Source organism: Lactuca sativa, chromosome 5 (genome assembly GCF_002870075.4).
Source record: "Lactuca sativa cultivar Salinas chromosome 5, Lsat_Salinas_v11, whole genome shotgun sequence".
Lineage (NCBI taxonomy): Eukaryota > Viridiplantae > Streptophyta > Magnoliopsida > Asterales > Asteraceae > Lactuca > Lactuca sativa.
The window spans coordinates 198,936,517-199,001,254 of record NC_056627.2 but is presented as its reverse complement, the minus strand read 5'-3'; the positions used below and the strand labels follow the sequence as shown (position 1 = coordinate 199,001,254).

Genomic DNA, 64,738 nt, shown 5'->3' with positions numbered 1-64,738 from the left:
AGGAACGGGTTCAAAAACCATAATCAATTTTCGAAACTAAGGTTTAGAAACCCTAATTTCAAAAAATCCAAGCCCTAGGGTTTAATTGCCATAAACCCAAATTTGTTAAGTTCAATCTATTGTATCAAATCTAATTGAAAACAAAACCAAAAGCTCTGATATCACTGATGGGTTTTATAGAAACAATCCTATATGTGCATGCAACCCTATATTGGATCTATGTTTTCTTTATTAGACATACAAGCACTAAACATAAAAAGGAAAACCCTAATATGCATCTACTGATTTGAAATCTACAAGTATTTGATCACATTCCTTTGTTGCTATATAGTAATAACGACCAATTCTTGAAGATCCTTTGCTCTTGAGAACAAGTACCACAAGTGTAGTATCTCTAATGGCTCATAAACACACTAGGGCAAAAAAAGTAATATGAGAGAGAGGAGAGAGGAGTGACTTGCTTAAAAATTCGGCTCTTCTAGGTTTCCATAGGGGTGGGAGAATTTAAGAGCCAAGGGGCTCTATTTATACTTGAGGCTAGCTAGGGTTTTAAGGTGGAAACCCTAATTCCTTAGATTAGGGCCTAAGCAAAGTCCATGAACCCCTTCCTTAGGGCTTGGACGAAAATATCTTGAACCTTCTTGGGAATTTCGGCCCTCCCTAATCAGGGTGATCCAATGGCCCAAAACCTCAACTATCAAATATTTACAAAATAGCCCCTACACTTTCAATCCGTTCCTTTAATCCCAAAATTAATTTCTTATTAAATACTTATTAAAAATATGATTTCTAAATAATATATTATTCTTATAATATATTAATAAATCATATTTATGCACTAATATATTATTCCAAATAATAAAATCAGTCACTCTCTCTTTATTTCTCTCTCTCTCTCTCTCTCCAATAGTCATCCTATCTAGTTGCCAGTGTGAAGGCAACCCAAAAGGACAATGCTACTATCAAATCAAGTACATACCAATTATGGTTATGGGCTTAGACACCTAATCCAATAGTTCGGACGATATTTCCCAACCCGATTGGGCGGTATCATCATCTTTTTTCCGTTTGACTCTGTTCTCACAAAGACCTGTTGTGAATATCCACACAACAAAACTGAAGTCTATAGTTACATGAAACACACGATTAAATCTCACATCCACTAAATCATATCAATTATTACTAAGGAAGACAATCCATATCATCTTTGAGGTTAGAATGTGCTTGGAGATTCACAAATCAAACGTGCCACAACAAACCCACCAATTTAGCAACTACAATCAACATTTTCAATCAAAATAACATCACAAGTCTAAATAAGCACAGGGACGTCTACTTGGTCCTTCGATTTTATTTGGTATCCCTAAATCCATGATTGCATATTCCATCTCCCTTTCTCCTTGAATTAAATGGTTGTGGAAGGAACAAATTTGCATTTGTTTAGTTAAAATAATCTAATAAAAATGTCTTCAGAGGGGGTAGACGAGCTATGCACTCCATGTGCTCGATCGAATGCTTCAAAGAGAAGTAGCTCCTGATGTTGCAATATCTTGTAACAAACGAACCAGATTAATCCTAAAGAACAAAACGGAGAACCGAGTGATAGGATCTATGGTAGTTAGCAGGATCCAAATGAAGAAAAAGATGCATTGCTGAAGCATCGATTTGGGGTTCTTGAAGATGAAGTGATATTTTGGTTCGTTTAGAAAGAGAGAGAGAGAAGGGCCATGAGGTGGGGGTGGGCCGAATTCTTTTGTTTTTATTTTTATTTAATAAAGTATTAAAATATATATGAAAAATATATTAAAAAAATTAAAATGGGCAAAACCGTCATTTCAAGTCTATCATGGACCAAATTTACGAGAAATTCCTGATTTTTGGACCAATTTCACGGAAAACTCTTGATTTTGGACCAATTTCACGAAAAACTCTTGATTTTGGACCTTCCATGCAAATTGGACACTTTTTGTACTTCATCCTTAGTTTTTTTGCAAACTACAGGGACCAATTTTGCAGATTTGTCTTTGAGGGAATGGACGAGAGAGAACAACCGATTGTTGTTGTCGGGTTTGATAGAATAATGGATTAAGGAGGAGTTAGGAATATTAGTCAATAGAGATGATCAGGTATGCCCTTCTTTCGTCAACAAATTCAATAATACAGAACCCTAACTTGCATATTGATCAATTCCTAAAATTTGTGATTGTTGTTTGTAAATATCTAAGCAGGCCAACCTTAACTTGAAATTGATTCATCCATCTTGTGTGTGTGAAAGACTGATCCGTGTAGCAAACTTTTTTTTATGTGTGTGTGAGAAAGAGATAAAGAGAGAAACAAAGTCTCATGGGTGTGGTTGGGAGGCGGTGGTGGTCAACACCAAATTGAGTTGGGTTATGTTCTCCGGTGACGGCAAATGGAATCGTGGCAGTGATGTTTGAAAAAATTTAGCTTTCCGACTAGAAAATACAGAGCGGTCGTGATCATAAGTCTTTGATGGAGGAAAATGAGTAGAATCCTTCCTTCTCTTCATTATTCTTCTTGATTTTATTCCTTGGCCCTCTTGAAAAACTTGACCCATTAAAAGTTTCTTATTATAGTGTAGTCTTTGGTGGAAAAGAAAAAGATCGGAAATGTAAGATCTTTGACTTGAGAGAGAGAGAGAGAGAGAGAGAGAGAGAGAGAGAGAGAGAGAGAGAGAGAGAGAGAGAGAGAGAGAGAGAGAGAGAGAGAGAGAGAGAGAGAGAGAGAGAGAGAGAGAGAGAGAGAGAGACTTATTTTTTTTAATTGTTTTAATAAATAAATGAATATTAGATTTAAAAACACAAAAATAGAAAATAAATACCCCAAAGTGTTACAATCATCATTTCATTTTATCGAATGATCAAATCCACAACAAACCTAGTTTAAAAAGACCACAAAACCAAAAAGTCAAGGATTAGACTAAACCTTAAAAAATATACAAATACCATTTTTTTTTGTAGTTTTGTCTATAATTAATAATTAATAGTTTGATAGGTTTTTAGTTATACGAAAAAATAGATATTTGATAACTTCTTTTCTGTGTTACGGTTGAAGATTAAATTCATTTTCAATTCTTACTCGACAAACCTTTTTGTTTTAATTTTCTACTTGTTTATGCCTCTGGCTTTTATTTGAATTCGTATTTATGGTTTTTCTTTTCTGTGTTTCAATATTTATTTTTCAAGATCCATCGAAGATGAAGATCATGGTAAAAGTCATAAAGATGATGACAATCGTTGGGTCTTGGGTGGTTGACAGCGGGGTTGACGGTGATAGATCAATAGAGCTAGAAAGAAGATGAACAGATAATAATAAAGGTTACAACTTACAAGAGCGAAAAATAAAAATTAACAAAACTACTAATTTATATTTAACCCCGACCAAATTATCATGTTCACACATGAGAACATTAATGATTGTTTTCCCTCAAACAAATGTATAATTCGCTCCAAATGTGTGTAAAACTGTTAAAATGTATGTTTTCTTTGTAACACGTCAAATGGTCTAAATTCTTTTTCTTGGTTTTTGTGGTTTATTGATTTTTACAGATTCGACCTTGTAAAGTATTTCTGAATTATAACCTTTCATACTATAAAAGTATAAAGTATTATTATCACTTTTTTAGTCCTAGTTTATTATCCTTTATTAATTATCAATTTCTTTTTGTAATTATTTGTTATATTTTATCCTTTCTAATAAATAAAGAACTTTTTGCCACATGTTATATTTTTATTGATTTTGTCACATGTCATTTTATAGTTATTTTAAATTAATTTTTCTTTTCCACAAGACATTTGTGGTTTTTTTATTTTATTAATTTTCACATAATATTTAAATATAATAATTGCAATAATTCTCTCTAATAAATAAAATACTTTTTGTCATATATCACATTCTTATTGATTTGACCACATGTCATTTTGTGGTTATTTTAAATTAATTTTTTTCTACATGACATTTTGTGATTTTTTTCATTTTATTAATTTCCACATAATATTTAAATGTAATAATTACAATAATTGTAATAATAAATGAATATCAATTTCATTAATTGACTTCCTTCTAATTTCAAAATTTCTAAATTAAAGTTTCATTAGTTTCCTTTGTTTATTTTTCTAAATTATTTGTTTAATTTAAAAAAAAAACAAAAAATTTAATTTTAATAATTCAATATTTTTTTATTTTTTTCTTATAAATTCAAACTTTTCAAATGTTTAGAATTCTTATTTTTTTTTCTTTAAAATGAACTCATATAATACATGGGTCTTACACCTAGTCCTCCCTAATAAATGAATTTTTTTTTGTCACATGTCTTATTTTTCTTCATTTGGACACGTGATATTTTCTAAAAATTTTGAATTTTATATTTTTCACTTATCATTTTATTATATTTTTTTATTAAATTAAAATTCAATATTAAATATGTAAGCTAATGTATATGTAAGATATTTATTAGGAATGATTTATATATAATATATATTCAATGTATTAAAACCTCAATAATTTTAATAATTTAAATTTTTTCTCATTTTTTTTTATAAAATCAAACTTCTCAAATTATTAAAATTTCAAATTTTTTTAATAAACTCATATAATACATGATCTCACACTTAGTTTTATTATTAAAAACCTCCATCCGATCCCCTCCCTACCTAATTAACCCTCTTTAACGGCTTCTTCTTGCACCATACCACCCCTCCCTAGTCCCTACCCTCCAACGACATGTTGATTTTGCTAAATTAAAGGTGGTGTCTATGTCTTGGACTTACGAAACTGAATCATTTTAGTGGGTGGTGGGCCAGGGTTATAGTTCTCACTTTAGTGTGTGATAATGGTGGAGGTGGGGCCTGAAACTGGTGGTTAATACTGCATGGGGAGAGAGAGAGAATGGCCTGTGAGGGTCCAGCCTCTAGAGAGTTGTATGCATGCATGGGAAAGGAAGTGGAAGTGGGGATCCAAACCAGAAGCATCGTCGATTGAAACCGATTTCCACGGAGGTGCAGGGGGATTGTCGGTTAAGGTAATTGAAGGCCACCGACGGTGAAGGCCAGGCCATTGCAGACTTGCAGTGAGTGGTTGTCCGGCAGTCCGGGTGAAAACCATTATGAAACAACACCATCGGTTCCTTCTCCGGCAAGTTCCATGCGAGTTACCAACAAATCTGCAAACTTAAAGACTGGTGAGATTTATCATTTATGAATGATATTAGGAACAATCATGTAAAGAAATTGCATGGAAGATCAAGGAACTTGACCGATTTTATGGGCGATAGTAAATAATGGAAACTTTCTCGGTAACATAGGTATGTGCTAATAGTAAGTTTTGATTTATGGGTTTTTGGTTTGACTTTTTTTTTACTGTCCTTGAGGTATATATGATAATAATTTTAGGATCAATTTTGTTTTATTTAATTTGTAGAATTAGTTATTGAGAGCATTTTTAGTGGGAGGGTTTTTTTTTATAGTTTATTTATGTAGATTTTTTTTATTGGCCATTTTGGCTATTAGGTAAAACTAAAAAATTAGTTGTTAGCCGAAAAGTTAACTACTAGTTAATAAAAATTAGTTGTTAAGCTAACTAAAATATATAAAATGATATTTAAAAAATATGGTTTTAATAGTTACTCAAGGATACATTTGAGAAATCAAAATAATAAAAAAAAAAAATAAAAATAAAATAAAAATACTAGTTAGCTTTTAAAAAAGTTAGCTTACAAGTTACTTTTTACCTTTTTTTTAATATAACAATTTAAAAAATCTCAAAAAATAAGTTAGTTATGTGGTATGACACACCAAACACAAACTAAACATAAAATCAACATATAGTGAAATGAGATCCCTTATTTTATATCAAAGTGAAGTGCATAAAAACCCTAAGCGGACGAGTATTTATTCCAAAAGGGCTTATTCGATCTAATCGTACCACGTAATCCTTTAAAAAACGTTCTGAGTGAGTTATTTCAACTACACGTTTTCTTTCCTTTGAATCAAAATTAGAACATTAAGTTCAACGGCTTTGGCTACTATAACCTTTCCAACCACGATTTTTTCCTTTTTATAGGCGGTTCGCCTCGAAATACGAAATTATACTATACTAGGTATTGAAAATAAATAAAAATATAGCAATGGTAAAGAAATAGTAGATTCCATCGATTCTATGATTACTTTTTAAACGGTGATGTCTTCTCTATAAACTAGAGCCTTTACTTCATTTAATCAATGTTATTGTTAAACAAATAGCAAGTTTAGTGGGTCAGTCTGGCACCTCCATAGGATCGGGCCTCCCAATCAGGTGAAACCCATTGGTCTGTCGAAAACCTACGATCTCAAGTTGTCATTTTTTTTTATTTTTTAATTTTAATTTTAGAAGGTATGTTCTTGGCTTTGATGTTTTATTATTCTTCTTATATGTTTAAGGGCCTTATGGTTAACTGTCATTATAATTATCATGTTTTGAGGAATAATTTCGAGAGTTGGCTAAATTTTTAAAAACAAAGATTTTATGTTTTCATCATACCCAATTAAGGATAAGCATAAATGTGTATAGCCCGGTCATTTTGAAAGGAGCTAGAATCGACGATTACTAAAAAGATGAAGCTGGTCTCAGCGTTTTCTAAGATTTTGGAAGCGGATTCGGAACCAATTGGAACCAAATCAGGCTACAAGTACCTGCCTCTCTTAGTTTTCCTTTTAACATTACAAAACTATAACTCATAAAAACTAACAGCTTTTGCATCAATAATTACAATGTTGCTTTAGGAATTTCAACCGTTGCAATCAATCATAAAGCAAAGGGCAGAAAGATACATCCATTTAATCATACACTCAATAGTAAGTAAAGTTAACGACAAAATTGAAAGAATGGTCATGTGGTATGTCAAATCTCGTATGTTTTGGCCAAAATAAATTTAACTAGCAACACTGGTCCAAAAGTATCATTTTCTTGTTAGTTTGGTCCAATTTGGTTTAACTTTTTTTGTAAAGACGATTTTATTCCTTATTATTTAATTTTTCAATTTTGTTTTATTACCCTCAATTAAAACAATTAAAAATAAAAAAAATAAAATACTCTCTCTCTCTCTCTCTCATGAATGTCGAGATCACAACATCCTCAACATCTCCTCTTTTTTCCAATTCCTGATCACAACCCTAGCTGGAAAGCCACCACCACGTCTGTAACATTCTGTTTATTTAATAATTAAATAGATAAAAAATTGATGAACGAATAGTCGCCCTGAATCGATATAATTTAGTGGATTGGGGAGCCGAATGTTATAAATTGGATTATTTGGGGGCTAAAGTGTATTTCTGGGATTTATTTTGTGAAGATTTTCAGAAGTTAGGGGTTGTTTGGTAAGATTGGGACTTAAATTGAAAATATATTGAAGTGTTGAAGGCTGCTTGGTAATTCTTAGGATTGTTTATAAAAGGAACTATGGAAGGGAGGGCTAAAGGGTAACTTTTGGAGTTAAATTGAAAACAAATGTTGTGGGGAGGGACTAAACTTGGTAAAATGTACAAATTTCAATGAACACGAGACTTTAAACCCATCACCTCCCATTCTCACACTAACCCTAACCCTACGTCCTAATACCACCAGCCGCTATCACCATGTGTGGCATCTTCAGCCGCCATCTTGAGAAGCTCCAAGACAGCCGCATGCCACCTCGCTGTGGAGCACCACCACCCTAGCTCTACTGCCGGAGACGCCGTGGCAGCCGGATAAACCATCGAGAACCATCAGAGTCGTCGTAAACGGCTGGAGAGGCCACTGAGACGAAGGAGAAGGTTGTGAACGATGGAGTTGAGGCCGTAAACGACTGGAAAGCTTCGGTAAGGCTAAACCATGACCCGTTTCTTTCGTCTTTCGTCCCTTTTGGTTGTGCAAAGTCGTCATCGTCGTTTCTGTTTGCTCCAACGACAATAGCAGCCGAGTCGGTGGTTGGGAACCTCGATCTCGTGTCATTTATGTGTCTATGTTGTTTCTGTGAGTCTAATATGTGGGTGTGAGTGCATTTCTGGCCGGAAAATGTGGGTAACCACCATGGCAGCCAACCATGGAGGCTGCCACCCTATCATCTTCTTCCGCCGCCACTAGCCACCGTGAGGAGGTGGCTATGTGCGTGATTGTGTGTGTGTAGGTATAGTTCGTGAACTTAATGTTGTACGGATATTTGGAAAGGAAAAATGAAGAAAACTCAACACCTCCACCAGCTTCTGCTCTCTATCGCGACTGTCGCCACAAGGTGGTTGTGTGTGTGTGTGTGTTAGATTAGTGTGTGTGTGTGTGTTAGATTAGTGTGTGTGTGTGTGTTAGATTAGTATGTTTGTGTGTGTTAATTAAGAACAACATTGTAATTGTAATTAGCAAAAGATTAATGAAAAGGAACTCAAAACCACCACCGTGAGCCGCCATTGATCACCACTACCCGAGGTGGTAGTGGGTGGTGCCCGATTAATGAAACCCTAGTGACCTAATGGAGCAGTAAGCCCAATGAAGCCCTAATGGGCCTAAGGACTTAGCTTTTGGGCATAGTCGGATTGTAATGGGTTGGAAACCCTAATTAGGGTTTGGAAAACCCTAATTTTGGGATTATTGGTTTGGACATATCGGGACCTGCATTTTGGACCATTGGAGTGAAGTGACGAATCAAGCCCGATTTCATTATACGTTTGGACTTAATGGATCAAGTCCTTAATGGGTTAAGTAGGAACACTTAACCCTAATCATCATTTTATGTGAAAAACCCTAATTGGGTTTGGATGCTTGTTAGGCCACATATTGGACTAAGCTGCTGTGGGCCTTTGTGGGCCAATTGGGAACATATTTATGGACTAAGGTAAATTATTGAGCTTCAGGATAATACCCATTAGAGAGGCTTGGGCCCAATTTAGAAAATTGGGCCATAAGTGGGCCATGATTAGGCCTTGAGGATTATTAGCCATTGGGCCATCAGAATGCCAATTCTTTGGACGGTTATACCTTAAAATAAGTCCATGTAGAGGTTTGGGCCCAATTTTGAAAAATTGGGCCATATGTTGGGCCTTGGGTGACTATTGGAAGTTTAGGCCTTCAAGGTGTGAGTTTGGGCCTTGGTTTGTACCAAGCTAGGTTAGGGGTAAAATGGTTAATTTACCCTAAGTGTAGATTATGGTTGTATATTGGAACCCGATTATTAGTTGGGTGTCGTTTTGATGATTGACAATTCGGGAACCGGTCAACCGACAACTAGGGTTTATCCGCGGGACTTCAGCAGTGCGAGGCGAGTCTTCTCACCATACCAATGTGTCTAAGGCATCAAGGCCGGCCCATTTTATGTTATGTGGGTATGTATGTTATTACATGGAAGACCCCGGGGGGAGCCCGTGGCAATTGGATATAAGACCATGTGGAGTAGCCCATGGCATTCCCAGGTAAAGACCATGTAGGGTAGCCGATGACACTTAGATGTAAGACCATGTGGAGGAGCCCATGGCATCCTGGAGTAAGACCCTGGGGGGAGCCCACGGCATCCTTATATGTTTATATGCATTGTTTATGTGATATGAAGTATACTAGTTGTTTATGCGGTATGTGTTATACTAGTTGTTTATGTGATGTGTGATATGCTAGTTGTCTTTGTGATAGTTGCATGGAAGACCCCAGGGGAGCCCATGGCAATTGCATATAAGACCGTGTAGGGTAGCCCATGGAATTCCCAGGTAAAGACCATGTGGGGTAGCCCATGACATTATGGTGTAAGACCCTAGGGGAGCCCACAACATTCTTACAGGTTTATGTATGTGTTATGTGTATATGCTTTTGTGATATATGATATGTTATCTGATTATGTATGTTGTTGCATGAAAGACCCCAGGGGGAGCCCGTGGCAATTGGATATAAGACCATGTGGGTTAGCCCATGGAGTTCCCAAGTAAAGACCATGTGGGGTAGCCCATGGCATTATGGTGTAAGGCCCTGGGGGAGCCCACAACATTCTTACAGGTTTATGTATGTGTTATGTGTATATGCTTCTGTGATATATGATATGTTATCTGATTATGTATGTTATTGCATGAAAGACCCCGAGGGTAGCCCATGGCAATTAGATATAAGACCATGTGGGGTAGCCCATGGCATTCCCAGGTAAAGACCATGTGGGGTAGCCTATGTCACTATGTTGTAAGATCCAGGGGGGAGCCCACGACATCCTTACAGGTTTATGTATGCATGGCTTATGTGATATAGGTAGCTTTTATAGCTAACAAGATATGTGATACGTGGATTGTGTGTGTGGTACGTTCTGGGGAACTCACTAAGATTCGTGCTTACAGGTTTGTTTATGGTTTCAGGTATCATCGTCTTGGAAAGGAAGGGCTCGGATTGATCACAGTGCACACACCTATGAATTACGCAACGAATGATTTTGGGACGAACTCTGATAATTTTTTACATAATGATGATTTGAAATGTTTGGGATAAATGATATCAATGTTTTAGTTATACAAAAAATGAAATTTTTACCCTTGATTTTTGGGTCATTACAAGTTGGTATCAGAGCCTTGGTTTGAGGGATTCAGACGTACTTTCGGGTGTGCTTGAACTCAAACTGAGGATCTGTAAAGTTTTCAAAAGAGAAATGTTTTAAGTAAAGAATTTATAAGACAAGAAAGGGTGTGGTGCATATAATTAGTCGAGCTTAAGTAAATTTCCCAAAATACCCACATATGTTGTCTGTTATGACTTGATTTATGAATTTGTGAATCGAATGCTAGATAGGGCTAGGGGAGATGCCTGTATATGTTGTATGAGCTGGTAGACTTGCATGCTAATGCTGAGTAGTCAACAATTGGTTGGCCTGATACGTGGTGCTTGTAGCCTTGGGAATATTGGATGCCATGCTGGAATGAGAATGATAATTGGTATTTGTAACTGCTATGTGTATGCTTTTAAAATTGTATACAGTTAGGATCATATAGCCTTAAAATAATTGATTTGGCCTTATTTCATGTTCCTTGTCTGGTTGTGGTCCTAGGGTAGAGTCTATTATTTGACAGCCTGTTAGATCATGTTCTGTGTATAATTTGCATGCATAAGGCAGTCGACAGTGAGGGTGGATGTGGACAACATGGGTTGTAATATATGGGCCGAATGTCTATGATAGTTTGTGGGTCGGAGATTCCCCTAGGTTAAGCCCAGGATGAGATTAGTGACATGAGTCACCTGATTGTGAATTGGACGTGTATATAGAATTGTTTGACTGGAATATGTTGGTTAGTTTTCCATTGTCCGAATGTGCTTGCTTTGTGCTTTGTGGGACTTCTAGCAATATGAGCTAGCTACTAAGTGAATATGCTAGGTCACATGTGGCACATGTCGGATAATCTCAGAGTGATGGATTTGGCCCTATTGCACGGCTCTCGTTTAAGTCTAACCGTTATAAGATTAAGCCGGTTACTCGAAGGATTATTTGATCTCTGTTGCATGTGGCTATATTCATAAGGTAGCTAGTTGACATTACTAGGAATCTTTCAGCAGCCGAGGACTGGGTGGGTTAGGAACCTATGGGAGCCTAGGATATGCTCCAGTGAGTTAGTGGGGCGATTCAGTGAGGTTGGGAACCTAGGGGGAGCCTAGGAAGTGCTTCGGTGGATATTGTGTTGCTGTTTAGCATACATTTAGTACATCAAGGGAGTAGGTGACTTAGAGGATTCAGGATGATTCTGGAGGAAAGTATGGATAGGTGTAAAAGGTAGTATTGGGCCCGTACTACTGAAAGCATAGGATCCATACTCAAATCAGGGAAAGTCTTAGAGAATCTAAGAAGCCTGGGAATGAGAATCCTTGGTTATGATTGGACCATAGGGATAGCTGTTATGTAGAATGCAAATGAGCATGCAAGGGGAAGGACTAGGATTTGGTCCTGGCTTCGGCGGTGAGCTAGTTAGCGGAAGGACTGCCGGGATTTTGAATTCGCCTTGGATCTCTTGTATGAGGCGGAAAGGATTGATTGTACGATCTATTGCACTTTTGAGATTAGAGACCATGTCTTGGGGGTAGTTTGTAGCCCGGTTTAGGGCATAGAATGCTTCGGCTACTACGGTTCATTCGTGGACTATTGAGCTGGTGAGTGTGCCAGGGTGCAAGATCTTGAGTGATATGATTTCTAGAGCTCGAGAGTAGGGATTATTTGGGGCACATTAGGAAGAGGGGACCAGTTCAGGTACATACATTGGAGGGTCCCGGTAAGGGACCCAAGAGTTCGAGGGTTTTAGTAGGTGTATCTCTGGGTTTGTTGCCCTGCTTGTGTTTGGACTATAATTCAACATTTGTCATATGCCATTTGCATACCGTGAGTTATGGGGTGGCAAGTGAAAAGTTGTTTCCCTCTTTGCTGGTTTGGAGCGTTCAATGTTATCTGGGTCTAGGGTTGAGATTGGTTCAGGGGCATGATGTGGAAGGTCTACCGTCAGGATTGGTGACTCAGCCATTATGCTTGGGTCGGCTTTTGGAAGCGCCAGGGGAAGTGGTTTACCGTTGAGGCTTTGGTCTGGGAATCGGTTATTTGGACTTCAAGATATAGGTGGGGCATCATTTCAAGGAGTTTGAGATTATTAGTCTCGTTGGGATTCAGAAAGTGTTTGTCTGATCTTTAGGAGTTACGTGGTCCTTGGGGATTTGGGCTCGTAATAGAACACTCGCACAGACAAGAAACGGGTTGTCAACAGTTGTTTATTAAAGAGTAAGAAGGATTGGGAATCCTTCAAATCTCATGTATTGCAAAGACTTAGTCGAATATAAGTGGGGTAGAATCGCGCAAGTGTTCAGGACAGGGACAAGTATGAGACCGGGATGGGCTTCTCGTCTTCATCAAGGGTAAATGGCGGCTCAAGTGGCTATTTGGTTTGAGGGTTGTGCGAGTTTGGAGTTCGGTAAAACTCCCAAGCATGTGAACTGCGTCTTATTGGGGGCTTGATAGCTGAATTTGGGGAGGTAGGTTGGGACTCCAGTTAGGAATCGAGTTCAGTTCGGGTGATCGGTCAAGTGTTTGATTGACTCCGTATGCGTTTTGAATCGATAGATTAGTGGTAAGGTATTGGGCTACGGTTGTGTTAGGATGAAAGTGTTGTAAGACTACGGGGGAGCTGTAGCATTCATTAATAGTCAGTTGGTATGGAAGTGTTGTAAGACTACGGGGGAGCCATAGCATTCACTAATGGTTAGTCAAGGTGAAAGTTTTGTAAGACTACGAGGGAGCCGTAGCATTCACTAATAGTTAGTCATGAGTGTTGTAAGACTATGGGGGATCCGTAGCATTTACTAATGGTCAGTTGGTATGGAAGTGTTGTAAGACTACGAGGGAGTCGTAGCATTCACCAGTAGTCAGATAATGCGGGAAGTGTGGAAAGACTGCAGGGTAGCTGCGACATTCACGGATTCGTTCGGATGACTTAGGCCAGGGTGGGAAAGTTTGCAAGGTTGTGAGTAGGTCACAACATAATTGGAATCAGGAAATAGTAGGTCGAAGGAGACCGGGTATGACGCAAGACTACAGTTATTCTGGTAGCATTCACCTTTTTGTGTGTCGGATTTAGTGGCGATAGATTGTCAACCTATCACGATCGGATGATCATAAGGATTAGATGAGCCATGAGTGGCAGTATAGTTAAGGCAGTTATTGTCAGACGATGTATACTTCAGAGGTCGTGTGGGACTGCTGCGTGTGTTTTGGCTCAACAATCGGTTAGATGTCCATTGTTTTGAGGGATTATCTGAGCTTTGGACAGACATAAGTGTACTGCAGGGAAATTTGGTCTGTGTCTCGATTTTCTAGGGGGAACCTCAGGTTATCAGAAGTTGCATAGCCAGTTGGGAGATAAGTGTAATAAATTCGAATATGATTGGGTGCGGGCGGTCTATCAGGGAGACAGACCCTCTCGAGACTTCGGAAGTCGAACGGAGTAGATGTGATCATGTTGCATGAAATTCGTTCATCTTCGCATTCTAGAACCTTGCAAAGTATGGTCACTGTTACCTTGGGAAGGCTAGGATGTGCCCAAGATTGTGACCATATCGCCCAAGTTCTCGGGCGAGTAAGGGATGCTAAAGTATGATTTCGAGGACGAAATCAAATTTTAGTGGGGGAGAGTTGTAACATTTTGTTTATTTAATAAATAAATAGATAAAAAATTAATGAACGAATAGTCACCCTAAATCGATATTATTTAGTGGATTGTTGGTTTTGGGGAGCCGAATGTTATAAATTGGATTATTCGGGGGCTAAAGTGTATTTCTGGGATTTATTTTGTGAAGATTTTTAGAAGTCAGGGGCTGTTTGGTAAGATTAGGACTTAAATTGAAAGATATTTATGTGCTAAGGGCTGCTTGGTAATTATTAGGATTGTTTATGAAAGGAACTACGGAAGGGAGTGCTAAAGGGTAACTTTTGGAGTTAAATTGAAAACAAATGTTGCGGGGAGGGACTGAACTTGGTAAAATGTACAAATTTGAATGAACACGGGACTTTAAACCTGTTACCTCCCATTCTCACACTAACCCTAACCCTACGTCCTAATACCACGAACCGCCATCACCATGTGTGGCATCTTCCGCCGCCATCTTGAGAAGCTCTAAGACAGCCGCATGCCACTTCATTGTGGAGCACCACCACCCTAGCTCTGTTGCCGGAGACGTCGTGGTAGCCGGATAAACCATCGAGAACCGTCGCAAACGGCTGGAGAGGCCACCGAGACGAAGGAGAAGATTGTGAATGATGGAGCTGAGGCCGTGAACGACTGTATGGCTTCGGTAAGGCTAAACCATGACCCGTTTCTCCCGTCTTTCGTCCCTTTTGGTTGTGCAAAGGCGTCATCGCCGTTTCTGTTTGCTCCAACGACAACAACCCCCGAGTCAATGGTTGGGAACCTCGATCTCGTGTCGTTTATGCGTCTGTGTTGATTCTATGAGTCTAATATACGGGTATGAGTGCATTTTCAGGCCGGAAAACGTGGGTAACCACCATGGTAACCAACAATGGTGGCTGCCACCCAATCATCTTCTTTCGCCGCCACCAGCCACCATGAGGAGGTGGCCGTGTGCGTGATTTGGTGTGTGTATGTGGGTATAGTTCCTGATGTGGTGGCCGCCGCAGTGAGCCGCCATTGACCAACACTTCCCGAGGTGGTAGTGGGTGGTGCCCGATTAGTGAAACCTTAGTGGGCCTAATGGAGCAGTGGGCTCAATGAAGCCCTAATGGGCCTAAGGACATAGCTTTTGGGCCTAGTCGGATTGTAGTGGGTTGGAAACCCTAATTTGGGTTTGGAAAACCGTAATTTTAGGATTATTGGTTTAGACATATCGGGACCCGCTTTTTGAACCATTGGAGTGAAGTTATGACTTAAGCATGATTTCAATGTATGTTTGGACTTAATGGATTAAGTCCTTAATGAATTAAGTCCTTAATGCATTAAGTCCTTAATGATTTAAGTAGGAACACTTAATCCTAATTGTCATTTTACGTGAAAAACCCTAATTGGGTTTGGATGCTAGTTGGGCAACTTATTGGACTAAGCTGCTGTGGGCCTTTTTGGGCCAATTGGGAACACATTTATGGACTAAGGTAAATTATTAGGCTTCAAGTTAATACCCGTTAGAGAGCTTTGGGCCCAATTTGGAAAATTAGGCCATAAGTGGGCCTTGAGGATTATTAGCCATTGGGCCATCAGAATGCCAATTCTTTGGACGGTTATACCTTAAAATAAGTCCATGTAGAGGTTTGGGCCCAATTTGAAAAATTAGGCCATATGTTGGGCCTTGGGTGACTATTGGGCTTTTAGGCCTTCAAGGTGTGAGTTTGGGCCTTGGTTTGTACCAAGCTAGGTTAGGGGTAAAATGGCTAATTTATCCCAAGTGTAGATTATGGTTGTATATTGGAACCCGATTATTAATTGGGTGTCGTTTTGATGATTGACAATTCGGGAACCGGTCAACCGGCAACTAGGGTTTATCCGCGGGACTTCAGCAGTGCGAGGCGAGTCTTCTCACCATACCACTGGGTCTAAGGAATCAAGGCCGGCCCATTTTATGTTATGTGGGTATGTATGTTATTACATGGAAGACCCCGGGGGGAGCCCGTGACAATTGGATATAAGACCATGTGGGGTAGCCCATGACACTTAGGTGTAAGACCATGCGGAGGAGCCCATGGCACTTAGGTGTAAGACCATGTGGAGGAGCCCATGGCATCTTGGAGTAAGACCCTGGGGGAGCCCATAACATCCTTATATGTTTATATGCATTGTTTATGTGATATGCAATATACTAGTTGTTTATGCGGAATGTGTTATGCTAGTTGTTTATGTGATGTGTGATATGGTAGTATTCTTTGTGATACTTGCATGGAATACCCCGGGGGGAGCCTGTGGCAGTTGGATATAAGACCATGTGGGGTAGCCCTTGGCATTCCCAGGTAAAGACCATGTGGGGTAGCCTATGGCATTATGGCGTAAGATCCTGGGGGAGCCCACGACATTCTTACAGGTTTGTATATGTGTTATGTGTATATGCTTCTGTGATATATGATATGTTATCCGATTATGTATGTTGTTGCATGAAAGACCCCGGGGGTAGCCCATGGCAATTGGATATAAGACCATGTGGGGTAGACCATGGCATTCCAAGGTAGAAACCATGTATGGTAGCCCTTGGCACTATGGTGTAAGACCCTGGGGGCCCACGACATCCTTACAGGTTTATGTATGTCTGGCTTACGTGATATAGGTAGCTTTTATAGCTAACAGGATATGTGAAACGTGGATTGTGTGTGTGGTATGCTATAGGGAACTCACTAAGCTTCGTGCTTACAGGTTCATTTATGATTTCAGGTATCATCGTCTTGGAAAGGAAGGGCTCATATTGATTGCAGTGCACACACCTATGAATTCCGTAACGAATGATTTTGGGACTTAAGGTCCTTTAAATAGGGTCTAAACCCTAAAAATTAGGGTTTGAACATTGCGGATCTACGTGTTGGATACTCCATTTACACCCAACATAGATCACTAAATACCCATGTCCCAATTCTCATGCTACGTCGTGCATACGAATAAGTTACGCCTGGCGTACTCTTTATTTTGGGAACAACCACCATGTGTTCCCCTCGGAACACCGATCACAATGAGTAACCTCATTCGCATCTGAACCCTCGTTTGCATTTGGATACTCCCATTGAATCCGACCACTCCCGTTCACATTCGAATACCCTCTTTCGCATCTAACCACTCACATCGCATCTGGACACCGTGTTTCGCATCCAAACACTCCCAATCGCATCCGAATACTCTATTTCGTATGCAATCACTCCCATTCTCATTTAATCACTCTCATTCGCATCTAGTCGCTCCCATTCGCATACAATCGCTCTCATTCGCATTCATTCACTGCCGTTCGCATCCAATTTCTCCCATTCACATCCAATCGCTCCTATCTGCATCCACTCGCTCTCATTTGCATCTAATCACTCCCATTGGCATCCAATCACTCTCATTCGAATCTAGGGCCAATTTTCATTGCAAAATTCACCCAGTTGCAACTTGATGCGATCAATCCTACTGAATCATGACCGAACAACAATCTTCACGTGGTGACACTCGATCTTCTCCAAAATTCAAACTTTCGACTCCTTAACACCCTAGATCAATCAATCTTGGAAAACGGGTGTTACAAATCTCCCCCACTTAAATTAGATTTCGTCCTTGAAATCATTCCTTACTACTTCTTCTTCCACACTAGTCGTTCAATATAGAAATTTTTGAAATCCAATTGAGATTAATCATCACTACTCTGCCCGAAATACGAGAACCTAATACCATGTCTAACTTCCAAATATACAGAATCATTCCGAATCATAACCATATTGACTGCACTCCATAAACCGTACCAATAACACCTCCAACCCTGACTCATCCTGCTGACCACTTGAAAATTAGAACCCATGGCCATTCTCTGATGTTGATAACCTTGCACCCGAAAATAGGGGTGACTCCCACCATGAGCCTCATGCATTGGTACCTTACCAACAACTCAGTCTCATCCCACTGACCAATAGTCTCATTTTTTATATAACCAAGATCTCCTTGGTCTCATATTTACCTACCAATTAACTGAAGTATCATATATCCAACCGGTTGCTGAAGTTGACAACCTCTCACACGACCTTAGCATGAGACTTCGGCCAATATTCTAGTTGGCAAAAGCTATCCTATCCCATTTTCCAACATGGCTCCAAAAACCTTCTTGTTCCAACCAAGGACAACATAACCAACAATCACACAAATGCTAAATAGTACACTTTGCTCTAAGTGAATGCTACCCGCCCAACTGAAGTCTTACATCATGACCGATCCCAAACAACGTACAACCATCCTCAAACCACATATATTGTGGTCCTTCCACATTCTCACAACCCATCCTGCCATGGGCTAATCTTATCTAGAGAAACACTACGAGCCTAATTGTAAGTTCACGACATCCTCACAGCTGCTCATTAACGAAGTGAATGCTACGGGCTACCTTACAATCTAACAACACTACTACCATTACCCACCAACCTAGTGAATGCTACAGTCACCCTATAGTCTTGCAACACTACTACCATACAATTCCATAATCAATCGTGAGTCGAAACCTCACCTGACTATACCTCAATCAGGTGTTCGATTTGTGCTTCGAACTCCAAAGCCTTTCTCAGACAAGAACAGACAGGGAGGCTCTAACATGACCCTCAACCTGATGCTAATCATATAACCACCATGTGCCCCTGCTGATGCGGCACGAAATTGACAAGGCAACCTGAATCCTCGTTCCTTGCCTAGAATCATTCCCTTGATCCAAATGGTTCTCCTCCACTTACATTCAATTGCGCTTTTCCATCCACGAAATCGATGGATTTCTAAACTATCTCGCAACCTCAATACTCAAAGTTGTCGACAACCTGAACTTACAAGAACTAGCATTCCATAACCAGCTAATCCTAGCGAACACACACACACACACACACACACACACTCCAAAATCAGATACACGCCCCAAAATCTCAACGAACTCAATATCCACAAGCACCTTCTACTGATTCCACTTCAAGTTCCTCAGGTGTCCTTAACAGGATGATGGTGAAAAAATATCTCAACCAGTGTTCTAAAAGGCGCACCATGGCGTGCGCCAAGGCGCGCCATGGTGTGAGGCGTGGCTTTGCCATTACGAAAAGCTTCATAACGTTGCTATTAGGCGTGGCGCGTGGCAAGGCATGATATGGCGCGCCATGGCGCGTTATGGCGTGTTATGGCACGTGGTTTTTCGTTTAAGACACAGTTTTTTGCTATTTGTTATGTCTTTTCAAATCGGAGATACAAGTATTGTGGTTTTTGTTAACTTTTTGTTATTAGTTATTGATCTAACACTTCTAAAAAGTAGTTATATTTAATATAAATTTATATTTATTTAGTAATATAATTTTAGATTAATACAAAATTGCCACCTTACATCACGCCTTGAAAAACGCCATGGCTTGCCATGGCTCGTTAAGCTTGAGGCTTGGCCTTGCCTCCACGCCACGCCTCACGCCATTTAGAACCTTAATCTCAACCATCGAAACGGGTGAATAGCTAATCCTATGGCTTATTTACAATAGAGAAAATACCATGCAAAAATGAAATCAATCATTCTGAAGGTATGAAATTGACTACCACCAATTCTACACCCATGATCATACCAATCCCACATTGCCTCACAACCACGAAAGATGCATATGAGTCCTACATTCAAATCTGGCATGCCCACCTTGCGGAATCCTTGGATTCCTTGCTGAAACTGCCAAAATTAAACTGGTTGTTGGTGTTCCTCCATTTAAGGCTTTCCTTGTAGTTTGACGATGTATCCCAGATAGAAGTCCTAAAAATGACTCACCCAAATATCCTTCAAGCATGACTCTTGGTATGCAAAATGGTATATGAAGATTCTCAAAATATAATGCCTAGATCAGCATGAGGGAAAATTCTTATTTCTAGGTGGAGACTTCGATAAACCACACATAGTGTATTACACACAATCATAAAATCATAAGTATATAATAAAATAACTTGACAGAATAAAAATGAGAGCATACATGTAACAACTCCAGGGGTCATCCTGGCTTCCTCCATTGTGAGCTGAAAAGCACAAAAATTGGCCTTCAAGACCTCATCTTTCCCCTGTTGTCCATCTGTAACCCTTAAGGTAGCCAGGAGTAGAGCATGCACTTGTCTCGTAGCGAGCAAGGGACAGTTGGCCTTCATATGGCCAACCTGATCACAGTGGTAGAAAATCATGGTGCTCGGTACTTAGGCCTACTGACGACATTCCCTAGCCGCATGGCCCTCCCTGCCACATTTGTGGCACCCAAAATTTAATGAAAAAAACGCCCTCATGCACCTTCCCACACTTGCCATAAGTGCTTACCCTTTGACATCTGGATCGTGAAACAGTGGGCTTGAATTGCTTTGTCACAGGTTGTAGCTAAACCGGAGCCTGCCTCTCCTCCCTCGTCTGAATCTCAATCTCAATCACCTGTCTCCGTGCAGCATCTTGAAGCTCGAAAAAGGGTACCGTATTGTTGGGTAGACAAAAAGTGACGAATCTCAGTCTTGAGCATGCTCAAGTATCGCGACATTTGTTCTAGCTCTGAAGCAGAATACTCAGGACAGAATAGAGCTCTCCCAGTAAACATCTTGGTGATCTCCATCACTGACTCTATCGTCTGCCTCAACGCTAGATACTCTTGAGCCAACCTCTCTCTCTCTCTCTCTCTCTCTCTCTCTCTCTCTTTCTCTCTCTTACACACACATTCTCTCTCTCTCTCTCTCTCTCTCTCTCTCTATCTCTCTCTCTCTCTCTTTCTACACCAGGGGAACATACTTCATGCAAAACATCTCCAAGAAATACCCCTAAGTAACAAAAACCCTCTGCTTAGGAGTATAAGAACGAGTCATCAGGTTCCACCAGTCCTTTGCGCCCCGATGAAGAAGGTTCAGGGTGTACCTGACCTTCCGGTCCTTAGGACAGAAACAAGTGAAGAAGCAACCCTCCACATCAGAAATTCATCTTATAGCCATGATCAGGCCATTGACCACATCGAACTCTGGGGGTTTCGTGTTGTTGAAGTCCCGGTACTAGAATGACCCTCTCCCTTGAACCCCCAAAGTAGCAGCCTCTGTCATATTGGCATACTATTCATCAAATAGCTCAACCATCATGGTCTTAATAGACCTAAAAACCTCCAGGATAGCAACCTGAATAGCCGCAATCACCTTAGTGGAGATCAACTCCTGAATCTCATCATTAGTCAATCCTGGCCTCGCCAGGCCGCCTGCTCTTGATCTAGAACCCCTTGTGTACACCATACTGAAAATGAACCAAAATGCATCAGAAAAGCCACAATTCATACTATTACAATCATTGCGGGATGACTAGACCCTCGGGTTTTGCGATTTCCTTGCCATACGTATGGGCCCTGTGCTTCCATTAGTATAGGCCCATACCACCTTCCACACCTACCCATATTCGTATCAAGGGGTTGTCACAAACCACCCAATCGCAAGACCCAATATCTATGATACGCATACATCCTATACATCTCCCAAGAGTGGTTAATCCTTCCTCACGTTGGCCTACTATAACTGCACTTACTCATGGAACTTCCAACAACCCTGTAGTTACTTGTGCTTGCTAATCATACATAACATTGGATTCCATAGACAGTCGAATACTTGATTCTACCTTAAGTCCACAAACAAATGAGGAACAGGAAATCAGGCTAAACCAAACATTCTCAGGCTATAAAATCTTAGTTACGTACCATTATGGTGCATACACTAAGCTACTACATTAATGATGTCAATTCCATCTAACATACAAGAAAATCTCCTAGGCTATCGGGCATCATAATTCAGGCAATTCTATCATGCAATTCCTGAAGATACCTAGCCTACAACTAGCATGCAATTATATTATAATCATCATAAGCAAATAACACTGTGGCTATCTTGGGGAATACTTTCTTGCTCCGACTGATCGTACTTATCTCATCCCTCCTTGGTTACTCTTGAAACAACTTGAAAATAATTTGATTACTTTTTAGGTCCTTATTTTGAGTCTAGAATCACATGAATGTTCATCCAATAATCTCAAACCAGAGCTCTGATACCAACTTGTAACATCCCAAAAATCAAAGCAAGATGTTCATTTTAAAAACCAACCCAAAATTCATAAGTTTTTCAAAACAAGTTCCCAAAAGTCATTATCATGAATCAGAGTATCCCAAAATCATAAAATCTTGGATGATGTGTGATTGGTTTTATGCAAAACAAAAAATTCTTAAGTTCACATGCAACCTAAGGATCTATGTTTTAACTATTGAACCTATAACTATGAACATCAAAATAAGAACCCTAGATGGTATAAGCTATTTCAAAAATACTAAAAGGTTTAGAATTACATACCTTAACTTGTAGATCTCTTGAAATCTAGCACCATAAATGTCGTGCCTCTAATGGAATCACACCCAAGCTAGCAAGAAGATGACTTGAAGTAGGAGCAGGGAGGTATGAATTTCGGTTACTCCCTTGGAATGATGAGTAGCAAAATTCTAAGGGCTAGGGTCATTTATATAGTTGAGGAATCTTGGGGCCAAAGCTAGGGTTTAAGGGATAAGCCCTAGATTGAATTATTTGGTGATCAAAGCACTGCTCCACTCGAACTATCTGAAATTGACATTTAAAGTATGAGCAGTATGGGAATTCCACCGAAAAACATGAGTTGAACATTATTTAATTAAAAGGCATGAAAATGTACAAAGTATGATGCTAAATGATAATAAAAACTTGCTAAATGATAATAAAAACTATCTTATAAGATGCATAAAATGGCATCTAACAAATCTCCCCAAGCTTGAACCTTATTTTCCCTCAAGTAAGAAAAAGATAAAACATTATAAACAAATGAACATATGTAGATGCCAAAAATAATTTAGAATAAAAAGAAAATAAAACATAAACTAAAATACTTTACTCTTTTTTTGTCACATGATCAGATTTCACGAGGAAGCTCCAATGAAATCACTACCTAGACAACAGTCTCAATACTTTATATTAACGATTCATAATTATATTTAATTAGGTCAAACCAAGCTTGAGCAAATAATTTTTACTCCAAATTAAATTTGTGAAAATATTTTATTTTTTAAAATAATTTCACGAAAATTCATTTATAAAAACTTAGCTTGACCAACCCCTCATTTTTTTTCCGAACTCGTCCGGTAAACACGGTAAGCTCCATTACGGATAGAAAATCCAAGTTTACCCCTATGATTCTACTATCGAGGGATCAATTAATCTCGTTATACCACACGTCTTCTTTACCTTGATCTACTCTTCAAATTTAACTTGTTTTCTTCTTGATTTCGACTTGAACTTGACTTTGATTTAACTTTGAATTGCAGATTTCTTCAAGTTTATTGATACCATTTCCAACATATATATATATATATATATATATATATATATATATATATATATATTGATTGGGCGTGAATTTTACTTTGAGGCCCACCATATCTTCAATACTTCAAAAATAATAATTAATTGTGGGTATAACAAGAGTTGTCTCCCAACCTCAAAAGGCGCATAAACTATAGGGTTCAATACTTCAAGAAATGATTAAGGTTATCCAATCTAGGTTCTTTATAAGGCATTCAAGGAAATTATTTTCAAAATAATGTTCGTTTTTCCATCCCACACTTCCATTGTTAAAATTATCTGACTCATATGTTGGTTCATATTGAAAACATTCTTGAAAGGATAATTCTTAAACTTGAATGTAATAAGACTGTTATTTTCGGTAACTATCATAATTCATCTCAACAGAGCTATCGAATGTAAAAAGATATCATCATCTCATGTAATTTTTTTTTTGAATTTTTCATTTTTTGGATTTTGATATGGAGAAAATAAAAAGTAACTAGAAATAAAAATCTTTTTGGGGTTTTTTATGAATGTAGAAAAAATAAAATATTTTTGGATTTTTTGAATTTTATATGCAAATGCAATGTAGAAAATAAAATTTGAAAATTTTAACCAAAAAACTAAAAATTTTGAAAATTTAAAACGAAAAACTGAAAAATTTAAAATTTTTAACAAAAAATGCAAATTTTCACACTACCCTCCTCTCCAAGCTTAAAATGATTCGTTGTCCTCAATGCTTTGAGAGGAATGAACAACTCAATAAAGAATATAAAAGCAAAAAGATGCATCTAGGAAAGAATGCACCTGATAAGTTTCTAGAAATCTGATTTTGACGAAGATATGGCGAAAAATCTGAATTTCAGCAACTCTGTCGATGCTCTGATTTCCCCAAGCTTGCTTGGAACTGTGACCATCTCTTTATTGAAAGAATAGAAAAAACTAAAAACTAATCATCGGGTTGCCTCCTAGAAAGCTTCCCATTTTCAAAGTCGTTGGCTCGACTTTGCCCAACCAGATTATTAACTGGTGTGGTTGGGACTTCGTATTAGAAACTTCCTCAACAAAAATCATATCGTTTTCATCTTCCTCTTCCAAAGGTTTCTTTCTTTTTAGTTCTTTTCTGATTCGTCCTCAACAGGGATCAGATACTCCTCTTTCACATCCCCAAGCCTATCTTCTGTCAACTCCTCCAATGTGTATGATGAATTCCTGCCTACAAATTTACTTGCACATAAACATTAGAAAACCCATAGTAGCCATCTAATAAAGGGCTGTCGATACCCATATAATTTACAAAAATATTTTAGAAGGAAATCATCATTATCAATTTTAGATTTAACAACCTCCTTATCAAACTCCATTAAAATCATTCAATTAAAAACATAAATTTTCGTTTTTGCAGTTTTAATAAAAGGCATTCTAAAAATAATTGTCTTTGTTAGATGCACCAACATTCCCCATGTCTAATATATAGAAATCAGCAGGAAAAATCAGACTACGCACTTGGACAAGAACATCCTCCAGTACACCTTTTAGGTGTACTGTCGATCAACCAACTATATAATTGTCCCAGTCTTTTGTAAAGTTCCCATTTTTTATTTTTCAAAAACAAAATATGGGAGGACATTGACTGAATATCCAAGGTCAAGCATGGCATTTGAAAAATTAAGGTTTCCCAATTTAGAAGGAACTGAGAAAATCCCTGGATCCTTGCACTTTAGAGGCAAACTTTTTTGCAAAATTAAAGAAATGTTTTCGCCGGCTTTAAAAATCTCATTAAATTTTAGTTTTTTCCTTTGAGACACATAAAATTTTAAGAAATTTAACATAGCCATGGATGTGTTGGATAATATCTAGAAGTTGAAGATTTACCTCAGCCTTGCGAAAAACTTCAATAATATCTTATTCCTCTCTTTCGCGCTTCGAACTCTTCAGTCTTAATGGGAATGGAGGCAAGGGCTTATATTCTTTCAGATTCAGCTTTAATGGTGTTGGAGTTTCTTTTTCTTTATCTTCTCCAGCTTCTTCCACCAAGACCTCTTCTGTAACACCCTAGATTAGGTATGTCTTTAAAACCCTCAAGAATTCAGATTTTACATAATTGGCCCTTTAAGTACGCTGAGTGTACTTAAATGTACGCTTAGCGTACTAGCTATGGTTGGTCGTGGAGGATTTTGACGTACCAGAAGTACGCTGGGCGTACGTGCCGAGGGTGAAAACCCTTAATTTCGGACTTGTAGCCTATTTAAACACCTTTAACCCTCTTGAGCCTCACCCTCATCAGCTTTTTTCACATTCAAACATTTGTAGAAGCCCTAATAGCCCTTGTGAGTGCTGGTGAGCCTTAAGAGTGAATTGTGGTCCTTTTTAGTGTTCATTCCAAGAAGAAGAAGTGGTCAAGCAAGCTTGGGACGAGTTGGTGCTTCAAGGATCTGCATCTTGGTCATCTTAAAAAGCTTCTAGAGGTAAAGAGCTTGCATCTTTCCACTTAAATCTCTAGATCTGGCTAGGGTTTTCTATCTTGTCCCTTTTGGTTGATTCTGGACCTCCATTGGTGAGTTAAGCAACTCTAGAGGATGGTAATGACATATCTGAGGTCACTTGGTCCTTTAGTAGCATAAAAATGGAGTCTTGGTGGAATTATTGGCCTCATGCATGGGTTAAAGACCTTGAAAAGGTATTAATGGAGGAGTTGGGTGTATATGAGCCACGTAAAGGCATAAAGTTGCCAATTTTATGCCTTAGGACGTCTTAACAAACTTAGATCTGCTTTTGGATGTAAATGAATCGGGTATTAAGCACTTAATGGAGAAAGTGCTGAATCTAGTAGTACATTGGGCGTACCCAATGTATGTTGCGTATAGTCACCCTAGTACGTTGCGCGTACCAGGATGGCACGCCGAGCATAAGCATCTCAATTGGGCCAAAATGTGTTTTGGGCCTTTGAGCAATTGGGCCTCATCTGGTTATTGGACTTGGTTGCATCCTGTAAATTATGGGCCATTTCATCTGTTATGGGCCATGTATATATTGGTTGGGCCTTAATGGGCCAAGAGGCCCATTAATGATATTGGACTTGGTCTATGGTCCCATTAGCAAGGGAAGGATAATTGGGCTTCATGGAAGGGTTGGAGTTTTGGGTTCTTTTGATTAAGTAAGGTCCTAACATTCATTTATATTATTATTCAGCACGGGAGGTTACAGACCATTAGGAGAGCAACTTTTATATTCAGAGGACAGAGGTGAGTCTCCTCACCATACTCATGGGTTTAAGGCACCAAGATCGGTCTATTATGTGATTATGATGTGTGTGTTAGTCATTATGTGATTTGATATGCTATGTGATTGTGTTTTGCATCAAAGACCCCGAGGGAGCCCGTGGCATTGGATGTAAGACTATGTGGGGTAGTACATGGTAGTCCTAGGTAAAGACCATGTGGGGTAGCTCATGGCATTGAATGTAAGACCATGTGGGGTAGCCCATGGCAGTCCTAGGTAAAGACCATGTGGGGGTAGCCCATGGCATTCTTACAGGTTTCATGTATGCATGGCTTATGTGATACGTGTATAGCTTTAATTAGCTAACAGGATACATGTATGTGGATTGTATGTGGTATGCTTTGGGGAACTCACTAATCATTTCGCTTACAGGTTGTTGATTTGTTTCAGGTACATTTGAGCCCAAGGGCAAAGGCAGGGCGTGATGGTGCGACGTGCACTCTATCTCTCTTCTACTAATATTTTTTCGGGACACTCTGATGTTTTCTTTTAAATAAATTTTAATGAATGTGGATTTGAAAACAACTATGATTGGGATTTCATGAATTATGAAAAAGTATTTGATTAATTAAAAATGAAAAATCTATTCGAAAATTTGGGTCGTTACAAGTTGGGATCAGAGCCTTGGTTGGAGAGATTCGGGCACACTCTCGGACGCGTGAGGACTCAAACTAAGGACATGGTAAAATTGTTTTCAAAAGTAACATAAAAGGGTTTTCAATGGAAATGCAAAGATAAGAGTGCAACGCGCGTGATCAGCCGAGCCAAGTAAGTAGTTCCCCAATATGTTAGCCATGCTATACTGATATTTGAGCCTTGTTGATTATGTGGAAACTTACTATGTGTATGCTTTTTAAAACTGTATACGGTCAGGAGCATATCGCCTCAGAATGATTGATTGGCCTAATTTCTGTTCCTTGTTTGGTTGTGGTCCTAGGCTAGAATCTCTTATTCGAAAGTCTAGTTGATCCTTTTATGTGTACAATTTGCATGCATAAAGCCAACCTGTTATGATTGGTCTGATTGATATGAGTAGAGTAAATCTTAGGACAACCTGAGATTGATATATATGGTAGTTGTGGGATATGGTTTGATTATGGGACGAATTGGAATTATCAGGTAGGGCAGCGGGGAAGCTACGAGTAGGTGTGGAAGGTTGTATTGGGCCCGTACTACTGGAAGCATAGGACCCGTACTCGAACCAATGTTAGATCTGACAACTTCAAGAAGGACCAGTATTGGAAGATCCCTTATATGGAATCCTGATTATTTTCATTTATGATATTTCAGTTCAGAATGGAGATGACACGTTTCGGAGCGGGAGGATCAGGATCGGGATCTGGATCCAGGGCAGGATCAAGCGACACTACGAAGGTCATTGATGAGAGGTTGCACGACCTTATTGCAGCTGAGGTTACTAGGGGCATCCTTGATGCTACCCCAATCATTTTTGGGACAGTCAAGGAGGGCATTATGGAGATCATAGAGGAGAGGCTCGGATCATTCAAGGTTGAGATTGTTGTGGTCCAGATCGGGGCCCAAACTCCCTCCTTTCGGGAGTTCAAGACGTGTGGGGCGTCGGAGTTTTTCGGGGTCAGGGACCCCATTGTCAGCCGATGCTGGGTGGCGGATATCGAAAGGGCCCATCGCACGAGTTCTTTCCCGGATGTGGCAAAGGCTGGGTTTGCTTCTTGCATGCTGAGAGACAGAGCTCGTGATTGGTGGGGCGAGGTTACTAGACAGGTGGGACCAGTTGGGGTGGCTGAGATGACATGGGCCAAGTTTGTTTGGCAATTTGATTTGGAGTTTACACCACCCATTTAGTTGCAACGGCTAGTATGAGAGTTTCACGATTTGTAGCAAACCACCGAGACTATGGCGGAGATCACCGCCAAGTTTCAGGAATGAGCTTTGTTGATCCCACAGTATGCTACTGATGAGGATATGAGATAGACCCGATATCATTCCATGCTGAGGGATGATATCCGGGAGTTTGTGAGATTTATGGGGTGCAAAACCTTGAACGAGATGGTGGAGAAGGCTCGTGAGAGGGAGATGGAGTTGGATTCCCGCACGAAGCGGAAGACTGAGTAGGTACAGGCTGCAGGGGGTCAGGCTAAGAAGCCTAAGACCTCTGATTCTTCGAGTAGAGGCCAGCAGGGACGGGGCTGGTGTGCCAAGTGCGGGAGGTTTCATAGTGGGGCTTGTCGGAAATGCGGGATATCAGGATGTTACTCTTGTGGTCATCAGGGCCACGTGAGCAGGGATTGCCCCAGAAAGGACTTGATATGTTTCCACTGCAACCAGAATGGCCATAAAATGGCTGACTGTCTGAGGATGCAGGGAGGGGGAGGAGCAGTAGCGGTGCTCGCACTCGCCACACTAAGGATCACCGACAGCCACCCTACTAAGGTGGATGCCCCGGCGGTGAGGAGCCGCGCGTTTCAGCTGACTACCGAGGAGGCTAGGGCGACGCCAGACGTTATGGATGGTACGTGTTTGTTATCCTCTACTCTTATTACTTTGTATGACTTATGTGTATTTTATGTTGGTATAGGGACCTTTTTGGTCAATGGTATGTCTGCTCACGTCTTGTTGGATTCGGGTGCTAACCGATCATTTGTGTCACTTGCGCTTAGCAAGAAGTTTGGGGACGCACCGGGGACTTTGGATTCCCCACTTGAGGTAGAGATTGCTGACGACCGCACCATTAGTGTTACGAGGGTATATCAGGACCGTGTCCTAAATGTGTTGGGCGATAGGTTCCGTGTTGACCTAGTTTCGATACAGTTGTGAGGGCTGAAAGTGATTTTCGGGATGGACTAGTTGGGGGTCAACGGGGCCATGATTGATTGCGAGCACCAGCTGGTCAGGGTTCGAACCCCAAGTGGTGGAGAACTGGTTATTCATGGTGAGAGGGCCTCGTAGGGACCGACCCTCTGTTCGGCTGCGAGGGCTTGGAGGTTTTCATAGCAGGGTTGCATGGGATTTCTGGCTTATGTATCAGATATGAGAGTAGAGACCGTGACGGATGTGGGCAGTGTGCCAGTGGTACAGGATTTTCAGGACGTTTTCCTCGAAGAGTTACCAGGAGTTCCTCCGGAGAGGCAGGTGGAGTTTCGCATTGACTTGGTGCTGCGTGCCACTTCGATAGCAAAGGCACCATAACGGTTGGCACCACCAGAGATGCAAGAGATATCTATGCAACTTCAGGAGCTGCTAGACCGAGGGTTCATTCGTTCGAGCAGTTCCCCATGGGGAGCACCGATCCTTTTCGTGAAAAAGAAGGACGGATCCCATAGGATGTGCAACGATTACAGGGAACTGAACAAATTAACGGTGAAGAATCGTTATCCTTTGTCGAGGATTGATGATTTTTTTGATCAGCTTCAGGGTGTGTCTTGGTATTCCAAGATTGATCTTCGGTCTGGGTATCATCGGATGAGGATTCGGGATGAGGATATACCGAAGACGACTTTCAAGACTCGGTACGGGCACTATGAGTTTGTGGTGATGCCGTTTGGGCTCACCAATGCCCCGACAGTGTTCATGGATCTCATGAACCGAGTGTGTAGGCCGATGCTGGATCGGTCGGTGATTATTTTTATTGATGATATTCTAGTCTATTCTAAGACCAAGGAGCAGCATGAGCAATATTTGAGGGAGGTACTAGAGACCCTGGTGGTGGAGAAACTTTATGCAAAATTCTCTAAATGTGATTTCTGGTTGCAGGAAGTACAATTCTTGGGGCATGTCGTCAATCAGGAGGGTATTTCGGTGGATCCAGCCAAGGTTGAGGTTGTGATGTGGTGGGAAGTACCGAGGAATGCATCATAGATCCATAGCTTCTTGGGTTTAGCGGGCTATTACCGTAGACTTATCGAGAATTTCTCCAAGATTGCCACGCCATTGACCCGTTTGACCAAGAAGATTGTGACTTTTCAGTGGGGTGCAGATCAGCAAATGGCTTTTGAGACCCTGAGATGGAGATTATGCGAGGCTGCGATTCTAGTACTACCTGAAGGGTTGGATGATTTAGTGGTGGACTGTGACGCATCGATTTCAGGGTTGGGTGCAGTTTTGATGTAAAGGGGGCATGTGATTTCTTACGCCTCGAGGCAATTAAAGCCTCATGAGGCGAATTAACCCACACATGACCTGGAGCTGGGGGCAGTGGTGTTTGCCCTCAAGATTTGGAGGCACAATTTGTATGGAGTTCGATTATCCATTTATACTGATCATAAGAGTCTAAAGTATTTGATGGATCAGCAGAACCTCAACATGCGCCAGAGGAGATGCTTGGATGTGCTGAAGGATTGTTATTGTGAGATCCTGTACCATCCGAGAAAGGCCAACGTGGTGGCCGATGCTTTGAGCCACAATGCGGCTGGGTCACTGATTAGGGACATTTGTTTGAGGGTGACTATGATTCCGCCTTTGCTGGATATGATCAGGGAGGCCCAGTTCGAGGGGAAAAAGACAGAGAACTATAAGGTAGAGAAAATACGGGGAAAATATCCTTTGTTTGTTAAGGATACTCACGGTCTTTTGACACAGTGTGGCCGGGTATGGGTATCAGTGACAGGGGGAGTGAGGCAGAGGCTACTAGAGGAGACACACAAGTCCAAGTTATCTATACACCTGGGGATACGAAAATGTATAGGTACTTAAGGCATAGTTATTGGTGGCCCTACATGAAGCGGGAGATCGCCTAGTTCGTGGAGCGGTGCTTGACCTGCAGGAAGGTCAAGGCCGAGCATCAGCGGCCTCATGGCAAGGTACATCCACTCTGCATTCCCATGTGTTAGTGGGAAGAGATTACTATGGACTTAATCACGAATTTACCTAGGACAACGAGGGGTGTGGACGCCATATGGGTGATCGTAGACAGACTGATGAAGAGTGCTCACTTCATTCCGATTTCTGAAAGTATATCCGTGGAAAAGTTGGCAGACATATATGTACGAGAGGTGGTGGCTAGGAACTGGGTGCCGGTGTCGGTAGTCTCCGACAGATATATCCGGTTCACTTCCAGACTTTGGAAGAAATTCCACGAGGAGCTGGGCACTCAGCTACATTTCAGCATGACATACCACCCTCAAATAGATGGTCAGAGTGAGAGGACGATCCAGATGCTGGAGGACATGCTTAAAGCATATGTGCTAGATTTTGGAGGGAGTTGGGATACATACCTCCCACTGGCAGAGTTCTCGTACAATAATACTTATCATGCCAGTATTGACCGAGCTCCATTTGAGATGTTATATGCTCGGAGGTGCAGGACTCTAGTATGTTGGGACGAGGTCGGGCATCGAGTCATGGGGAGAACTGAGGTAGTGCTCAAGATTACCGAACTGATTCAGCAGGTGCGCGACCGGCTGCGAGTTGCGCAGAGCCGTCAGAAGAGATATGTTGATCGACAACGATCAGATCTTGAGTTTCACATAGGATATTTTGTGTTGTTGAAGGTATAGCCTTGGAAAGGGATTATCAGGTTTCAGAAGAGGGGCAAGTTGGGGCCTCGGTTCATAGGCCCGTTCAGAGTCACGAACTGGGTAGGAAAGGTGGCATATCTTTTAGAGCTACCAGAGGAGTTTAGTCAGATTAACAACACCTTCCCCGTGTCTCAGCTTTGGAAGTGTGTCGCTGACAAGTCCGCGGTTATCTCTTTAGATGACATTCAGGTGGATGGGAGCCTGAATTATGTTGCAAAGTCAGTCTCCATATTAGACAGGAAGACAAAGGTTCTTCGATCGGAACAAGGAATTGAAGTTGGTAAAGGTGCAATGGCAGCACCGAAAGGGCTCTAAATGGACATAGGAGCCGGAGGAGGAGATGTGGGAGCATTACCCTGACCTGTTTTCAGCTACGGACTTCGAGGACGAAGTCTAGTGCAAGTGGGGGAAAGTTGTAACTCCCTAGATCAGGTATGCCTTTAATACCCTCAAGAATTCACATTTTACATAATTAGCCAGTTAAGTACGTTGTTCGTACATTAGTATACGCTTAGCGTACAAGCTATGGTTGGTCGTGGTGGAGTTGGACGTACCAGAAGTATGCCGGGCATACGTGCTGAGGGTGAAAACCCTTTATTTCAGACTTGTGGCCTATTTAAATGCCTATAACCCTCTTGAGCCTCACCCTCATCAGCTCTCTTCACATTCAAACATTTGTAGAAGCCCTAATAGCCCTTGTGAGTGCTGGTGAGCCTTAAAAGTGAATTGTGGTCCTTTTTAGCGTTCATTCCAAGAAGAAGAAGTGGTCAAGCAAGCTTGGGATGAGTTGGTGCTTCAAGGATCTGCATCTTGGTCATCTTAAAAAGCTTTTAGAGGTAAAAAGCTTGCATCTTTCCACTTAAGTCTCTAGATCTAGCTAGGGTTTTCTACCTTGTCCCTTTTGGTTGATTCTGGACCTCCATTGGTGAGTTAAGCAACTCTAGAGGATGGTAATGACATATCTGAGGTCACTTGGTCCTTTAGTAGCATAAAAATGGAGTCTTGGTGGAATTATTGGCCTCATGCATGGGTTAAAGACCTTGAAAAGGTCTTAATGGAGGTGTTGGGTGTATATGAGCCATGCAAAGGCATAAAGTTGCCAATTTTATGCCTTAGGACGTCTTAACAAACTTAGATCTGCTTTTGGACGTAAATGAATCGGGTATTAAGCACTTAATGGAGAAAGTGTTGAATCTAGTAGTACGTTGGGCGTACCCAATGTATGCTGCGCGTAGTCACCCTAGTACACTGTGTGTACCAGGATGGCACGCCGAGCGTAAGCATCACAATTGGGCCAAAATGTGTTTTGGGCCTTTGAGCAATTGGGCCTCATCTGGTTATTGGACTTGGTTGCATCCTGTGAATTATGGGCCATTTCATCTGTTATGGGCCATGGATATATTGGTTGGGCCTTAATGGGCTAAGAGGCCCATTAATGATTTTGGACTTGGTCTATGGGCCCATTAGCAAGGGAAGGATAAGTGGGCTTCATGGAAGGGTTGGAGTTTTGGGTTCTTTTGATTAACTAAGGTCCTAACATTTATTTATATTATTATTCTGCACGGGAGGTTACAGACTGTTAGGAGAGCAACTTTTTTATTCGGAGGACAGAGGTGAGTCTCCTCACCATACTCATGGGTCTAAGGCACCAAGGCTGTTCCATTATATGACTATGATTTGTGTGTTAGTCATTCTGTAATTTGATATGCTATCTGATTGTGTTTTGCATGAAAGACCCCGAGGCGAGCCCATGGCATTGGTTTTAAGACCATGTAGGGTAGCCCATGGCAGTCCTAGGTAAATACCATGTGGGGTAGCCCATGGCATTGGATGTATGTAAGATCCCGAAATATCAAGAGTAGAGTTGAAGGGACAAAAGTGTAAATGGGAAAAGGCAACTCGGTGAGTCCACGAGTGGACTCGGCGAGTAGGGTCGCGACTCTAGTCGCGTGTTAAGTGACCAACTCGGCGAGTGGCATGGATGGACTCGGCGAGTTGGTGCTGAGTGGAGAAAACCCTAATTTCGAGGGTTGAGCCCTATATAAAGAACATCATATCTTCTCCCCAGCCTCTTTACCATTCCTTGAGTTCCAGAAGCCTTATATTCGTGAGGAGACCCCATTATTGAGTGAATTAGTGCTTGGAGAAGGATCTTTGGTGCTTTAAGCTTGAAGATTTGGAGGCTTGTATCAGAAAGCTTGGGGAGATCAGGATCTACAGTTGGTTGGGCTCATTCCAGGGGTAAGGAACCATTTCCTTAAGCTATTTTCTTCATGGGTTCATGTGTGGTGGTTGATATGACATCTAAATTGAGATAGAAGCTTAAATATGAGGATGATACTTCAAATATAAGCTTGTGATGGTCCTATATGTCATAAACTCCTGATTCTTGACTGTTTGGTGAAGCTCTTTTGTCCCAAACCCTAGCCCTAGAGTGTAAAATGCCTAGATCTCTTTGGATCCACGTAAAGTTTGCCACTTTACGTGATGGATGGCTTGTAAAAGAGTATATCTATGGTTTGGAGCTTCTGCATGGCTTGGAAAGCCTCTATATGGTTTCAGATCTAGGGTTACTCGGCGAGTCACAAGGGTGTACTCAGCAAGTTGCTTGAAGATAGGCTGGAACTCGACGAGTTGGAAGAACAACTCGGCGAGTTGGATGAATATGGTCAGGAACTCGGTGAGTTAGAAGAACAACTCGGCGAGTTGGTTGCAGATAGCCTTGGACTTGGCGAGTCTGTTCTTGGACTTGGCGAGTCTGGTCGTGAGGTCCTAACCTTTCTTCTGGTTGACCTGTGAATCGGTGAGTCAAGGGATGACTCGGTGAGTCGAGTGTGAAAGGACTCAGAGTTGTTGGACTCAGCGAGTCTCGGGGTGACTCAGCGAATTGAGTCGCGAATTGGGGAAGTTTTGTGCATGGGGACTCGGCGAGTCATCGGGTTGACTCGGCGAGTAGAGTCAGTCAGGGGTTGACTTTGACTTTGACCAAGGGTTGACCAGTTGATTTCCAGGGGCATTTTGGTAATTGTTGGCTTTTGTTTTGAGTTCAGACTTTTGGTGTTGGCCAGTGTTGGAGATCGTATCAGTGGTCGGAGCAGCTTGGGTTTATCTGTTCAGTCGGCATTTGCGAGGTGAGTTATCCTCACTCGTAGGGTGGACCAGGTGGACTATTAGCCGGTGCGGCGGACCAGTCACACAGTAGATGCGAGGTGCATGGCTGTTCTGTGTTCTGTTATGATATGGCGTGTTATGCGTGTATGGTATATGTGGTTGGTATTTTGGGGATATCTCACTAAGCTTTCGGGCTTAGAGTTGTGGTTTAATGTTTTTCAGGTTCTTCAGGAGACCTTGGCAAGGCAAATGCGTGATCGTACCGCTCCTCATGATTATGTTTTGTGATGTGATTCTGGGAATACTTTGAAATAATTGTATTGAAAACCTTTTTGTAATAATTTTATGAAATCGGGTTGTTTTTGAAAAGTTTAAATTGGTTTGAATTTTATGGTCGTTATAAGTTGGTATCAGAGCTTTGGTTTGAGTGAATTGGAGGAGCATTCGTGTGAATCAAGTCTCAAATCGACGAGGGTTTTCAAAAGAGAATTTAAAATGGTTTTCAAAATGAGTAAAGGAGGACGCGGAGGTACGATCAGCCGGAGCCAGTATGTAACCCCAAAAATACCATACATGATATTTGTTTTGAGCTTTGATAGAATAGCATGCTAGTACTAGGCTAGGGATCTTCAGGATTTCATGATAATGTTGCCTAATTTATGATGCCTATTAGCCTAGGGTTTCCTTTGTGGGAGATTTCCAATGTTCCTCTAGAAGTGAGGGTTGAGTGCTTGTTATGTATGTTCTTCACTAGGGTGTTGTGGTATAATTGATACAAATATGGGTAGGTGTGGAAGGTAGTATGGGCCCGTACTACTGAAAGCACATGACCCATACGCGTATCAAAGAAACCATGACCTCTAGGGTTGGGTTGGGAGCTGTTTCCCGGGTTTGTGGGAAGTATCTGAGATTTTGTGGTGTTTTTCAGTATGGAGGTTTCGAGGCATGCTGGGAGTGGATCCGGGTCAGGATCGGGAGCAGGAGAGGGAGTTCAGGGCGGGTCAGTACCGCCCGAGGTTATTGGTTAGATGAGCACGTGCAAGTTGGATGCGAGGATTCGTGAGATCCTGCATGATTAGGTTGTTGCGTTGTTCCGGGCTGAGTTGCCGGAACTGTTTGGGTCGATCAAGACCGCCATGGTTGAGTATTTTGATGAGCGCTATGCGGCCCTCACAAAGACGGCTGCCGCGGCGGCTACAGTGGCTGTAGCAGCGGCAGGGGGAGGAGCTGGTCGGGGTTTCCAGTATCGGGACTTCAATAATACGAAGCCTCCTACCTTCGACGGGGTTCAGGACCCGATTGTTGCTATGAGATGGTTGTCGGATGTGGAGGGGTGTTTCTTCACGTGTTCGTGCCCTGCTGATCAGAGGGTGAGGTGTGCTCTGAACCTGTTAAGGCTCGGGGCGAAGGATTGGTGGAGATTTACCACGGGGTCGTATTCGGATGCGCAGAGAGCTGCGGTTTCATGGGATCAGTTACGGGAGATGTTCAGTACTCGTTATGTCCCACGGGTTGAGAGAGAGAGGTTGGCTCATGAGTTCCTGGAGCTGAAGCAGGATTCGGAGTCGGTGACGGTGACGGAGATCACCAGGATGTTCACTGAGAGGGCGATGTTTTGCCCCGAGTTTGCTTCGGAGCAGGCTCAGATGACCCGATATCTGAGTATGCTCAAGAGGGATATTAGACAGTTTGTGTCTACGAAGAGGTGCGAGATCTTGTTAGAGTTGCAGGAGGCCGCCAGGCGGCGTGAGTTGGAGATTGAATTACAGTTGCGAGAGCAGAGGCAGGCTCCGGTGCAGTCGCAGCTAGCACCGAAACGGTCCAAGACCGTTGATTCTAGATTGGGAGATCAGAGCAGCCACACTTGTGGGAAGTGTGGGAAGGGTCATACCGGGGTTTGTAGGTCCGGTGGTGCATGCCGCAAGTGCGGAAAGGAGGGGCACTATGCGAGGGATTGTCGGCAGGCAGCCCCAGGTTGGGATTTGAGGATTTGTTATCATTGTCATCAGGTTGGACACTTGAGGGTCAACTGTCCACAGCTTGCTGCAAGATCGGTGCAGGCTCCAACACCGGCCACATTGAGGATCACGGGCAGAGGTCAGGGTGGAGCGGAGCCCCCAAGGGCTCAGGGTCGTGTTTTTCAGCTCAGAGCAGTGGAGGCCAGGGCAGTGCCGGATGCAGCTGCGGGTATGTTTCTTTCTTGATGTCTTGTTATCTTATCATTATTGTGGAGTATTGTATATCTGCTAGTCTCGTTGTGTGGTTTCTGGTATTGTATTTGTTGTTCATTGAGGGTTATGGTATGGTTAAGGGTTTGGTGTTGGGAATTTCTTTGGTTATCGTTCATGAGGGTTATTAGTAGGAATTTGGCTTTTAGTCCGAATGTCGGGTATCATCTGCACTCTGAGGAGTGGTTGCTGTAGGTCGGGTTTCTTTCGGGCCGAGATGATTTGTGTTGATATGTGATTTTGTGAAGGTTGCTCGTTCTAGTGGGAATCAGTTCGCGTGTAAGTGTTTTTGTTGTGTAGGGTTGTTGAGGGAGGTTGGTGATGGCGATCGGTGGTTGATAGTCAGTGCTCTAAGTGGGGGAGAATTGGAAAAATCTCCGAAAGGTCGATGGGCATGAGAGGTTGCTTAGCTGCTTGGGATTCAACAGTGGTTCTGTCAGCCAAGAGTATAGGCTGGTATGAGTAAGTGACAGGTATGCGGGGCGGGATACAGACCAAGGGTGATTGAGTGTGGAAGGCCTAGGATCGGGCCAAGATTGAGTATGTAGGGTGGAGATAGAGTTCGGAACCCTAGAGGGCTAGAATAATATGCATGGGAGAGTTTTCCTGGAGGGATAATTCGGGATGTTGAATGCTGGTTGAGCGGTCCGGATAGACTGAAGGCCGATGGGCGTACCAGTCAGGTCGAAGGCTCGGAAAACGGTCTAGACAGGCTGAAGGCCCTGGAGAGCGGTCCAGACCTGCTGAAGGTTCCGAGAGTGGTCCAGATGGGCTGAAGGCCTGGAAAGGCGGTCCAGTCATGCTGAAGACTCTGCTTGTGTTGAGAAATCGGTAAGAGGAAATGGATTGAGTATGTCGCGACGTGTTAGCGTCAGAAGGTCTGGCCCCGGGTATTGATAGTGGTGAGTGGAAGGTAGAGTATGGACTTGAGAGTCCTTGCAAGTGGATTCAAAGCATGTGTGGTGCATGGGATAGCGGTTATGCTATAAGAGAATGGTGTAGTATTGGGTGAACACTGTGACACTTGTCATACTGACAAGGCGGCCAAGTGGATTTCCTTGGTAAGGAAAGGGAAAGGAATGTAGCTCCGAGAGGGAGTGTAAGTTCACGGAAGTGAAAGCAGTAGTGTAGAGTTATGATTGGGGTGTTCCAATCATGGTTGATGAGCAGTGTGTCTGCGGCTGTGGTTTGGAATCACATCCGGGTTGGATATTTGCTAAGGTCACGGAAGGAATTTCCGAGGGTAGAGCCAAAATGCTCGGAAGGTATGCAGGGATGGAATCTTGGATTTCCAGTTTGACTTTGATCAAGGATTAATGTATATGGTGGAAATTCATCCCAGGGGATGTTTGGAGGTGTTGTCAGTGTATCAGGTTTTCCCAACCCGAAGATGCTAGAGCCAGTTCAGCATGGGTATGAGATTGCGGTGGAGAAACTCATGGGAGTTGCTCTGAGGCTGAAGGATGTGTCATCCTGTTAGCATGGAATGGATAAAGTTGGGCTCAGACCGGGAATTCCGGTGGTTCATGGTTATTTCTAGCTCGTTGAGTCGGGTGATTGTTGTGATTTGGAGCGGGTGAAGTATCATGGAATGATACTCAATTGATAAGTTGGTAAGTGTGGTTGTCAGAGGGCGAGGCCAGTGGCCAGCTTGAAGCGGTGGTCAGAGCCCCGCGGGAAGGAAAATTAGGTTTTGGGCTTCAGTGGTTGTGTTATGAGGAATCGGTATGGTTAATGCCAGGTGGTGCCTTGCGAGAGTAGTCCTGGAGATGTGTTTCCGCAGGCTTCGAGGACGAAGCCTAATTTAAGTGGGGGAGAATTGTAACATCCCGGAATATCAAGAGTAGAGTTGAAGGGCCAAAAGTGTAAATGGGAAAGGGCAACTCCGCGAGTCCATGAGTGGACTCGGCGAGTAGGGTCGCGACTCTAGTCGCGTGTTAAGTGACCAACTCGGCGAGTAGCATGGATGGACTCGGCAAGTTGGTGCTAAGTGGAGAAAACCATAATTTCAAGGGTTGAGCCCTATATAAAGAACATCATATCTTCTCCCCAACCTCTTTACCATTCCTTGAGTTCCAGAAGCCCTGTATTCGTGAGGAGACCCCATTGTTAAGTGAATTAGATCTTGGAGAAGGATCTTTGGTGCTTTAAGCTTGAAGATTTGGAGGCTTGTATCAGAAAGCTTGGAGAGATCAGGAATCTACAGTTGGTTGGACTCATTCCAGGGGTAAGGAACCATTTCCTTAAGCTATTTTCTTCATGGGTTCATGTGTGGTGGTTGATATGACATCTAAATTGAGATAGAAGCTTGGATCTGAGGATGCTACTTTAGATCTAAGCTTCTGATGGTCCTATATGTCATAAAGTCCCGATTCCTGAGTGTTTGGTGAAGCTCTTTTGTCCCAAACCCTAGCCCTAGAGTGTAAAATGCCTAGATCTCTTTGGATCCACGTAAAGTTTGCCACTTTACGTGATGGATGGCTTGTAAAAGAGTAGATCTATGGTTTAGAGCTTCTGCATGGCTTGGAAAGCCTCTGTATGGTTTCAGATCTAGGGGTACTCAGCGAGTCATAAGGGTGTACTCAACAAGTTGCTTGAAGATAGGCTGGAACTCGACGAGTTGGAAGAACAACTCGGCGAGTTGGATGAATATGGTCAGGAACTCAGCGAGTTGGAAGAACAACTCGGGGAGTTGGTTGCAGATAGCCTTGGACTCGGCGAGTCTGGTCGTAAGGTCCTAACCTTTCTTCTGGTTGAGCTGTGAATCGGTGAGTCAATGGATGACTCGGTGAGTCGAGTGTGAAAGGACTCAGAGTTGTTGGACTCGACGAGTCTCGGGGTGACTCGGCGAATTGAGTCGCAGATTGGGGAAGTTCTGTGCATGGGGACTCAGCGAGTCATCGGGTTGATTCGGCGAGTAGAGTCAGTCAGGGGTTGACTTTGACTTTGACCAAGGGTTGACCAGTTGATTTCCAGGGGCATTTTGGTAATTGTTGGATTTTGTTTTGAGTTCAGAGTTTTGGTATTGGCCAGTGTTGGAGATCGTATCAGTGGTCGGAGCAGCTTGGGTTTATCTGTTCAGTCGGCAGTTGCGAGGTGAGTTATCCTCACTATATCGACAGGGTCTACGGCACCAAGGCCGGCCCTCTTATCGGATTGTGATCCGGGTATCGTTGTTATGTTTTGTTTGTTGTGTTGCATCCTGGTAGTTAGGATGGTATATGTTAGAGACCTGGTTAAGGTCGGTATCCTGGTATATAGGATGATGTTATGCTAGTGACCGGTTAGGTCGGTATCCTGGTTAGGATGATGTTTTGCTATGTGATCTGTTAGATCGGTTTGATTGAATGTGATATGCTATATGATTGAATGTTTATGTGAACATGGTTGTTGGACTGGGGTTGGGTTGAGGCGGGACCTACTTTGTGCTATAGGCCAACATACCCAGGGCGGACCGGTTATCCCGAAGGCCCAGCGAGCGGTCCAGATAGGCTGTAGGCCCCAAGAGGGCGGACCAGACATGCCGAGGCTCGGAGAGTGGACCAGACCGATTGAAGGCCCGGTGCAGGTGGACCAGTCATATTGTAGACTCAGAGAGTGGACCAGGTGGATTGAAGGCCCGGTGCGGGCGGACTAATCACACTGTAGACTTGATGTATATGGACAGACTCGGAGGGTGGACTAGGTGGACTGTTTGCCGGTGCGGCGGACCAGTCACACAGTAGACCCGAGGTGCATAGCTGTTCTGTGTTCTGTTATGATATGGCGTGTTATGTGTGTATGGTATATGTGGTTGGTATTTTGGGGATATCTCACTAAGCTTTCGGGCTTACAGTTGTGGTTTAATGTTTTTCAGGTTCTTCAGGAGACCGTGGCAACGCAAAGGCGTGATCGTACCGCTCCTCATGATTATGTTTTGTGATGTGATTCTGGGAATACTCTGAAATAATTGTATTGAAAACCTTTTTGTAATAATTTTATGAAATCGGGTTGTTTTTGAAAAGTTTAAATTGGTTGGAATTTTATGGTCGTTACAATGTTAGACCATGTGGGATAGCCCATGGCAGTCCTAGGTAAAGACCATGTAGGGTAGCCCATGACATTCTTACAGGTTTTATGTATGCATGGCTTATATGATATGTGTATAGCTTTAATTAGCTAACAAGATATGTGTATGTGGATTGTATGTGGTATGCTCTGGGGATCTCACTAAGCATTTCACTTACTAGTTGTTGATTTGTTTTAGGTATATCTGAGCCCAAGGGCAAAGGCAAGGCGTGATAGCGCGACATGCACTCTATCTCTCTTCCACTTATATGTTTTGGGGACACTCTGATGTTTTCTTTTAAATAAATTGTAATGAATGTGGATTTGAAAACACCTATGGTTGGGATTTCATGAATTATGCGAAAGTATTTGATTAATTAAAAATGAAAAATCTATTCGAAAATTTGGGTCGTTACATCTTCATATTTTTCCTCTCTTTCTTTTTTAGGCTCTTTAAAATCTGTTTCTTCCACCAGAACTTGTTCATATTCTTCTTCAACCTTGTTTTCTGGTTCATATGAGCTTGGGCCTCCATATGTTTCCCACTTCTGAAGGAAATATAACTTACATTATACTTCTAATTGTTTTCTCTGTGACTTGGTAACTTTCCTTGATATTCCAGATGACCCACATAAGTGGCAAGCTGAGACACCTGTTGCTCCATATTCTTGATACTGGCTCTGATTTCTGTCCGGAGTGTTTGGGTGCTCGTCGCAAGACTCTTAACTATATCTTCTAAGGCCATGCTAGAATTTCTAGGCCACTGATTTGAAAATTGTTACTAGAAATTCGGCTTCTGGAAGTTGGGCTAAAAATGAGAAATCTGTTGAAAGTTTGTCCGCTGAAAACCTGGTGGTGGATGAAATTGTTTTCTTTGTTGATAGTTGTTCTGATAAAAATTTGGAGGCTGATTATAAGTCTTCTGTTGCTAGTATCCTCTAACAACTTTGACTGGAGCAACATCCTCTTGCAAAATCAGACACATATCTGTTGGATGTTCTGTCTTCAAGCATATAGAAAATGGTTTCTTTGCAACTACTTTTCTTTTGTCAAGAGCAGAACAACTTTTGTCAATTCAGATATCCGAGCTTCTAGATGAACATTGATGACATCCTTAACTCCCCTTGCTGATCTAGATACCACTCGTCTTAATTTTCAGAATGTTTAGACTCGATCACCAGCTTTTTGGTCAGCTCTCTGATTTCAGTTGGTGTCATGTCACCTAAGAAACCCCCACTGGAAGCATTTATCAGGCGCCTCTCCATGGGTGTCAGACCTCCTCAAAAACAATTGTAGTGTTGATAATCGCTGATAGCATGTTATGGGCACCAAAATAGTAGCTTCTTGAACCTTTCCCAGTAAGTGTGTTAAGCTTCTCGTCTTCCTATTTTGAACCCAAGTATTTCTCTTCTGAGACTGGAGACTCGCATTTCTGAAAAATATTTTTCTAAGAACAGCTTCGTGATTTCTGTCCAAGTGATGATGGAAACAAACAGGAGTTCATATAACCATTCCCTTGTTGAATATTGAAGTGAAAAGGGGAATGCCATTAACTTTATTTGGTCTTCAGTGACAACATGAGGCTTCATTCCTGAACATACCACATGAACTTTCTTGTGGAATTTATGTGGATATTTTTTTTTTCAATCCTCTGAAAGTGAGAAGAAGGTAAATTAGCCCAGATTTGAGTTTGAAGTTCTGGGCTTCTGGAAACGTAATGCAAATTTGCTATTGGTTGACCTCTTGAGTGACCCACTCTCTAGGGGTCTTTTTTGCTTTGTCTCCACTCTTGTCTGATTCTTCTGATTTAGATTCTAAAGAATCTATGGGTTCAAATTTGATGGAAGATGGTGGGGAATATGTTTTATAAGGGTTGTTCTAAGGAGAGAATGGGGGTACTTTCGAAAAAAAAAACGGATTTGTTTCATTCCACAAGGGAGTGCCTTGTGGTGTGGAGGATTCTAGACGTACTAAAGATGATGATGAAGAACCAACTAATCGTTTCTTTCTTGCTACTTCTTTCTTCAGTCTCCTTGTAGTTCTTTAGAAAGCAGCGTGTCCCCGACAACGACTCCTATTCGTTAAGACCGGTTGTCGTGCACGTATTAAGCAAATAAAATTTTATCACTGTTGGTTAAACTAAAAATATCGCACAAGGAAGCAGCATCGAATCCACAAGGACACGGCCTAAAAGTCAATTCCTTTTTGCACCAGGCACAATCTAGTCAAGAAACAAAAATTTAAAAAAGGGGGTTTGAATTAAACTAAAAACTAAAATTGCAGTGATATTAAATTAAACGAAAATCAATAATAAAAATGGTTTCAGTTCTGTTGTGACTTTCCTAATCATGCAACTGGCCCAGATCTGATTATATAAGATGCGTCCTATCTAAGCTGGTACTGAGAAAAATTAACAAACTCTAGTATAATCTCTTTTACCAAAAATAGTTAATCAAAACAAGATCTTTGAATTAACTCTAACTTTTAACTGTTCAATTAAACAAGCTCTTAATTAAATCAGAAAAGCAACTTTATGATCTGTGTAAAATTCCCAGCAATACCTAATACTTCTCACAGGTTAGGAAGCATAAAGATATGCTTTTTTTTCAGTTTATATTAGAGTTAAATCACAACACAGAACCAATCTGATACTTGTTACTTATTACCAATTAATTAGAACAATTACGGATTCTATTAACTGATTAACTAGAATGATAAAACCCTAGCTAGGTGATCAGACTAACAAGAATTAAAATAAAACATTCATTACACTCAAAACTGAAAAGTCTAGATAAAAACACAAAACAAAAATCAAATGTGAAAACTAATCACATGAAGAGTACTAGTCTATGTAGAACTGAAAAATAAAGTTTAGCTAGACATGACCAAAAATGAAATCAAACTAGATAAAAGAAACATTTACTGAATAATCTAGATAAACTAAACGGATGAGATGATTTGCAGTCTTCGGATCTTCAAAAGTTGCTGAAAGAATTCAAAAATCACCTTCTAAAGTGGTTTTCTTCGTCTGGAATCGTCCAACCCTTACAACTAATTATGAGGGTTGTATTTATACTCAAGGTGAAAGCTTCCTGAACAAGAGACTGATAACATGTGATCACATGTATTGAGGTTGCGATCGTAGGTTTTCAAGAAAACACGTCACGGGCCTTTTTAATGAAGTAGGATGCTCTTCTAGGATTTTTTTGGCAAATTTGCGATCACATAAAGGGAAGTTGCAATCACATGTACATAGTTTGTGATCTCATGTTTTGTGTTTTTACTTCAAACGACTTCCACACGACTTATTTTGACCCTAGGAAGCTTCATGGCAAACACGCGATCGTAGGAAAAACATGCGATCATACATGCTATCATATTTTTGGGCTATTTAATCGCCGATTTGGCCTTTTTCATAAACATGAAAGTCGTTGGAAATTGTTTCTAGTTTTTTGAACATTTTGAATCTTGTCAATCAGAGTTACATTTCATGAGATATGGTCAAAATACTGATGGGGGTCAAAACTGCCAGCAACATCCTTTAGCTTTAGATTGCAGATTCTATCTTCGTGTGATCAATTCGATCGAATGTTTCTTGAACAAAACATCTTCCTAGAATTCCTCAAAATACTCCTTCCATTCCAACTCCATTTAGGCTCAAAATATGCATCCAGCTGGTCCCAAAGCACTGCTCCACTCGAACTATCCGAAATTAACGTAAAAAATATGAGTAGTACGGGAATGATAAAGAAAAAGAAGAGTTGAACATTATTTAATTAAATGACATGAAAATGTACAAAGTATGATGCTAAATGATAATAAAACTACCCTATAAGATGCATAAGATGGCATCTAACACTCATATTTATGCTTGATTATGTATAGGAACCTTTTTGGTTAACGGTATAATTGCCCATATTTTGTTTGATTCAGGTGATACCAGATCCTTTGTATCTCTTACACTCTGCAAGAAGTTTTTCAATGCTTCTGAGGCATTCTCCTCTAGATGTTGAGATTGCAAATGACCGTGTTGTTAGTGCTTCGAGGGTTTTCCTTAGATGTGTCCTAAATCTGTTAAGCAAAAGGCTCCCTATCGATTTGGTGTTGATTACCTTGAGAGGATCAAAGTTTGTCATCGGGATGGATTGGATGGGCCCCAATGGGGCCATGATTTATTGCAGGTGGAATTTAGTGAGATTTTGAACACCAAGTGGGGGAAAAATGGTTATCCCTGGCGAGGGAGCTTCGCATGCGCCAACTCTCTTTTCAGCTGAGAGGGCCATGAGATATTTGCAATAGGGTTGTTCTGGATTTATAGCTTATGTTGCGGACACTCGGGTTCAGGAGACAACAGATTTGACTGGGGTTCCAATTGTTCAGGATTTCCCTGATGTGTTTCATGAGGATTTGCTAGGGGTGGCTTCCGAGAGGCAAGTTGAGTTTCGAATTTATCTGGTACTTGGTGCGGCTCTAATAGCCAAGGCACCATATCACCTTGAGCCACCTGAGATGTAGGAGTTGTCTATGTAGCTTCAGGAGCTGGTAGAAAAGGGTTTTATTCGTCAAAGCAGTTCTCCATGGGGAGTACTGATTCTGTTTGTGAAAAAGAAGGACGGTTCACATAGAATGTGCATCGATTACCAGTAGTTAAATAAGCTAATAGTGAAGAACCGTTACCGACTCCTGAGGATTTACGATTTGTTCGATCAAAGTCAGGTTGCATCTTGGTTCTCGAAGATTTATTTGCGATCGAGGTACCACCAAATGAGGATCAGGGATGATGATGTTTAGGAAACAGCCTTCAGAACGCACTATGGTTATTACGAGTTCGTTATGATGCCATTTGGGCTCACCAACGCGCCAGCAGTGTTCATGAACTAGGTTTGTAGGTTGATGCTAGATCGGTAAGTGATTGTATTCAACGATGATATTTTGATCTACTCCAAGACCAAGGAGCAGTAAGAGGATCATCTGCAAGAGGTGTTGGAGACCATGAGGAGGGAGAGACTTTATGTCAAATTCTCCAAGTGCGAGTTCTGGTTACCCGAAGTGCAATTCGTGGGGAACATCGTCAACCAGAATGGGATATTAGTCGACCAGCCAAGATCGACGCAGTGATGCAGTGGGAGGTTCCGAGGACCATATATGAGATTCGGAATTTCTTAGGTCTCGTAGGGTATTATCGGAGATTTATCCAGGATTTCTCTAAGATTGCAGTGTCATTGACTCGTTTGACAAAGAAGAATGTGACCTTTTGGTAGGAGCCTGACGAGCAGTTGGCTTTTGAGACCTTGAGGTAGAGATTGTGTGAGGCCCCGATTCTCGCGACCCGTGAGGACTTGGATGATTTTAAGGTTATTTTGATGCCTCTATTTTGGGTTTGGGAGTAGTTCTTATGTAGAGGGGTCACGTGATTACTTACGCCTCGAGGCGACTGATGCCTCATAAGGCAAACTACCATACACATGATTTGGAGTTGGGGGCTGTGGTTTTTGCCCTCAAGAATTTGATACACTATTTATATGGGGTTCGATGCACTATTTGATGGGATTTAGGCACAACAATATTCCTATGTGTTCATGCAACCCTAATTGCTTTGGATCTAAGTTTTTCACTAATTTAACATGCAGAATAACTTCCAAAGTACCAACCCTAGATCTAGCATATATAATTCGAAATTGACAAATGAACAGGGTTATGTAGATTACATTGCTTGATATATATTAATAATAAGCATTCCTAGCTTTATCTTGACCTTTGAAAGCTTAGTGCCCCAAATGTTGCACCTCTAATGGCTCACAAACACTTGTAGCAAGAGGATGAAAATGAGAGGGAAGGAAACTCTTAGAATTTCGGCTAGGGTATCTTCAAGAAAGCAGTTGGCAAAAAATCACATGTATAGGGGCCTTTAAATAGCTGAGGATGCTAGGGTTTTCAGGTGGAAAACCTAATCTCTTGCTTAGGCCCTAAGCACCCATGGTACTCCTAGTAGAAGGTCTTGGACGAATTCTATGGGGACTCCCCATAGAAATTTGTCCACCCCATTCCAATGGAGTCCAGCAGCCCAGTTTTGTAACTATTAATGATTTGCAAAACTGCCCCCGTTCTTTTAATTAGTTCCTTTAATCCCAAAATTAGTTCAAAATTAATTTCTGATTAAATACTAATTAAATAATATGATTTCTAATTAATATATTATTTTTATAATATATTAATAAATCATTTGTTAACCTATCTCTCCATAATCATCATATAAAGTTGTTAAAGTAAAGGCAACCCAAAAGGACCATGCTACAATCAGATCAAGTTCATACCAATTATAGTTATGGGTTTAGACACCGAATCCAATAGTCTCCCACTTGGATAAGTCTAATAACTATAATTGCAAGTATGACTTCAGAATCTAATTAGCAATCGTAGCTCTTAAAAGTCGTTGTCGAACTCTGACCCAGTCATTCGTGTCCTTAAGATAAGGGATCATATAATCCTCCGTTCTACAAGATATCATGTGGACAAAGACATGGAATATAATCATTCTCATTATCCAACAGTTTGTTTCCCGTTTTCTGATTTGTATGACAAGGAACTTAATTGAACATATCAACTCATTCCTGACTGGGCCTGACACATAAGTCAACACAAAATCATTGTCACACCCCCAAACCTGAACGGCGGAAACATTCGGGGGTGGAGGACGTCATGTACAGTATCGTAATAATTGAATAGTAAAGAAAGTACACACAACCATCATATACATAATTGAAAAGTTTACATGATTGTAAGTATTACATGTTTGAAAAAGTCAATTACAATATGATGTCCAAAAGATTTTATTAACGCATGAGCGTCAATCTTCAAAAGCAGTTGCTAACATGGTTTAGCGATTCCCTGAGAATACAAGTTATTTCCAAGAAAATTTGTCAACATTTATGTTGGTGAGTTCATAAGTAGTTATTTGAGTAAATGCATGCCATTTAAAAAGTCCGCATTTGTTTTCAGAAAATCCGATATTTTCTTAAGAATAGTGTCATGAATCACTGTTGTACAAAATGGATGTATTTGAACCAGGAAAAACCTATATTTTCCTAAAAGTGAGAAGTAGTCTTATATGAACCAAGACCAGATAGAATGTAAGTAAATATGTCATACTTAAACTGAAAATGTATAGTTTTACCCATAAATGAAACTATAAGAAGCTTGAAAATCATACGTAAAAGTAACTGTAATATTACTTTTCTCATAAAAATGAATACCATAATAGTTGTTTATCCTGTGAGTTTTCATAACCATACTGAGATAAATTCGCCTGCAGCGACGTTCTTTAGGCGTCGAAATGTTATGACAATTGTCACCCCTTCGACTGTAGCTAACAATCAGGATGCGGGATTATCAATCCCGTATAGATGTATACACGCGTATCACGTTCTCCGGGTGGAGATTCTGGTTGTAAAACAGGACTTGCTGATATACCTTGATAGGTACGAGGAAGACGAATGACTCACATATTATCAACTAAGTCACGTATTTTGAAATGAATAAAGTTATGATGAAATGGTTACCCTTGTTTATGATATGTTATACAAACATATAAATAAAAAGACATATTGATATATATATATATATATATATATATATATATATATATATATATATATATATATATATATATATATATATATATTATTCCAAAAGGGCAAAATGGTATCGTAGGATGTTTTGCATGCTAATGTTTTCGTGTGATAGTTATAACAACAACAAGAAACTCATAGTAAAAGATTGATGTTTTTCACACAATTTTAATCGCGTGTTTACTTGTATCCCCCCTCCCCCCATAAAAGTGTTTAAAAAGCATTTAAAGTGTGGTTGTAGGGGTATGAACTCACTTGGTAAAAGTGATAGTTTGATGAAGACGACGTTTAACTCGAGCAGCACTTCGACTGGAAAGAAGCAAGTTTCTCAGAAACTTCTGGACTTCGGGCTTCTGTCAGCGCTTGGGCACATAACCGGGGCGTCGGGGTAGTCTCGGGATGCTTAACACAGAGTAGAAGTAGGAGAGGGGATAGAAATCGACAACCAAACTCGAAACGCTCGACTTCTATTTATAGGGTGCATTTTCTGAGTTCATGTCATGAACATGAAGTGGTTCACATCGTGAGCTCGATCTTATCTCCTCCGTAGACTCAACGACTGATAGCCCCACCCTGGCACGCATCAGTCACTAGCTTACGTCGTGAGCTTCAGGCTCACGTCATGAGTTTCCTGACAGTGTCGGGTTTCGTGTCCCGAACTTCATAAATTCATATCTCTCGCCTACGAGTTCCGATTTCGACATTCTTTATATCCACGCGTAGATGTAATTATTCTCTACAAATTTCGTTTAGATTTCGTCTACTAATTTTGACTTTATTTTTAATATAATATATTTAACAGGTCGGGACTGGAAAAGTCTTATAAAAATCCTTAACTTCTTCACCCGACGTCCGTTTTCGTCTGTCTTTTTACCGTTGTACTTCTATTGTCGAGGTCTTCGATTCTCGTTTAAATGGCGTTGGCTAAAAGTCGCTCGATCTCTGTTTTGAGTTTTTAGCTGCCTACTGCTAAATCCGAAACTTAGAGAAATCATCACTTCCTCATACGAAGTCAGATTTGGACGTTCGTTTTATATATGTTTACGATTTAACGATATCTACGGCTTTCATTTAGATACCTAAGGCTAAAAAGTACTCTATTGAAACTTTGCGTTTTACGCTTAACAGTGTTTTACAGTATTTGTTGTGTATCTTCGATTGGTCATAACTTCTTCGTTATAACTCGGATTTTATTATTCTTTATATTTTTGAAAACCTTGTTACGATATATAACACTTTATACATCCCAATTTAGATTTTTGCACATTTTATTATTGACGCTATTTTATTAACTCCAAAATAGGTTACAGTATTTGACTTTAAGTTATTATATTAACTTCAAATATTAGGTTGTTACAATCATCGAGGGGCTCAAGATATCGCTTTTATCCCCTTGGGGTAAAACGAAAAGATAAATTTTGACTTGTATGCTTGTACTATTTACTCATCAATTATACACAACAATTCGTTTTATAACATCAAGTTACTGATGCGTTTATGCATTATCAATGCACAACCAACTCGTAAACAACAACTCATATATCTCGGCTTAAAGATTTTACGATATTATTGGCTCATAATTACTCGTGATGAACTCCATGAAGTAATTCAAATGAGTGTGGGTTTAATCCAATACTCAAATCCCCATTTCAAGAGTACTCATGAACGTTGCAGGAAACCATTGGTATGTCTAAACACTTAGACAATCTACAAGCCTATCCATGACAGTCTTAATTCACTACCTTCAAAGTATGATCAACTGTGGATAATTTGAATAATCCAATTATTCGGGAAGTAAAACATGCAAAGTGAAACACAAGGTACACAATTGAAAAAAGATAGTAAACAATTACTTATAAATAAATCTCTATTAATTAATCATCAAATGTCAATTACATTTATATTGTTACAAGTTTCTAAAATATTTATCTACTCATTAAAACTAATATCGTCCTTCAGACCAATGCTCCTCGCATGTTGAACGTGCTTAATCCTACTCAGAGCCTTTGTGAAGGGATCTGTAGGATTCTCTTCCAATGATACCCTTTTGACCACGATCAGTCCTTCTTCTACACGATGTCTGATGAAATGATATTTTATGTTGATATGTCTAGATCTGCCATGATCCCTTGGTTCCTTGGTTAAGGCAACTGCTCCTTCATGGTCGTAGAAATATTCCATAGGCTCCTTTATGGCTGACACTACTTTAAGGTCTCTAATGAAGTTGTTCAACCATATAGCCTCCTTTGACGCTTCGCTCGCAGCTACATACTCTGACTCACACGTTGAATAAACTATGGTGGCTTGCTTGGATATTTTCCAAGTCACTGCTCCTCCATTGAGTGTAAACACCCAATCAAACTAAGAACGGAAGTTGTCTCGGTTTGTCTGAAAACTGGCGTCACTATAACCAGTAACTCTCAAGTCATCACTATCACCGAGCACAAGGACTCAGTCCTTTTTTCGTCGCAGATACTTAAGAATATTCTTAACCGCTATCCAATGAGCCTTACCCGGGTTCCCTTGATATCAACTAGCCATGCTCAAAGCAAAAACCACATCAGGGCGAGTACATGTCATAGCATACATGATCGAGCTAGCAGAGGAAGCATATGGAACTCGACTCATTTCTATTATCTCTACATCGGTACTCGGACTCTGAGTCTTACTCAGCTTGGTGTTGCTCTGGATAGGTAATTCTCCCTTCTTGGAGTTCTCCATGCTAAAACGCTTCAGCACTTTATCCAAGTAAGTACTTTGACTAAGTTCAATCAGTCTTCTACTCCTATTTCTCAAGATCGTTATTACAAAAATGTAAGCAGCTTCTCCTAGATCCTTCATAGCGAAACACTTTCCAAGCCAGGACTTAACTTCCTGCAAGGTTGGAACGTCTTTTCCTATGAGTAGTATGTCATCAACATACAATATTAGAAAGCTAACGATACTTCCACTAGCTTTGCAATATACATAGGACTCATCCTCACTCCTAGAGAACGCAAATTCTTTGACTTTCTCATCGAAGCAAAGATTCCATCAACAAGAAGCTTGATTCAATCCATAGATTGATTTCTCAAGCTTACACACTTTCTTAGGGTACTTAGCATCTACAAAACCCTATTGCTGACTCATGTAAACATCTTTAGCCAGCTTCCTATTAAGGAAAGCGGTTTTGATGTCCATCTACAATATTCCTAATCATGAAATGCAGCTATGGCTAGCATAACCCAAATGGATTTGATCTTCGCCACTGGTGAGTAAAGCCCTTCACAACCAGTCGTGCCTTGAACGTGTTCACCATTCCATCCATGTCAATCTTCTTCTTGTGGATCAATTTGCACCCAACTGTCTTATTACCTGGTATATTGTCAACCAAGTTACAAACTTGATTGTCATACATGCACTGGATCTCAATGTCCATTGCCTCTTTCCACTTAGCAGACTCATGGTCCGCCATGGCTTCCTTGTAGTTAGCAGGTTCATCCAAATTTATCAGTGTGCTATCACTGATAAATGTATCACCTTCTGCAGTTATATGAAAACCATACAACATAGGCGGAACGCTAACTCTACTAGAACGCCTAAGAGGTTATGACTCGTCAATTGGTTCAATGGGAATTTCTTCCTCGGGTTGAGCGCTAGTATTAGAGGTTCCTTTATTGGTTGAATCTTGAATTTCTTCAAGATCAGTTACACTCCCACTATCCTCTTTGCATATGAGTTCCCTATCGCAGAAAACTCCCCTTCGTACTATGAAGACCACATTCTTAGTAGGTCTGCAGAACAAGTATCCAAAGGACTTATATGGATTGTCAATGAAAATAAATCACTCACTTTGAGGTTCAAGCTTGTCGTGAGTCTCTCGTCTAATGAAAGCTTCACAACCCCAAACCTTGATATGTGCCAACGAGGGAACCTTCCATGTCCACGTCTCGTGAGGTGTTTTGGCAACCTTCTTTTTCGGGACTAGATTAAGGATATAGGCGATAGTCTCTAAAGCATACCCCAAGAATGATATCAGAAGCTAAGCTCGACTCATCATGGAATGAACCATGTCCAACAAGGTTCGATTATTCCTCTTAGCCACATCATTTAGCTGCGATGTCCTAGGAGGTATCAATTGTGAAACAATTCCACATTTCTTAAGATAGTCGTGGAACTCGATACTAAGATACTCACCACCCCTTTCTGATCTGGGCGTCTTGATCTTCCTGCCCAATTGATTTTCGACCTCATGTTTAAATTCTTTGAACTTTTCAAAGGTTTCTGACTTATGCTTGATTAGATATATCCATATCTACTATAATTATTGGTAAAAGTCACACAAAATCAATTTCCATCCCTTATGGAAAATTTAAAGGGCCCACACACATCGGTGTGTATGAGATCCAAAAATCCCTCACCTCTTTCACAAGTACTGGTGAAAGGTGATTTAGTCATCTTTCTAAGAAAAAATGTTTCGCACGTATTATATGACCTAAGGTCAAATGATTCCAACACTCCATCCTTTTGGAGTAGGGAAATGTCCTTCTTGTTGACATGTCCAAGATGACAGTGCCACAAGTATGCTTTGTCTAAACCATTAGACGAAGCAATATGCAACACACTATTTCCTAAATTGTCTACAACCATCACAATTTCATATACACCGTCACAAGGCAGTGCTTCAAAATAAAATAAACCATTATAATAAGCATTAAGAGAACCAACTTTATTATTAAATGAAAATCTAAAATCTTTTATGTACAAACCATGAAAAGAAATAATATTTCTTGTCATTTCTTATGAGTAGCAACAATTGTTCAAGTCTAAACATAATCCACTACTAATCTTTAAAGAATAAACTCTGATCTTGGTAATAGGTGACGATCTCCTATTTCCCATTATCAAGTTCATCTTCCCAAGCTCCACATTCCTACTTTCTCTTAGTCCCTATAATTCAGAGCAAATGTGAAAACCACATCCTGTATCAAGGACCCAAGAATTAGAATGCGATGAATTTTTAGACAAAATAGTGTAAATACTTGCCAAGATAGGCTTGATCTTTCCATCTTTGATGTCCTGCAGGTACTTAGGGAAGCTTCTCTTCCAATGCCCCCTTGTCTTGGCAATAGAAACGTGTTGCATCTTTTGGACCGAAGGTAGGGGAAGCTGGACCAGACTTTGCTTTGGGCCCACTAGAAGAAGACCTATCATGAGACTTTCCCTTCCAGCTTTGCTTAGAGGGAGCTTTCCTCTTTTTCCCCTTTCCTTATCCAATCGCCATGATTGGAGTAGCAGTAGGAGGAGGAGTGGATTCAATAGAATTTCCTTTTAATCCACTTTCAGCAGTTCTCAACAAGCCTTGAAGCTTGCTCAATGTGACCTCCTATTTGCTCAAATGATAAATCATTTTGAACTGATCATAGCAAGGAGGTAGATAGTGTAGGATAATGTCAATGGCTAACTCTTTATCAAAGTTCACATTTAGCTTGAGAAAATGATCCACATATCTCTATATGCGTTGCAGGTGGCTCGTGATGGACTCTCCATCCTTCATATTGGTTGTGATGAGAGATCGGACTATCCCGTACCTCTCTTGACATGCTCTTTGATGGTACTTTTCCATCAAGTCATGGCACATCTCGTAAGTCCAATAGTCCTCATAGAACCGTTGTAGCTCAAGATTCATAGTGGCCACCATAATACACGACACTTTGGTCGCATCCTTGCAGTGGGCCTTATACTTAGCTATCTCTTCGGGAGTAGATTTGGACTCATCGATCTCGTTTACCTCTTTATCAAGGACGTATTCCTTGTCCTCGAAATGCAAGGCCATTCGGATGTTTCTGATCCAATCATTGAAATTCGACCAATCGAATGTCACCTTTGCATATATGCTCAAGAGCGAGAAAGTGTTGTTGGAGGAGTTGTTGAAAGCGTTGTTTGAGGTTGACATATGCGAAAGAAGAAGGAAAAGGTTTGATTAGATAAGAAATCCTCAATATAACACCCAAAATAAAATATTAAGGCTAGGACCCAACACAATAATTCACAATTTGGAAGAGGGATGTCGTAATCCAATTGTAAATTATTTGAAGGTAAGTAAATGACGATTTACCAATTTCATCATGAAAACAAAATTTTAAAAAATGAATTAGGTTTTGAATGAAATGAAATTCCTAGATCTTTGAGATTCATTGAACTATTCAATGGCATGTTTAATCTCAATCCTGCCCTTCAAGTTTGTGACTGGGATACCGAGGATCACAAAAAAGGTGTGAATGACCATGCAAATTAGCTTGGTACTCTCGTTATCATTTACCACCCAATGAATATGTCAGTTAACCACACACGCTCCATTGATCAATGCTAATTTACGAGCTACCCATTGCCACTCTTTTCTAGTCAAAGTTAGTGTGTCGGTTAACCACACACGCTTCCCTAACGAATCGACAAAGTGCAATGTGCAATTCATGGATTAGCATCAAATTCACATTTTCCTAAAGTAATTAAGATTTGGGAATTTGTAAAAACATTTAGCTACTTTATATTTATCATTATACTTATTAATGAGGAATTAATGTCCTATCCTACCCGTTTGGCTAATGATCATCCACCAATCAAGAAAGCAGTGGGTGAGAGTGGACACCCATTCAACCGCCATTTTATAGGCAATTTCCTTATACCCCCTTATAGATTGGCTTCATAAATGAGGCCTACTAACAGTAAGACTGATTGTTCGTATACATATATAATATTAAACCTGTAATCCTATAATAGTATAAGGGTGTATTTTAAACTTTTAAAATACTAGAGTTTTAGAATTTAATATTTCAAAATTAAACTCTTCATTAAGTTTTAAATTCCAAAACTTTAGGGTGTAATTTGAGACTTTTCAAAATTACTAGATCAAATATTAAATAATTAAATTAAGGAAATAATTTTGTCATTATCTTAAAATTTGATCAAATCAATCTTATTTGATAAGGTAATCAGATTACCATGCAGAAAACTCAATTTAAGGCATTAAAAACGAATTTTTATAATTATCCTAATCCAAACAAGATTTGAAAATCAAAAAATCAGGCATCAAACGAGTTGAGTTGTGCAAACAGATTGCAAATCTACTTTGGACAGATCATTAATGCATCAAATTCAATAGAAAAACATTCTAGGCTCTGATACCACTGATGGGATTTAGGCACAACAACATTTCTATGTGTTCATGCAACCCTAATTGTTTTGGATCTAAGTTTTTCACTACTTGAACATGCAAAATAAATTCCAAAGCAATATCCCTAGATCTAGCATATATAATTCGAAATTGACATATGAAAAGGGTTATGTAGATTACCTTTCTTGCTATGTAGTAATAACAAGGATTCCTAGCTTGATCTTCACCTTTGAAAGCTTAGTGCCCCCAAATGTTTCACCTCTAATGGCTTATAAACACTTGTAGCAAGAGGATGAGAAGGAGAGGGAAGGAAACTCTTAGAATTTTGGCTAGGGTATTTTCAAGGAAGCAGTTGGTCGAAAATCACATGTATAGGGGCCTTTTAATAGCTGAGGCTGGTAGGGTTTTCAGGTGGAAACCCTAATCTCTTGCTTAGGCCCTATGCATCCCATGGACCTCCCACTAGAAGGCCTTGGAAGAATTATGTAGGGCCTCCCTACAGAAATTCGTCCACCCAATTCCAATGGAGTCCAGCAGCCCAGTTTTGAAACTATCAATGATTTGCAAAACACCCCCCATTCTTTTAATTAGTTCCTTTAATCGCAAAATTAATTCCAAATTAATATCTGATTAAATACTAATTAAATAATATGATTTCTAATTAATATATTATTCTTATAATATATTAATAAATCATTTATAAACCGCTCTCTCCATAATCATCCTGTCAAGTTGCTAAAGTGAAGGCAACCCAAAAGGACCATGCTATAATTAGATCAAGTTCATACCAACTATAGTTGTAGGCTTAGACACCTAATCCAACATTATTTATACTGACCACAAAATTTTGAGGTGTTTGATGGACCAACCGAATTTGAATATGCAGCATTGGAGATGGTTAGATGTGGTAGAGGATTATGATTGCGAGATCCTGTACCACCCAGGGAAGGCCAATGTAGTGGTTGATGCTTTGAGTCACAAGGCTGCGAGTTCATCCATCCAGGGTACCTATTTGAGGATGACTGTCACTTCACCTTTGGTGGATTCAATCAAGAAGGCTCAGGTAGAAATGTTCAAAAAGGAAAACCGGAAGGCCGAGCAGATCATAGGACAGGTTCCCTTTTTCTCAGAGGTAGTCAAGGGTTGTTGACTCAGTGTGGTAGAGTTTGGGTTTCGACATATGGTGGGGTGAGGCAGACGGCTTTAAAATAGGCACATAAGTCAAAGTTTTCAATCCATCCAGGGGCCACGAAGATGTACAAAGATCTGAGGTTGAGCTATTGATGACCCTACATGAATATGGAAATAGCTTGGTTAGTAGAGTTGTGCTTGACTTGTAGGAAAGTCAAGGACGAGCATCAGTGACCCCATGACAAGATGAAGCTCTTAACCATTCCCATGTGGAATTGGGAAGAGATTACTTTGGATTTCATCATGAAATTGCCTAGGATGGTATAGGGTTTTGACTCCATCTTGGTCATTGTTGATAGGTTAACCAGGAGTGCGCGTTTCATACCGATTGTCAAGAATATATCCACAGAGAAGTTAGTGGACATCTATATTCGGGAGGTAGTAGTTTGGCATGGGATGCCCTTATTGAAGATTTCGGACTGGGATGTTCGGTTCACCTCCCGATTTTGGAGAAAGTTCCATGAGGAGTTGAATCCTCAGTTATACTTTAGTACAACATACCACCCTCAGACCAATGGCCAGAGTGAGCGGATGATTCTGAAGCTCGAAGATATGCTCCGGTCTTGTGTGTTGGAGTTTGGAGGGAAGTGTAGGACGCCGTTTTGTTGGGGGAGGTCAGGAATCGAGTCATGGGTAGAACAGAGGTTGTACTCAAGACTATGAAGTTGATCCAACAAGTGCATGATAGGTTGCGGGTCGCATAGAGCTGGCAGAAGAGTTAAGCAGATTGGCGGCTTTCAGATCGAGAGTTTCAGGTGGGAGACTTGGTGGTTCTGAAGGTGTCTGTCACACCCCAAAACCAAGAACGGCGGAAATGTTCTGGGCCGGAGGATGTCATGTAAAGTATCACAACACAGTAAAAGTAAATAAGCAAACAACATCATCCATTGCATTAAATATATAATTTTAATACAAGCGTGTTCTGTACAGTTATAGACACCAAAAATATAATGTGAATCAAAATAATAAGATGAGTCTTGGATGCGCTCCATCTTCTCAAAAGCTGGCCTCGGTACCTGTCTACTGATGACTTGAGAATACAAGTTATTTTGAAAGAGTTTATCAGCATTAAGCTGGTGAGTTCATAAGTATTTTAGTGTCGGTGTTTGTTATCAAAATGTTTGAACATGTCTCAAGTGTAAGTTTGTAAAATGTATGTAAATGTTTGTAAGTGTTTGTAAAAGTTTGAATCTCTCAGAAAAACCTATATTTTCTATTAAAGTAGCCTTCTACCAAGGCTTAACTGTTTTGTATGCTCGTTTGTTGTAAAAGTGTGTAATTTCCCAAGTGTAACTATCATTTAACAAAATATAGTTTGTACATTAATTTTTAAGTGAAATAATCACTAAATATATGTAATGGGTAAATTATTGTAGTACTGTAGTGTTGTATTATAGGAACTACTGCTGTACTAACTACCTTAAACCGGATTTATATTAAGGTATCATGTGATTAATTGCACCATACTATCGACTGGTAACAACGACATACGAATGGTCGTAAAAACGGAATGACGTTTGGCACCCGCAGACCTGCAGGTCCGGCTGTAGCTAGCAGCAAGGTGTAGGATAGTCAATCCAGTATAGATCTATACGCAAACTCACGCTCTCCCTCCAAGACAATTCTGGCAACAACTTGGGCCATGACATTTAAGGCATGCTCCGATACAGTGGATCACAATTGTTAACGTATTCATGTATATGTAATGTAATGTTACTTGTTCTAGTATCGTTGTATATGTTCTCTTCCTAGTATAGTTGTATATGTTCTTCTTCTAGTATAGTTGTATATGTACTCTTTCTAGTATAGTTGTATATGTACTCATAGTAATGTAATGCATATGTTCTCATAGTAATAAGTATTGACTCATGAACGAACTGACTCATTGATCTAGAAATTTTAGTAGTATGATCCTGTGTTACCCTGATGGTAACTTACTAATGATGTAACTAATACGCATGAATATGGGAGACTTTTATGTCTATATATGCATATATGATATATAATTAATATTGAAACGACCCTCGGACGGCTACCCGACATCCCACCAGACCACATCCAAATCGAGGAAAAGGAAATATGGCGGATGGCCTTCCTAAGCCCTTTAAACATTTCTTATATATCTATACATACACGGGCATGCAATTTATAAGAAGTATAACAAAGTTTAAATAAAAGTATTTGGTAAGAAAAGAGTTTGTAAAACATTTTGAAGTAAAGCAGTTTGATAAACAGTTTGAACAGTAATAAAATCATTGGTTTTGTAGTTATTAATCACATGTGATTGATGTAATAACTATAAGTATTTAACTTGTATTCCCCCCCCCCCCCCCATAAAAGCATTTAAAACATTAAAAGTATTTCAAAGGTTAATTAAAGGGGTATGAACTCACTTGTGGTGAGTGGATTGGATTGAAGTGTCGGATACTGTTTTGGGTGGCAACGGAGACTTGTACACACGCACGAGCCTAGTTATCATATTTTGAACATATATATATATATATATATATATATATATATATATATATATATATATATATATATATATATATATATATAACTAATTAGCCAAATAATAACTAATAAATTTAGTTGGGACACTCAGGAACATGTAAACACTTTGTATAAGTGTTATAGGTCCTAATGGTTGCATCTAAGTTGTTGTGGGACAAGGCTAAAGGGGTTTAATGTTCCAAAAGGCCTTATATATGTGTTTAAAATTCAATAAACTCCACACAAGGAGTTTACGGTCGTAAACACTTGAGTTTACGGCCGTGAACGCCCAACTTGGTGGTACATGGTGTTTTGAAGTGCTATTTGATTTCTAGAATAAGTCTTACTTGGTGGTTTAGTTCTTTGGGTAGTTTAGGGCATAGAAATACTCCCTTGAGGAGTTTACGGCCCCAAGGCCAATTCCCTTAGATTTTACGGCCATAAACTCTCATGGGATGGGTATTTTTATTCTTTCAAGTCCCAAGCACAAATAGGATAATTTATAGGCATTTGTTTAAGGCTAATGAGGACCCTAGGCACACTTTGGTGCCCTTGTTGGGTGTTTACGGCCTATGAGTATTCCCTTGGCCATAAACTCACTTTAAGGGGGTGCTTTTGATGTTTTAAAGTCCACAATTTAGCGAGGAATAAATGGGGGTTAATGTCTAAAGCTTTAGGAGTGATTAGGGCACATTTTGGCCCTTGAATTTGGAGTTCACGGTCCAAGAAGTTATTGGGCCGTGAACACCCTAATCTTGGTGTTTTTGATTGTTTTCTAGTCTCAAATTTACATACCTATAATCCTAAGCTAGTTACTTAACAAGGAAATGGGACTAGGAAGCATTTATGCCTCATTTTGGAGTTTACTCCCCAAGAACATTCTTGGGTGGTAAACTCCCGAATCTCACATATTTGAAATGTAATCTATGTTATTAAGCATATAATAAGCATTATGAAACAACTAGAGAAGTGTACTCACGATTTGGGGCGAAAACCCGAAGATCCGTGAGAGAGAAAATGGCTTTTCTCTAGTTGGAAATGTGAATAATGAATGAATTTGGTTCAGAAATCTATTTATAGTCCTGAGATATTTTTGGCAGAAACTATTTTTATTCCGAAAATGAACTCTAATATTATTAAGTTTTGAAATACTCGAGTTTCACTAACCCAAGTGCATCCACTCTCTTGATATCTCCTTAAACGTAAACCCTAATATACATAAACTTATTCGGAAATGTCTGAAATTCACTGTAACTGGTCTAACTTCTATTGAATTGATAATGTTCATACAAATTGGAAATTTCGGGTTGTCACATCATCCCCCCGTTAGAAGGAATTTCGTCCCGAAATTAGAATTTAAGCAAATAAGAAGTTACAAATAACTAAGCGAAAAGATGAGGGTATTTCAGTTTCATCTGATCCTCGCGTTCCCAAGTGAATTCCAGTCCTCGCTTGGCGTTCCAGCGAACCTTCACGATCGGGATACGGCTTTGCTTCGTCTGCTTGACCTTACGGTCCGTGATCTCTACTAGTTCTTCCACGAAGTTGAGGCTCTTGCTGATCTCGATCTCGTCGAGTGGGATTACAAGAGTCTCGTCGGACAGACACTTTTTCAAGTTAGATACATGGAATGTATAATGGACGTTACGAAGTGTGTCGGGTAGGTCGAGTTTGTAAGCTACGGGGCCGACTCTTGCGAGAATCTCGAAAGGCCCCATGTACCTCGGATTAAGCTTCCCACGCTTACCGAAGCGTATCAAGCCTTTCCAGGGTGAGACTTTGAGAAGGACTCGGTCTCCCACCTGGAATTCCAAAGGTTTTCTTCACTTATCAGCGTAGCTCTTCTGTCGGTCTCTAGAGGCTTTCAATCGTTCACGGATCTGAACGATTTCCTCTGTCGTTTCCCGAATGATCTCCGGACCGGTGAGAGTACTGTCGGAAGCTTGCCCCCTGGCTAATTGGGTATCACCCACCTCAGCCCAGCAAAGTGGGGATCTGCACTTTCGGCCATAGAGGGATTCAAATGGAGCAGCCTTGATGCTCGTGTGATAACTGTTATTATAGGAAAACTCGACAAGGGGTAAATGAGTATCCCATGCCTTTCCAAAGTCAATCACACAGGCTCTCAACATATCTTCTAGTGTTTGGATGGTCCTCTCACTCTGTCCGTCGGTCTGTGGATGGTAGGCTGTGCTCATGTCCAGCCTTGTTCATAGGGAATGTTGTAGTGATTGCCAGAATCTTGAGGTGAACCTACTATCTCTATCAGAGATAATGGACATAGGCACACCATGTAGCCGTGCGATTTCCCTAATGTATGTTCTCGTAAGTTTCTCCATCTTGTCAGTTTCTTTGATAGGTAGGAAGTGTGCAGACTTGGTCAATCTATCGACGATGACCCATATGGTATCAAGTCCATCCGTTGTCTTGGGCAACTTTGTTATGAAATCCTTAGTGATCCCCTCCGACTTCCATTATGGAATCTTTGGTTGTTGCAGTAAACCGGAGGGCTTCTGGTACTCGACCTTAACCTTTGCGCAAGTAAGGCATTTACTTACGAAGGTAACAATCTCTGCTTTCATATTAGGCCACCAGTATAGCTTTTTAAGATCCAGATACATCTTATCTGAACCTGGGTGAACGGAATACCGAGTGTTGTGCACCTCGGTCATGACCAAGTCTCGGAAACCACCATGTTTCGGTGTCCAGATCCGGTTCATGAAAAATAAGGCTCCGTCACCCTTGGCTTCTAAATTCTTGTCCATTCCTCTAAGGGATTCACTCGTCACATTTTCAGGTTTCATGGCTTCCAGTTGGGCCGCCTGAATTTGCTTAGACAAGTGTGAATGGATGGTTATTGACAATGACTTGACTCTGCGACCAGAATATTCCTTCCGACTTAGGGCGTTTGCTACTACGTTGGCTTTACCCGGATGATAACGAATATCGCATTCGTAGTCACTGAGTAGCTCGACCCACCGTCGTTGTCTCATGTTGAGCTCCTTCTGATCGAAAATGTGTTGTAAACTCTTGTGGTCGGTAAAGATAGTGCTTTTCGTTCCGTACAAGTAATGTCTCCAGATCTTCAGAGCAAACACCACTGCTCCTAGTTCAAGATCGTGGGTCGTGTAGTTAACTTCGTGTGTCTTCAACTGTCTCGAGGCGTAGGCGATGACCTTACCTCGCTGCATCAGAACACACCCGAGCCCTTGATTCGATGCATCGCAATAGACTACAAAGTCTTTTATTCATTCGGGGAGGGATAGTATTGGCGCGGTGCACAAGGCTCGCTTGAGCGTTTGGAACGCTCTCTCTTGTTTCTCTTCCCAGTCAAAGGCCACACCTTTCTGGGTCAGGGTTGTAAGAGGTTTCGCTATTCAGGAGAAGTTCTGTATGAACTTGTGGTAGTAGCCAGCGAGACCTAGAAATTGATGAATTTCTGTAGGCATCTTCGGTGCTGACCAGATCTCAATGGCTTTAATTTTGGATGGGTCCACGTGGATTCCCTCTTCGCTTACCACGTGTCCTAAGAATTCGACTCTTCGGATCCAAAATTCACATTTAGAGAACTTCGCATAGAGCTTCTCCGCTCGTAAAGTTCCTAGAACTTGTCGCAGATGATCGCCATGCTCTTCCTTACTTCTGGAGTAGATCAGGATGTCATCAATGAATATAATGATGAACTGATCCAAGTAAGGTCAGCATACTCTATTCATCAGATCCATGAAGACTGCGGGTGCATTGGTCAATCTGAATGGCATCACCACGAACTCGTAGTGTCCGTAACGAGTTTAGAAGGCTGTCTTCGGCACATCCTCCTCTAGTACTCGTAACTGGTGATATCCGGATCTCAGATCAATTTTAGAAAAATAGTTCGCCCCTTGCAGTTGGTCAAATAGATCGTCTATGCGAGGCAGAGGGTAACGATTCTTGACCGTCGGTTTGTTGAGTTCTCTGTAGTCGATACACATACGGAATGATCCGTCTTTCTTCTTAACGAACAAGATCGGTGGTCCCCAAGGTGAGAAACTTGGTCTTATAAAGCCCTTGCTGAGCTGTTCGTTAAGTTGACCAGAGAGTTCTTGCATCTCAGCTGGTGCTAAACGGTAGGGCGACTTGGCTACTGGGGTAGCTCCTGGAACTAAGTCGATTCTGAACTCGACCTGTTGTTGCGGAGGTAATCCAGGTAGCTCTTCTGGGAAAATGTCGGGGAAGTCGCTCACTACTGGAATGCTCTTTAGTTCTATCGTCTCGAGGCTCGTATCGACGACGTGAGCAAGGAATGCATGGTATTCTTTACGCAGATACTTATGTGCTTGAATACTTGATATAATACGAAGACTCGCACCGGGTTTGTCGCCATAGACGATAAGAGTTTCGTTAGACGGAAGGTTTAGACGGACTTCTTTCTCGTAGCACATGATGTCGGCGCGATGAAGACTTAACCAATCCATGCCAATGACAACATCGAAGCTTTTTATTGAGACCGACATGAGGTCGATTGGGAATGAATGGTTATCTAGAGTTAGGGTACAACCTAAGTATATGCTATTCGTACTTT

General features: G+C 40.7%; 1 long non-coding RNA gene across 1 annotated transcript; it reads left to right on the top strand.

Annotated features, from left to right (window-relative positions):
* The first annotated feature begins 4,570 nt into the window (after nucleotides 1-4,570).
* Nucleotides 4,571-10,530, top strand: LOC122198273 (uncharacterized). Its single transcript, XR_006192583.1, has 2 exons — nucleotides 4,571-5,323; nucleotides 10,353-10,530. It is a non-coding gene; the product is annotated as an uncharacterized LOC122198273 (long non-coding RNA).
* The last annotated feature ends 54,208 nt before the right edge of the window (nucleotides 10,531-64,738 follow it).